This window comes from Acomys russatus, chromosome 2 (assembly GCF_903995435.1).
Source record: "Acomys russatus chromosome 2, mAcoRus1.1, whole genome shotgun sequence".
NCBI lineage: Eukaryota > Metazoa > Chordata > Mammalia > Rodentia > Muridae > Acomys > Acomys russatus.
In genome coordinates, this window is record NC_067138.1 from 57,931,049 (window position 1) to 58,002,217 (window position 71,169).

A 71,169-nucleotide genomic window follows, 5' to 3' on the forward strand; every position below is an offset into this window, starting at 1 on the left:
GGGCCTGAGCTGTGTATGTGTTCCTAAAGCGGAGACTAAAAAAACACAGCTTGAAAAAACAGGATCCAACGAAAGTGGGTTCATTGAGGGCGGCACCAGGGCCGCCTGCAGAGTTCATGCCAACACATCATGTACTTGCAGTTTTTAAGGTTCAGGACCCTCCATTTGCGTCCGTGCTAGGATCACGTAAGTTCAAGGAAATGGCCCCACAGCGCCGTGAGTGGTGCGCTCAGGCTACTACATTCGTGCGGCAGGGTCGCCACTCTCAACGCTTACCCACGTGGGTACCCGCAGGTGGGCGCCCGTAGCTGAAGCCAGGAAGGGGGCGGAGCTCAGGTGGGGCGGGCCAGGGGCGGGGCGAGTACGGTTCCGGGATCCGGGTCCAACCTCGGCCGGAGGCCGCGGGGAGCCGCGAGAGGGTGCATGTGGGGGCGTGCGGTGCGGAGGCGCTGCCCGCGGGGGCTGCGGCGCGGCCGGGAGGTGCTGCTGGTGCTGTTGGCGCTGGCTGGGCTGGGCGCGGTGCTGCGGGCTCGAAGCGGGTCCCGGACGAGGGAGACCGGGGCGGGGCCGGTAGACCCTGGACCCCCAAGCACTCCTCGCCCTGGGCGCCGCGAGCCGGTGCTTTCCAGACCGTCGCTGGCTGCCGATGCTCTGGGCGCGCAGGGGGAAGCGGTGCGGCTGCAGCTACAGGGCGAGGAGCTGCGGCTGCAGGAGGAGAGTGTGAAGCTGCACCAGATCAACATCTACCTGAGTGACCGCATCTCGCTGCACCGCCGCCTGCCTGAGCGCTGGAGCCCTCTGTGAGTAGTAGCGAAGCACCGGTGCGTGGGATGCTGGCTGCATCCTGCTCGGGAGGAGGCGGTGCCGGGGAGAGAGGTTATCCACGGGGTGGGGAGGCGAGAAAATTAAAAAAAAAAGTTAGAAAGAAATTAAAAACGAACCTAAGAAAGCCTCAGAAACTGAAAGGCTGGTAACTGGATAGACTCTTGAATCCGACGCCTCAAAGCTGTCCTGTTCTGAGAGAGTGAGATTCAAATGAAGCAGACTGGCAAAGAGACGTCTAGTCCGTGCCTGTGGTGCAATGAGGACTGTGTAGGTGTGGCTGTGACACCTGGGAGCAGACAGCGACTAGCACAGGGCCGGCCTCATCCTTGGTATGGGTGTGCACATGCCCAGAGATAGAGAAAAACCGTGGAGATGTCCAGTGGTCATATCCCAGGCCGGAAACCTCCTTCCTCTCTCTGGCTGTTGAATTTCTAGTTTTGGGTGGAGGGCGGTGAGAAGGAGAGGTTGGTGGGAAGGGCGCCTTTGGCTGCAGTCCAGCCCAGCTCACTCTGGCTAGTAGGTGGTGCAGGGCAGATCCTGTGTAGGCAGAACCTAGTTCCTGTTGGAGCGGCTGGCTTTTCAGCAGGTGAGGGACGAGGAAACAAACAGCCTTAGCAGCTGCTACCACCTTTGACCCTGGGCCTCACGGCCTCCTCTGTCCTTTAAATTTGTCAGAGAATTTCTTAGTCCTCACTTGAGCCCTGCATACCGATTTCCTGGAAAACAGGGCTCAGAAAGGGACCTGGTTAGAGCCAGAGGGCCAGCCTGCTGTAACCATTAGGCACCACAGACGCCTCCATCTTCTTCTCCCCAGGCTATGCACGCTCTTTTTGACTCGGAGGGCATAGGTAACAACACAGAGTTGCAAGAGGATGAAATTGGCGTTCTGGGACAGTGACCTCCTAGGAGCCGCTGTGATCTCCCCTCTCCCCTTCCGTCTCACCTCGAGGAGAATTTGTTCATGCCTACCGCTGTGCTTCTGCCCAAGGCCCTTTTCAACTGCTAATCTTTCCCAGTAAAAGCTGCTGGGTTTGGCAGCAATTCTACACTTCTACCAAATGCCTCAAGGCAGGCTGTTAGCTCCTTGAAACCCCGTCGTTGTTCTACTAGGTCTAAGGAGGCGGGCCAGAGGAGCTGACTTCAGGTTAGACCCAGGAACCACGACGCCCAAGCCCTGGAAGCTACCACCCCAGGTCTTTTGCTCACTAGTTCTGTGATCTCAGAGAGTGGGTTCCAGCCTTCTGTTGATTTTGCCTCAGTTTCCTCATTTGCGAACTAGGGAACTGATGAGAGTTAGTCTGCACACTGGATGTAAGTGGGGAGGAAGTGTGCAACCTCGATAATCAGCTCACACCTGGGAGCACACTGCGATCCTTCTAACCCCTTCCTTCCTCGGTTGCCCTGACTGTACCTAGGAGGCTGCTCTGCTCTTCCGGTCATCTGGGATTGGTCAAAAAGTTTCCCTTCTCCAGATCCAATGTCCTTTATTGTTAGGAGTTCTGAATCTCTCTTTGAAACACTTCAGATGACCTGTGGAGCTTATAGTATACCGTCTCCATGGTGATGCAGCTGCCTTGTGTCCTATCAGGATTTGAGAATAGTTCCTGCTGTGCCATTGACCCTGGGAGTTAATCCAGTCCAGCAGCATGGGCCTGCCTTGCCTCTCCTGCAGCAGAGCCTGCCTGGCCCAGTCTTTTTGACTAGCCTGAGTGAGCGCGATCTGTGTATGTCTCTGAGACATAGCATCCAGGTGGTCAGTAGTGCTAGGGCCTTGTGAGGGAGTCTCACTTGTACCACAAAATGGTCTGCCGCCCTTATCCTCAGGGAACAGGTTCCTGATCCCAGAATTCTCGCATGGTACCAAACCTTATGTGAACTAAGCACTGTAATGCCATGACAGTCTGGTAACACGATGATTGCTGGGTGACTAATCGGTTGGTGGTGTGTTCAGTGTGCTTGCGCTGGACAGAGGAGTGAGTGATTCATAGCGTAGAAAGGGCAAGCTTTTTATTACACTATCTGAGAAGGTATGCAATCTTAAGCTTGTAAATTATTTGTTTCTGGGATTTCCCATTTAGTATTTTTTTTTTTTTAATATGGTTGATTGAGTAGCCAACGCTATAGAAAGCAAACTCCCATACAAGAGGGGCCTACAGGAATTTCCACAGCAGTCATGCACTAGTCAGGGTCTTGATATTTTTTTTTTTGGGGATTCAGATAGTATTATGTTTCACAGTGTAGGGTACTTGGAAGTCCAGTTAATAAGCAGACAGGTACTCAAGGTCCCTGATTGTCAGGGAGGGAGAACTTGTAAGAGAACTCCCAGAAAAAACAAAGGAAAAAAAAAAAAAAGCCTATGCGCCTAGGTCATCCAGAAGGTCTGGGGTAGAGCTGTTCTACTTTCTTTTTTGAGTGGGAACACTTACTTACCTGCTTGTTTTTATTATAAAAGCAAGACACTCTTGTTTCAGAAATTTGACCATAGAAGAAGAAGAAGAAAAAAAAATCCAAACAAATGAAAAAGCCAACAAGAAAGCATTAAGCCAGGCATGGTAGTGCATGCCTGGTATCAGCTCAGCCAGAGCTATACAGCAAGACGGTCTCAAAAAGTAAAAGGAGGAAAAAAAATCAGCCTACGACTCTGGGAAAACTATTATTAACATTTTGCTGTGTATCTGTCTAGACGTTTTCCAAGTATGGAAACAGACTTTGGAAAATGTACACATAGATGTGTGGGTGAGAACATGAGTGTGCATGTAAACGCACAGGTTTTTGCTGTCTTTGCATTACTTTGCGTATTCATGCTACAGGAAACAAAGCGCGGGTCAACCCAGGAACGCATCTGCCTCGGCTCTTGCTGGCAAGTGCAAGGTCCAGCAACAGGTCTCTGACTTTGGACAAGGTCAGGTCAGTAAAGAGACTTGGGAAGGGGGCCTTTACTTCCTTGAGATGTGGTGGAGGATCTGACAGTTTGTAGGCACAGCTTTGCTTTGCTAGTTCAGTGCTGAGGGAGGAGGACACAAGACACCCTTGGATAGCAGTACAGGAAATGGAAGTTCTGGATAGCAGCGCCGTGAGTGTGGGGTCCACGGTCCCTTCACCAATGCCTCCCATTCCATGCTAGTGAGGAGGGAGAAGTCCCACTCCTAGGTAGCAGGCTAAAGTGGGGAGCCACATGGCTGGCTCTGCAGCCCTAGAGAGCTATAAGAAACAAAACAAAACAAAAAAAACCCGTCAGTGCCAGGGACCTTCTTCACAACAATGAAATCAGAATTTGAGTGGCTGGGTCCAAGCCTGACTCTGACATGTGACCTGGCGGAAAGCTGCTGACATAGTCACTGGATTGCTGGCTCAGAGGAGCCGAGACGTAGTGAGTGTTAGAGGAAGTTGTGATGAGTAAGTGCAGTGGGACCGAGCAAAGGTGTGCATCACAAGCCAGGAGTCGGTAACATTATGCTAAAAACCAGTGTCCGCTGAATACAGGAACGAGGTGGTTGCTGTGAGGCCATTGCCACTCACTTCCTGACCTAGTTGGCAAGAAGCAAAGTGGAGCGGCTGTGTTGTGGTGTCCCCTGACCCACATATATGGGGGTGCTGTGTGTGCCAGCACTAGCTACTCAGCTGTGCATTGCTGGCTAGAAGAGAGCTGTTTCTTGACCTTGCTTATGGTTTTTTTGACCTTGACCGCTGTAGCTATGCGTGTGTCTGAGTTCAGGGGTCAGGACTTGGGGTGTCAAAGGGTCTCGGAGTAATTCCATATAGTTATCCACATGATCAAGAGTGCAAGAGTGCCCTGCTGAGCTGGCAGGAGGAAGCTGGCCAGATTTATCTTTTTTTGTGCAGAGAGATAGCTAACTTACCTGCTCTCGAAAAATTACCTTTGTAAAGCATCCCATATCAAGTGGACAGTAGGCTTTCCAAAAAGGATTGTAATCTTTGTCAGACGCAGCTTGTGGGCTTCTTATTTTAGTCAGCACTTCAGATCCATAGAGCCTCTTAGCTCTGGACCTGTTTTCTTGCCCTTTTTCTTCCACTTGTTCTGCATCTATACGTTTCAGTTATATCATTGAATAGCATGGTGCCCCGTTTTATATATCAGTAAAAAAGAGGGCCTGGGAAGATGGCTCAGTTGGTGAACTGCATGCATGCCATCAAGATGAGGCTCTGAGTCTGAATCCCCACGTAAAAGCTGTGCATCGTTGGGTGTCTTACTGTTGTGTTGCTGCGAAGAAACACCATGGCCAAGGCAACTTAAAAAAGAAAGCATTTAACTTATAAAAGAAACCTTGCTTACCATTTCAGAAAGTGAGTCCCTGACCACTGTGGCAGGCAGCTTGGTGCTGGGGCAGTAGCTGAGAGCTCACATATTAACTGAATTGGAGGCAGAGAGACTGAACCTGAGTTGGATTTTTGAAACCTCAAAGCCTACCCCCAGGGACACACCTCCTCCGTCAAGGCCACACCCTCTAATCCTTCCCCAAACAGGTCCACCTACCTATTGGGGGGCAGGTGGGAAAAGGCTGGAGACATAAAGACAGGAGACTAAACATTCAAATATGACCCTATGGGGGCCATTCTTGTTCAAAGCACCACACAGCATGTGCCTGTGGTATAGAAAGCTGTATCTACTGAGTCTAGCATTCATCATCTTTGTTGGAACAGTTGTGATTACTTGTAAGAGACCCTTATTGTGAGGCCTGTTGACTGAGGACTTTCCTTCAAAGGAGGAGGATGGGGTACACAGGATCATTGGTCCCTCACCTGAGATCCCTGCTGCTCTCCACTGCATCTTCTGGACTGTATACAATTCTGCCCTAGTAGCATTTGGCCTCACGGTCTCCAGAGGTTCTAGTAGTTCAGGGAAGGGTGACTGAAGGGGGGACCCCATTTATGCTGTTTTGGGGTGTCATCGTTTATGCTGTGCTAAGGCTTTTCGGTTGGTATGGCTGGAGTCATCCGTGCCCCTTAAGCCACCCCTCGCCTGTGTTCTATAGGAAGTGCAATAAACTTACTGTTCAACAAGTTGGACTTTGATTAAACCAAACTTTGGTCTGTTTTTAGTGCTCAATAAGGAAGGGGTAGATGTTTATTTTCATTTCCCTAGAGAAAGAAATGTTATAACAGCCTGTGGTGCTAGCATTGGGGCTGGGTAGCGGGGGAAGACAGGTGGAACCAGAGACCCTGCTAGCCAACCAACCAGTCTAGTTGAATCCCCAAGTTATAGGTTTGGTGAGAGACTGTCTCAAAAAATAGAGTGGAAGACATCCAACATTAGCTTCTGCCCTTTACATGCATGTACACAGATGCCTGTATACACACACACACACACACACACACACACACACACACAGAGTCATTGACGTTTAAGCAGATGTTTATATCCATTTATATTTATTGTGCTTATTGATACCTTTGGATTGTTATTATGCTGTTTATGCATGCGTGCATTTGCTATGTTCTCTGTCTTTTGCTACTCGTTTATTTGTTTTTGTTTTACAACATAGGACTTTCTCTCTATGTAGCTCAGGCTGCTCCAGTGCTCACCATCTTCCTGCCTTGGAACTATAGGTGTGAGGCAGTTGTGACTTGTGCTCCTGTTTCTGTAGCCCTATGTCTCTCTAGACTGTCACTCACCTGTCTTTTGAGGCTTTCCCTTGGCTGGCAGGAAACCGATAGCTTGGCTGTTCTTCAAAGCTTATCAGAAGATAAGCTCACCCCTTGTCTTGGTCCCAGTTGTTGGGATTCAGACCTGGGACAAGTGGCCCAGGTGCCTTTTAACCAAAGCAGACCTAGCCTCCAGGTTCTCTCAGCATCCCTCAGTCCCTACCTGTTATAGGACATAGCTGGCATACCCAGCCCTCTACCCTGAACTTTCCAGCCCAGGGATGGGCCTTCCTTTCTCCCAAGAGGCTCTTCACTATAGAATTCAGACATTTTGGTCCCCCCCCCACCGTTCCCTCTCCCTGCATGCACTTTCTCTGCTCCCAGCTTTTCTGTCTCCCTCTTTATGGTGACTTCACTGACCCCCTCCTGTGAGGTCGTGAACCTACCTGAGAGCTGCCTCCCCCCCCCCCCAATAAACCTGCATTTTTACTTCTAATTTGGCTTGAATTGGCTCATTTCATAGGCAGAGATAACCTGTCACCAGTGTCTAAATCTGGTGGCTCTGGCATCCTTCCATTTTGCCATCAGCACTTCCTGTGGGTAATTTCCAGGCACTGTCCCACAGTCAGTTCCACAGCACTGAGTTTGTTCTGTCATTCGAAGGATAGATCACCGCGTTGACCAGGGAGCCTTCAGTACAAAGTGACAGCTGACACCTGGACAAGCAGGAAGATCACTGACTCCCAGGAGTGTTAGTCCTGGGATCAGACAGGCTCAGTTCCACCCCCAGAGGCTGCCACCTAAGAGCCTAGCCACACAGCCAGCTTCTGTGTTCAGCTTCTTCCCTTTGCGTGGCACGGTGACTTCTGCATGCTGGGGGATGCAGCACAGTCCTTGGCTGACAGGACTACTGTAAACTGCTGATATGGAGGAGACCAGTTGCTGGAGGAGCACTGTGTGGCTGCCAACTCTCCAGGATGGACATTTTCCTTCCTAGAGGATGATCAGGGCCGAGCTGCTCTTGGAGGGCAAAGGGAGTTTGCCGAGTAGAGAAGGGAGGAAAGCTGGACCTGCCGGGAGGAGGGAGCAGAGTGAGCCAAGCCTGGGTTCAGGTGGGGTGGACAGATAGGACAGTCTCCCTCCCTTGGACTCTGTCTAGCTTGAGTGTTGTTCAAATCTTCACATTGCTGCACAGTTCAATATCCCACAAGCAGGCGCTGTTGTGGTTACAACTTTTCCTAAGAGCCCTCTGGGGCTCTGTGTGGGAGATCCTCTAGTAATTATTTCCCAGGAAAAACCTAAAGACTGTGACCCACGTCCTCATCATCACCCCATCCCCGGGGCGATAACCCCTTCTGGCTTCTCTGGTGTTGAAGTTACATTCCATTTACAGGTGCAGAGAGGAGAAATACAATTATGATAATCTGCCCAAGACTTCTGTTGTCATCGCATTTTATAATGAAGCCTGGTCCACACTCCTTCGGACAGTGTACAGTGTCCTGGAGACCTCCCCTGACATCCTGCTGGAGGAGGTCATTCTGGTAGATGACTACAGTGACAGAGGTAAGTCCTACGTCGGGCTTGGGTGAGAGAGAGCCCTAGGGTGAGGAAGGACAGGCATACTCTGGGGTCAGCTGTTGGCCAGTGGGGAGGGGAGGCTGTAAGGGGGCTTTGCCCTTAGAGGTCACTGTAAGGCATTGGGATTTCAAGAGCCTGATGGGAGCCACACAGGAGAGCTTTAGAGGGACGGGTGGGTCTAGATCAGTCTAAGAGGTCAGTGCCAAGGACAGAGGGCAAGGCTGGACATGAGGGAAGGGAGGAATGTCTCTCACCCAGACACAGGACAGCCTTGGTTTAGCTGGGCCTAGTATATCCATGGAGTGTCTTTAGCCAGTAGATCTTGGGTGACTGGCTAAAGTAGGGACTGTTGGGCTCAACTGAGGAGAAATGTCAAGAATGCAGCAGCAGAGCTAACTCTGAGCTTCATTGCTACAGGCCGTTTCCAATCATGTTATCATCCTGGGCCGTTGTGTGCTCAGCAGCTGCTGGCTGGGCTCCGGGCTGTCCGACTGCAGGGCAGCAAGTGGGCTCTGACTGCCTATGTGTTGGGCTATTCTCACAAACATTTTGAATTACAGAGATTCACCTGGGGTAGCAATTGAGCTCTCCTGTGACAGTAGTTTGGTATGATAGGTCAAGATGGTGTCTGGGCTTGTCTCCATCCAACACATGTTTTCACCTCTGGGGGATTCTGCAGCTCCAGCCTACCTGACCCGGGTTGGTACCTCACCTCCCGCCCATTGCAGTCTGCCAGAAAAGCTAACAGGAGCAAGGACCATACCCCCCTTAAAAATAATTTATTTACTTATGTGTTTGCTGTTTTGCCTGCATGTATGTCTGTGTGAGGGTGTCAGATCTTGGAGCTACAGACAGTTAGACGCTGCCATGTGGGTACTGGGAATTGAACCCTGGTCCTCTGGAAGAGAAGTCAGTGCTTTTAACGCTGAGCCATGTCTCCAATTCTATTTTCTGGAAGTTCCCTACCTTCTTCCGTCAGCCAGAACTTCAGGTGACAGCCACACCCAGCTGTAAGGGAAACTAGAAATAACGGTCTTTATTCTGATGGCAATGAGCTCAGCTGGAATCCCCAGGCAGGGAGGAGATGAGGGAACAAGCAAGTGTCCTTGGGAGTCAGGTTGGAGTTTGGTACTGAGTGGAGCCTGGGGCCACTGAACTCCAGGATGAAGGTCCTTGGGTCTGAGGCAAGCTCTGCCAGGATCTGGTCACACCATCATGGTACCTTGGGCAAATCACTCATATTTTCTGAGCCTCAATTTCTTACCTGAGCATGGGTTTATCTACACCTTTGTCAAGGAATTACAGTGAGTAATAAATGAGGTCACGTACACCCCGTTCCTGTGTCACACTGAGTGGGCATGAGTCCACACCCCTGCCCAGGGACTGGACAGGTTTGAGCTCTGGCCCTAACCAGTTCAGCCTCTATAAATGGGGCAGTAACAGTTTCTGTGCTGTAGGATCCCTCCCGGTGAGGGTTAAATGAGGTGAGCCTGGGGATGTGTGTCGTGTTAGTACCTGGCAAATGCTTAAGTCTTGTTAAATGATGACTTCCGTTTGTATGAGATGGTGTCAGAATTGTAAACTTAGCTTTTGTCTGCCACACCAACATCACTGTTGGACCAAATGGACCAACACCAACATATGGACTAAAAAGCAAATATCAGATTGCTTATATATATTTTCTCTTTGGAATTAGACAGTTTCTGAATAAGCAGAAGTATGGGACAGTGTGCCCTCCTTCACAGTGGGGAGGGTGAGCCGCCCCCCCCCCCCCAATCCCGTTGTGGCCACTTAGAGAGCAGGAGAGGAGCCATGGGACCTGGGATGCCTTTGGCAGCTCCATTTGCCTCCTCTGTGTTTATCAGAAGTGATTGAGAAGGGAGATGGTTCCTTAGCCTTGGAGGACAGCATGGGCCCACCCAAAGCCAGTTCTGTCAAACCCACCTGAGCATAGCCAGTCACACCCGTGTCTCAATGTCACACCACACTGTAGTTAACTGGTGTGGCTTGCAAAGTCACCTTCTTCATTTCTGCCATCAGCTTATAGGCAGTCACTTAGAGCTTAAAAAGAAAGCCAATGAGGAATGCTTCTAAGTGTCAAGGATAAATATATATTTTAATATAAATGAATAAACATATATATACTAATAAAGAAAGAAATATTCCTGACACTTAGAAGCATTTCTCGTTGGCTTTTAAAGCTGTAACTATTAATTAATTAGTGATTAATTAATAATTAATATTAATTACTTAATAAGTAAGTGATTAATTTTGAAACCACTCAGACCATTCTCTGATCAGTGAGAACTTTGGGTAGTAAGAGAAATGCTCTTTCTTTCCAAGGGAGGTTCTCACCTCCCTCCACCTGACCCTCTGAGGCTGTGACTCCTCGTCCCCGAGTTAGGAGAACTAGAGACTAAGTTGTGGCCTGTCATCTTCATATATGGCCTCCTCTGCAGACTGAGATGTATGCATCCACTGACAAGCTGCTGCCGCTGCTGCCCTATAGAGTGCTGCTTCCAAATAAAGAAAATGGCTACTAACATAATTACCATTTTAATTAAAAATTATGTCTTAGTCAGCTTTCTGTCTTTTTAACAGTGCCTGATGTGGGCCTCTTAGGAGGAAGAAGAGGTTTCTTTGGCTTATAGTTTTAGGAGTTCAGTTTCTTAGCTTCAGCACATTATAGTGGAAGGCATCGGTGGGAAGTTGTGTGAGAGCCAGTGATTGTACCTGGGGCCAGGAGCAAAGAGAGGGACAGGAGTCCGGTGTCCCCAGGAGTGCACTCTCATCTGGCCTCAGGACTTCCCCTAGGCTCCACCTCCAAAAGGTGCCACCAGCTCCCAAGAGCCCCACCCAGATGATGAAGGTCTAATCACAAGTTTTAAATGTGCACAGGTCAACCCAGGAAGGACTTAAATAAAGGTCTGTTAGGTGGCTAGAGAGCGGGCTCAGTGATTGATAGCTATCACTTGCTGTTCTACCAGAGGACCTGGGTTTGGTTCCCAGCACCTGTATGATGGCTCACAATGGTCTGTAACAACAGTTCCAGGGGATCTGACGCCCTCTTCTGGCCTCTGAAGGTACTAGACATGCTTGAATATATATGTAGGCAAAGCCCCTATATACATAACATTAAAAATTAATCAGTAAGTTTATTTGTGTGTGATTGTGTGAGCCTGAGTGTATGTATGTGCATCATGTGTGTGCATTGCCCTTGGAGGCCAGAAGAAGATGCTGGAGCCTCTGGAATTAAGAGTTATAGCTGGTTATGAGCAGCCTGATGTGTGTCCTCTGGGAGGGCAGCTAGTATTTTTAACCACGGAGTCATCTCTCCAGTCCCCTATGAAGTACTTTTTAGTATCAATTTTACTGAGACTTGTTCGGGTACCATAACACTGACCCATTTAAAGCATATGATTGAGTGTGTCTGCAGCCAGGTCTCCTCCAGCCTGCCCTTGGTTCTGGGCATCCTGAGTGACAAAGAAAAGGAGACTTCTGTACACATCATTTGAGGGGATCAGGGAGATGCTGGACGGTGGGGTTGGGATGTGTGCCCTGCTGAGGGTGTGAGGCCGTGGCTGCCATTCTGTTTGTGTTCACAGAGCACCTGAAGGATCGCTTGACCAACGAGCTGTCACAGCTGCCCAAGGTGCGCCTGATCCGTGCTAACAAGAGAGAGGGCCTAGTGCGAGCCCGGCTGCTGGGCGCCTCTGTGGCCAGGGGCGAAGTGCTGACCTTCCTGGACTGCCACTGTGAATGCCACGAGGGCTGGCTAGAACCTCTGCTGAAGAGGTGTGTGAGCCACCCACGGGGCAGGGGTGCTTGGGTGGAAGTGGGGACAGATTCCTCTTGGCTGGAGGGGTGTCAGCGCCTGCATCACTGCCCTTCAGCAGGACCTCTGTGACGGCACAACAGTAAGTGCAGTGTGGAAGGTGCTTCGATACGGCAGCTGGTGGGGTCAGCTACCATGGCCAGCTGCTTGTAACAGACCCAGAGAGCGTCATCAACCCCAGGGTCACAGAGTGGGTATGAACACACTTCATGGGGATACGCATTTGGATGTATTCATTTCAAGCATGGCTCACGTAGCTATGGATATTGGAGTTACTCAGGATCCGTTATGTCCAACACTTGGGGTCCTTGAAACTCAGAGACGCTAAAAGAGAGGGAGGGGTGTGTGTGTGTGTGTGTGTGTGTGTGTGTGTGTGTGTGTGTGTGTGTGTGTTTACAAGCATTTGTATAGTACTGGAGATTGAACCAAGAGCCTTCTGTATACAAGGCATATCCCTAGAACCCACAATTTTTATTTATTTTTAATTTTTTAATTTTTTATTAATTTATTCTTGTTACATCTTTACATCTCAATGGTTATCCCATCCCTTGAACCCACAATTTTTTAAAAAAAATTTAATTTTAAATATCAGAACTAAAATGCAAGTGTACATGAATATAATGAACCTAGCCTGTATTATTTTCATCTTCATGCTAGTTTAGTTATAAAGTCTCCTTTTTAGTAAACACACACACACACACACACACACACACACACACACACACACATCTTCAAGTCAATTCCTCTGCCACCCTCAGCCTCTTACCCAGCTCTCTATACTGTGGGTCTGCCAGTGGTTCTCTGTGTCTCCCTCTCCCAGTCTCTGGCCTCTTCAGGTCTTCCCCACTGCCTACTGTAGAAGGCAGGAGTTGGCTACTGAGCCAGGAGTCCCAGAGGGAGCTCTGTCCGGCTTTCCCCCTGCAGGCAGACAGAAGGTCAAAGGTGTCACCAGCGACAGCCTTGGGGTTTCTCTAGGGCTGAGCTAGAGGTTGAGGTTGGAATATGGTGTGCTATCTGGAATCTGGCCAGTGGGCTCCCTCGTTCCCCTCCCCGTGCACATAGACGTCTCCCGTGGGCCAGCGTGAAATCTGAGGGTGCTACCCTTCCTCCTGAGCTGATGAGATGACAGAACATCAGAATGGCAGAATCTTAGAATAACAGGGAAGCCCCTCCCTGTGAGCAAAGCCACAATCAGTGAGTGGCTCTCCACGCGCAGGTCCACTGGGGATACCCAGCGGACATTTGCATCTGACTCGTGGAGTTTTGCTGGGCTGCTGGATGTTTTCCTAAGCTCACTAGGACTTTGGCACACGCTGGAGTGAGACCCATAGGGCTGCAGACTGTGTCTAGGCATTCTCAGCCGTATCAGGGCCCCTTCCCTCCAGGGTGTCTGGGCTGCCATGTCAGAGACTGTTCTTGGCATGCTGCAGGCCAAGGATGCTGACTAATTCATGTTGTACAAATTGAGGGTTCTGTTCTTAATCTAGAAACTTCTCCATGAATACATCCTCTACTCCCCAGGCCAAGGGTCCCCCCTAGGTGGCTCTTCCTCAGGTTCCCCTTTGTCTGAAATTGGGCTCTCTGTGGTTTCTGCCTGCTGGATGGCAGGTCATGAGTTCCTGGGGGACTAGGGCCTTGCCAGTGGCCAGCAGCCGAGCATGTCTGTCCTTGGCCTGCTCCACCCTTCTAATGGTCCCTCAGTTTATTTGAGGAGGTGGGTGTTGACAGGTGCCCCATCTGCAGATCTGTCATTTGGTGAGCTCCCAGATTTGATCCTGTGTCTAACCTGGCTGGCCTGGCCCTGCTAGTCCCACCTGAGTCTAGCATCTGCTGTCTCTCTGACTTTCTTTCTTTGGTCTAAGAGATGGATGGCTCCAGTCTGCTCCCCTCTTGCATTGTCCTCTAAGCTGCAACCCCCCCCACTCCAGCCATAACCCAAAGACAGGAGTCCCCAGGAGGGAGTTCTCTTTCAGTTCGTTTCTTCCCACGTCACAGTGTCAAAGATAATGACATCATGGAGGAAGATGCTGATGGACAGTTAGGTTTGGATAGTGCCTGCGGATAGCAAAGCCACGATGCACACAGGCTGATATGCACGAGCAGAAGTACAACTTCATACTTCATAGTAACAAGGAGAGAAAAGCAGTGGTTCTAAGATGTCTGCTAGTGAGCTTGTACCTGTCCTCTGGAGCCCTCATTTTAGCCCTATGAAAGCTCGTCTCCATCTTGTTACCATAGAGGCAGTACATTTCGGGACATTAGGTGACTTGGCTGATGCATTATAGCACATAAGGAACAGTGTTGAAGTCTCTGTCTCGTGAGTACTGAGGTGAAGCATGCACTGCGTGCCTGGTACATCTTTTGTTCTTAAGACAGTACTTTTCATCTAAAAAGCTAATTACGTTGTATTGAGAGAGTGTGTGTGCATGTATGCTTGTGCGTGGGCCCTCCACACTGCACGTGAGAGGACACTTTGGAGGGGCCAGTCTATCTCTCCACCTCATGGGTCTCAGGGGTTGAACTCAGGTCGTCAGCCTTGGAGGCAGTCTCCTTTATTCGTTGAGCCATCTTGCTGGACAGAGATAATTATTCCTTGGTGTTAAGGTGTTTCGTTGTAATGGAACCTCTTAACACTCCCGAGAAACTGAGTGTATGCTTTGGTTTAAAAGTCACCTTTGCTTTTCACACACCTTGACTCTCTGAAAGGGGGTCCACTGACAGGAGCTGAGAAGATGGAAATGTTGTGTGTGTGTGTGTCTGTGTGTGTCTGTGTATGTGTGTGTGTTCCTGTTTCAGCTTCTCTCCACCTTCTTTTTTTAAAAATATATTTTATTAATTTATTCCTATTACATCTCAATTGTTATCTCATCCCTTGTATCCTCCCATTCTTCCCTCCCTCCCATTTTCCCCTTACTCCCCTCCCCTATGACTGTGACTGAGGGGGACCTTCTTAGTATGCCTCGTGGTGGCCCCCGACATGACCCAGACACCTGAATAAGGGAGGCGGGTCTTCTCACCCATCGGCGGTTCAGTTCTGCTGGAAGAATGACCGTTGATTCTGGAACTCCCGCTGTCCACCTGCAGTCTGGAGCCAAGGCAGACGGGGTGGATGCATTGGGTGTTTGCAGGATCCACGAAAAGGAGTCGGCCGTGGTGTGCCCCGTTATTGATGTGATTGACTGGAACACCTTCGAGTACCTGGGCAACTCCGGGGAGCCCCAGATCGGAGGCTTTGACTGGCGGCTGGTATTCACATGGCACGTGGTTCCTCAGCGGGAGCGGGAGTTGATGCGGTCTCCTATTGACGTTATCAGGTCAGGCCTGCTCTCCTGGTCACTCATCTCAGAGCGCATCCCCAGGGGGCTGGCTGGTGGTCTACTTCCACTCCCTACCGCATAGTTTCCCCAGAGCATTTATCTTATTAAATATCTTTGCCACACAAATAGATTTTATATTGCTATGTTTCAGCTAAGTAATTTAACAAGGAGAAATATGCATAAGCTAAAGTTTGCGTTTTTCCCTGGTGGTGCTGAGGGTTGAATTCTGGGACTGATGCATGCCAGACGCTGGCTCCCCAGCCTCTGATCTCGGGGAGGGGGAAGGTGTTCTCCTGCCCCTGGACCATTGTTTGTGTCAGGGGTAGGGCGGCAGCGCCCTCCCCCTCTTCTTCAGTAGGAAACTTGGTTCTACCCACCCTGCCCTTCTCCCTTGTCCCTGCCTTAGAGGGTTCTGGGTAGCATTTGTTGGTGTGTGTCACACACAGTGGACTTGCCTGTTGAGCTCTCTGTGAACTTCAAGGCAGAGACTGTGATGCGTGTCTGTGTGTGCCTCCAGGCTCCGCACAGCACAGAGCGTGCGTTCAGGTGTGCCAACGGATGCGTAAATTCATGACAGGGCTCGGTTTCATGGCACATAGATGCCAGGTGGGGAAGCAGTTCAGCCATCCATGAAGGCTTTGTGCCTCTTCCACTGAAATGTGGGCACCTCTTTTTTTTCCTAGGTCTCCAACAATGGCTGGGGGTCTGTTTGCTGTTAGTAAGAGATATTTTGAATATCTGGGGTCTTATGATACAGGAATGGAAGTCTGGGGAGGAGAGAACCTCGAGTTCTCCTTTAGGGTGAGTAGTTTGGTCTTCTCTGCGGACTCACTCCGTGTTCCTCGTTCTCTCTCTCTCTCCCTCCTGCCCTCCCTGGCCCCTCAGTGTTGGCAGTATATACATTATCTTGTAAGACAGTGACACACACATCAGCATGCTTGATGTGTGATTTAACTATTTTGGAAATGTACTTTTACATTAATGTAAGACTTGGGCTGGAGACAGCATCCCATGTCTAGTTTCTCTCTCATTCTACAGACGGTAGGAAGTGAGTTGGGTACATGACTTGTGCATGGTCACTCAGAGTTAGTGACGGAGCCTGGACTGAAGTCCTGAGCCCACCTGGAGCAGCTGTCGGACCAGCTGCTTAGGAGGTGACCTCCGCATGTGGCACCCCTGGTAACTGTGTGGAATTGTCTTTTTAAAGGGCAGGCTCACAGGTTCGTTGTACAAAGTCAGATGTGATAGATTTGGTCTGAGGTCTGGAATTTGACCCCCCCCACCCCCTGCCGCAGCAGCTTCGATACTGCCCTCTGCAGAGCCTTACTGGCTTAGTGATTTCCTCATCAGCAGCATCTTACATGTTAAAGGATCAGAACTTAAGTTTCTAGCAGTGTTTCAGCTTTGATTCTATCTACCCTCTTAAAAACAGTTAACAGAATCAGGTGGTGGTGGCGCACGCAGAGGCAGGTGGATCTCTGTGAGTTCCAGGCCAGCCTGGTCTACAGAGTGAGTCCAGGACAGCCAAACCCTGAGACAGAGAAACCCTGTATCGAAAACTTAAACAAACAAACAAACAAAGAAAAAACAGTTACTGTAGAAGAATTTGGCCTCCCTACTCCACAGCACTCATACCTGACATTATAAACACCAGATGCTAGGCCCATTCAGTGTCTTTGGGGAAACGAAGCCCCAAATGACCCTGCCCACTGAGTTTGAGGTGTAATCCTAACAGTTTTTCTGCCTCTTCCCTAGGTGTCAGGATACTCTGCCTCTTCTAGAAGCTTCCTCTCTACCTTTCAAACCTCCCTTCTTCTTTGCTGCTCTCTTCTCCTCTGTGGCATCAGGTAATGAAGACACGCGTGGCCCACTGAGGAAGTGGGCGGCTGGTGAGGCCTCTAGGGCCCTCCCAGCTAAGTACATGAGCCGTGTTGCCTGGCTTTGGGGTTCTTCGCTCCCATGTGTTGCCTGTCTTGGGGGCTGCTCTTGCTCTTTGCCTTTATGTCAGGTGCATGCTGGCAGGTGGCCTCCATCTCTGTGGAGGGTCAGAGCCTCAGCAGGTGCGCCTCCTGTCTGCACTCCCTGTGGACCCAGCAGCGGTTCCTTGCTCACCACGTGGCCTTGCCTTTCCTCCTCCATTGCAGATCTGGCAGTGTGGCGGCACTCTGGAAACACACCCCTGTTCCCACGTGGGCCATGTTTTCCCTAAGCAAGCTCCCTATTCGCGCAGCAAGGCCCTGGCCAACAGTGTCCGGGCTGCTGAAGTGTGGATGGATGAATTTAAAGAACTCTACTACCACCGCAACCCCCGGGCGCGCCTGGTGAGTCTCTTCCTATGTGTATGCTATTAATGCCATCAGCCTTGTGGGAACCAAGCCCCATAGCCTGGCTCTCCCAGCAAAGGAGATCTGGTTCTAAGAGGAGGGGCCAAACTGGGCCTTCCTGATACATCATGGGAAAACCTGTTCTTCCATTTGTGGGAATACCTAGTCCTCGCTCTCCAAAGAGCCATTTTTCATACAGCCATGCAAATACTGAATTAGTGATCTTCATGACATTGCTTCTCAATACTAGGTTCCTGTGAGACTCAGACACAACAGCTTTGGCAGCCAGCTGGGACTGTGCTTGTGTGTATTTCTATTTCAGGAAACTTTATTGAGTATATATTGTTGAGGGATTGGAGAGATGACTCAGAGGTTAAGAGCACTGGCTGTTCTTCCAGAGGTCCTAAGTTCAATTCCAGCAACCACATGGTGGCTCACAACCATCTATAATGAGATCTGGTGCCCTCTTCTGGTGTGCAGGTGTACATGCAGATGGAGCACTCACATACATACATACATACATACATACACACACACATATACATACATAGTTGGCACAATCAGCACTGACCTCATGGCCAAGGGCACTGTAACCTAGATCTGAGCAGCTCTTATCTAAAAATATTTCTTTGTAAGGCACATCACCACCTTCTGTTTTTTTTTAATATTTATTTATTGGTTTGTGTGTGTGTACGTACACATGTGTGTACACACGTGTGCGTTTATGGTTAGGTACTTGCATGCATGGCACATGTGTTGAGGGTCAGAGGACAACTCGGGGGAGCTGCTTCTCCTACTACCATTTGGGTTCTAGGATTTGAACTCATGTAGTCAGGCTTTGTGGCAAGTGCCCTTAACAGCTGAACCATACTGTTGGCCCCGCATCACTTTGTTAACATTCAGGAATGCAGAAAACACCGATGGGGGCGGGGGTCACTTTAAATGGCGGCAAAGTCAGGAACGTGTGTTGAAGAACAAGATCCCAGTAGCTTGTGGAAAAGGCACACATTTACAGTGTGAGTGCAAAACAGGAAGGCAGGCCATGGCCTTCTTAGACCCGCATGTGTGTTGAGTAACTTGAAGGTATTGTTTGTGGATGTCTGTGACATGACCATGAGTACTGATGTAGGGTCGAAGCCAATTTGCAAGTAAAGAACCAGAGAATAGCCAGGCTTGTCTGTGCCCGCATAGCCAGCCTGGCCTGGGTAGCACCATCTATCTGTTGGCAATAGTGCAGGTGTCCTGGCTTTTCCTCTTGGTGGAGTCCATGTATTCGGGGTGGATGTTAAGCAGTTTGTTGTCTGAAGTTACTACCCAGAGCACACCTCCCTTCTTACCCAGAGGTCTCTTGTGTCCTTTCAGAGGATTCATCCTAGGCCTCCCTTTCCAACCCACCAATGGTTCACAAACCCTGGAGCCCCATTCTTTCACAGCTAAATTCCTTCCTTCATTGAATCCGGGCACACACTGAGCTGAGCCCATACACCATGTGGTGGCTAAGGCCCTGTAAGAGCAAGCCATGCCTCTCCTCAGGCCCATAGCCGAGGGGTTGCGTATGTCTCTGCCTCATTCTGCCCGGGCCTCAGGGACCTATGGACATATGGGTCTGTCTAACCCCAGCCCCCGCCACAAGACTTTGGCCCATGACCTCTATACCAGCAAGCTCTATGCGTCAGATGCCAGCTTTGCACACCTTAGGGCCACTTGGTGACACACGGAGATCTTCTCTAAGACATCCGCCCTGGCCCTCGATGGAAATTTCTCTTGAGGACTTCCCAGCAGCCATGGAGGCTAGCTAGCAGGAGGAAGAGAAGACTGAGAAGCCGAAGGAGCTCATGGGAGGTGGCAGCAGGCCTAGAGCCTGCATGCTCCAGAGTGCCTCTCTCTCTCAGCTCTACTGAACCCAGGAGCCAACAGCCTGGTGCACTGCATGACCCTGTGCCTCAGGTCTCCATAGTCATTTGCCTCAGCTTCCTCTATCTTCCCTAGTGCAATAGACTACGACACCACCCTGGAACCCTGGGTTGCTGTTCTTGAAGTGTAGCCCTCTCCCCAGAACATGTGAGAGGGTGTTTAATGTACCTGTAGGCTCAGTGTTGGTTGTTTGAAGATGGGCTTTGGTCAAAGATAGGGCACAGTGACTCATTAAAGAAGGACATCTGGCTGGGCGTGGTGGCGCACGCCTTTAATCCCAGCCCTCGGGAGACAGAGGCAGACGGATCTTTGAGAGTTCGAGGCCAGCCTGTTCTACAAAGCAAGTCCAGGACAGCCAGGGCTACACAGAGAAACCCTGTCTCGGAAACCCAAAGGACATCTGAGGCCAGGGAGATGGCTGGGTGGATAAAGGGACTTGCCACCAAGTCAGAAGACCTGAGTGCAGTCCTGGGATCCGCATGGTGGAAGGAGAGAACTGGCCATCACAAATTGTCCTCTGGTCTCTATATGTGTACCATGGCATGTACACACACACACACACACACTCACGCAAAATAAATTCCTGTTATTTTTTAAAAAGTCGTGGGGGATAGAAATTTTGAAGTGCAACCCAGACATTTACTTATTCCTGTTCTTTGGTGTTGCTCGTCAGTCGTCAACAGAATAACACATTTGAGCAAGGACAGTCACATGTCAATAAGGCCTGCTGTTCCTGGGTGAGCACCTGCCGTGCTGCATGGTGGCAGGCTTCGTTTAGTTACTCAAAAGTCCTCGGGGTGTTCCTGTGAACTCAGGCCTCCAGAAGCTTGCTTACTGCAGCCTTGGGCTCATATTCATAGGGGAAGCGTCACAGCATAAATTTGTGTCTCACTACATTGAACATGCAAGTCACTTGTGATAATGTCTAGGTCGCTTGCCTGTGTTTGAGAGCGAATCCTCAGATATCAGCAGTAAAAAAGGGCGCAGCCTAAGTCATGCTTTTCCTTTGGTTGAGCGTGAGGATGGCCTGTGGTCACAGAGTCCACAACAGCACATGGGTCCGGGATGCTGATGTGGGCTTCATGTTTGGCCCCCACGCTCTGTCTGCAGATGACTTGTCTCCTAACCCCATTCTCCTACCTGGACTCCCTATTCTGTCTATTGCCTGCGATGTGACTGTCCCTGCTCTAATGTGTTACTCTGTTGAAGACTGACAAGTGACCCCCCCCCCCCAGTCCCCAAGAAGGTAATAAGTAAACATCTGGGTCACTTCAAACTTCAGTCACCCAGTTCTTTCTTTTAAAAATCAATTCCATTTGATTGGCTTTATGTGAGTGTCCATGTAGTGCACATATGAAGGTTAGAGGACAGTCTGTGGTGTTCATGTCTCTCCACACAAGCTGTAACACTGGCTGCTTGAATATTCTGTGCCCCGCACCCAGCTCAATGTAAGCATGTGGATCATATATTAGCTAGTGATTTCAGCCAGGATGGGTGTGGATGGGCAGCTCCCAGGCCTGTGGGGACCCAACATTCCGGTGTTTCCTCAGGAACCCTTTGGAGATGTGACGGAGAGGAAGAACCTCCGGGCCAAACTCCAGTGTAAAGACTTCAAGTGGTTCCTGGAGACGGTGTACCCAGAACTGCACGTGCCAGAGGATAGGCCTGGCTTCTTCGGGATGGTGAGCAGTGGGTCATGGTGGAATGGATGTTGCTAGAACTTGGCCCTGAAGAACAATCCTGGGGAAGAAAACCCTCATTGTGAGGACTACAGACCTCCCCCACTTTCACCCCTCTTGTCTTTTCCTCTCCCCTTGGGCCTCTGGGCGCTGGGTCCGGAGTGTCAAGACTGGCACCAGTGTCAAGACTGGCACCAGTGTCAAGACTGGAAGGCACCAGTGGTCAAAGCCAAGCTACTGTTTGTTGTTGTTTACGTGGGCTGTCATGTGGAGATCAGAGAACAGCTCCCAGGAGTGGGTTCTTGTCTCTCATTTTGTGGGACCCGAGCATCAAATTCAGACCATTAGGCCTGTGTGGAAGTGTTTGTGCCCATCAGGCATCCCACCAGTTAATTACTGCTCTGGGGGCGGGGAATGAGGAGTAGGTGGTGTTTCTGTGCCTTAGTGTTTGCTAGTATTTTCAAGTTACTTTTAGTCTTTTTTTTTTTTTACCTTTTAGTCTTAATGGCCTGACCAGTTAGTGATTCCAGCCCTTAGAAGCCACAGAAACAATACTGGAAGACTCACTTTCAGTCCTCCAGAAAACCTAAAAAAAAAAAAAAAAATTGTAGAATGAGACCAACTAAGATGAGAGTCTTGCTTTTGCAAGAGCTGCACCAGCTTCCTGTTGGCTGCTCTGTTGTTGCTCATCTGAGTGCTGGTGTCCCGTTTGGGAAAACTGCAAAGCTAGGATTTAGTGTTAAGTTATGTTTTCAATGTGAAAATGTCTAAATGAACTGAAACACAGGAAACAGTGTATGAGTCTTGTGTTTGTGATTCTAGAATATTCACGATTCTCTTCTTGCTTCCTCTCCCCTGCCCCACCCTTGGTGCTTTTGTCTGTTAGGGCAAACCCCACATGCCATGTCATCCTCTCCTGTGCACTTGAGTGTGCATCTTTGTAAATGTGGCATTATCTTAGGAATCAGACCATTGCCATGGTCTGCCACGTGACCACTAAGCCTTACAGCTGTTCTCTGCCATTCGATGCACACTATTTCTCAGGTTGCCCTTGGGGTGGCTGCGGGTTCTAGTGGGATGCTGTGTCAGAGCTCGCTTCAGAAGGCTCCTGCAGCCCAGATTACATCTCCACATGTTCTCTTCTGGAAAAACTTTTAGCATGTTGAGAAAAAATGAGGCATCGTTGTCTGTGAAATGTTTCACTCTGTCTGTAAGTTGCACCTCTCTGCTCTGTGTTTCTTTACCATGGAAGGGAGGCCGTGGCCCAGTGATGTTTGAGCCAGGGCAGCAATAAAGTTGTAACCAAGAAATAGAAATGTGAGCTTTCAGGTTAGGTCTGTCATCTTGAAGTGGAGCCAGGTTCCCACCGGTTGTCGACATGGGAAAGCGTTATAGTGACTAGGAAGAGCTGGACAGAGGGATGGGGCTCACCCCCTTGGGACCCCTGTCCTCACTGCGTTCTCCTCACTGAACCTTCTGTGGAGTCTTCTGGTGCATGGACATCCAGACCCACGTGCCACCTTTGTGTCCTGTCCAGCTCCAGAACAAAGGATTAAGAGGGTATTGCCTTGACTATAATCCTCCCAGTGAAAACCAAGTCGAAGGCCACCAGGTCCTTCTGTACCTCTGCCATGGGATGGGTCAGAACCAGGTAGGCGTGGGCCCCGTGGGGAGGGGGTATGCTTTGTTACTCTTACTTAAAATTTTTTTTTATTACATGTATTCACTTATTTGCCTGTGAGTGTGTGCGCAGGTGTGCCCGAAATGTGTGTGTGTGTGTGTGTGTGTGTGTGTGTGTGTGTGTGTGTGTGTGTGTGTGTGTAAGTCAGAGGACAAATGCAGGGGTCAGTTCTCTCATTCCACCCTGCTGGTCCCAGGGATGGACCTCAGGTCCTGTCATCAGAGCCTTTGTCAGCTGACCCATCTCATTGGCCCTCTGTTTGTTCTTTAGAAAATTAAATATTTAGGTCCCCCCCCCCCCCCCGTTGGAGTGTAACTGAGTGGCAGAGCACTATCCTAGCATGTGGGACTCCTGGTGTCTGTGACTTTGGAGTCACTATGACAGAAAGAATCCAAGGGAGTAAGGCCAGCCCCGTGCCCCAAGGCACATGGAGCCCCAACACAGGGTCATAGCAGTACTGTGGGGTGGGTTGGTGCTCCAATCCATCCACCCCACTTATTTCCTTAGGTCAGTGGCTCTTAACCTTCCTGATGCTGTGACCCTTTAAGGCAGTTCCTCACGTGGTGAGGAGCCCCAACCATAAAATTATTTCACTGCTACTTCCTAGCCGTAGCTTTGCTACTGTTGTAAATCCTGACATAAATATGCAAGTTGAGAAACTGCTGCCCTAGATCCTCCTGTCCAGGGTGTCTTCTGTCACATCACAAGGGAAACTGACACATGTTGGCCACACTGTTGTTAGTTCTTCGAGTATACATCCCAGAAAGAAATCCGCTACAACACCCGCCAGCCCGAGGCCTGCGTCGCAGTGGAGGAAGGGAGGGATGTCCTTGTCATGCACATCTGCGGAGACACGATCCCGGTCCCGGAGAATCAGGAGTTCATCCTACACGAGGTCAGTGGCTCCAGCTTTCTTTGCCATCCACCCAGCGCCACGTAAGACAGCGTGGGAGCCACGTGTGCTCTCTAGCCTGGTTCTGGTGGGTCTCAAACACCGGAAGCTGCCCTGTGACCCTGGGAGGCGACAGTAGGTCAGTCTGTGGCTTCTGGTGGCAGTCGGAGCTTTCTTCCCTTTCAGTCTTTTCTCTTACACCATGAGCTGCAGCGGGTTAGAACAGAAAATGGAGTTGTCACAAATGCATGGTGGTGAGAGAGATGGGTTATGCCCACGTGCCAAGACATGAGGTTAGACCCTAGCATCAGCCATCTTGCTTCTCTGAGGCTCATTTAGCCCTGGCTCTCACACAGACTTATTTTATCAGCCTTGTCCTATTCCAGGAAGGACTTAGTGGGTTCTTAGGACTTCCCATGGGAGCCGTGTGGCCCTATGGAGAGTCATGGCTGCTTGGGATGTAACCCAGCAGACACCCTGGGGTGGAGCTGGCTTTCCAGATACTGTCGATTGAGAGTGTGATGTCATGGCACATCTAGAAAGCACGAGCCCACTTGCCCACCTGCAGCAGGCCTGTGGCAGGACTTTACAGAGCACAGGAAGAGCTGACTCCCAACAAAAACGAGCCAGCTTTCATTATTCGTTCCCAGCTGGCATCAGGGATGGACAGAGATTCTTCAGCACTGTTCACAAATGGGCTAATCCCAAGTCCTAATCAGAGTTGAAATATGTTTTGCTGTTGAAAAATGTAATAATAAGCAGTGAGTGAAATTTTCAGGCTCCCTGGAAGAGCCAAGCCCTGTGGTGTTACCTGTTTGACGGACAATAAGAGCCAAGTGTGGCAGCACACTCCTGTTGTTTTTAGTCATTTATATTATCTGTATTATCAGTAGCTAGCAATCTGTTAAGACACAGACACTTGATATATTTTAAAATAGCCTCAGTTAACCTGGGGCAGGACAGATATCAGTCCTCTAAACTTCTTCCCATAGTGGGGCAGCCATGGGATCCCTGCCCCAATCCCATGCCATCTGCTCCTAATAGCTTCTATCAAGCTGCCTTCCATTCATACTCCCAAAAACTTGCTAATGTTCTTCATCTGGGCTGGATCTCCATCCACACCTGCCATGTGCTTCTCTTCCATCTAACCCATGGTGGCCTTCTTTCGTCCCTCTTGGGACCCTCGGGTCTTCTTTCTTCTTCTTCCCAGGATTCCTCTCTTTCTCTAAACCTGGGAACCTTAGCCGCACCTAGCTTAGTTGCCCTGCCCAGGTGAGATGGCTTTTTACTAATTAGCATCAAAATAAATCAAACCATCCCCCAACAGATTCCTATAGTCCCAGCACTCAGGAGGCTGAGGCAGGAGGACTGTGAGTTCCAGGCCAGCGAGACCATCCCGTATTAAAGCAAAATTTAAAAGTTTAGGGAAAATGATCCACACGCCCCCACGGTCTGCTGTTCTCTTCCCTTTGCATCTTCCTTCTAACCCCAGAGAGCGATAGCGCAGTCCAGAGACGGGCATGGGTCTGTGCTGTATTAAAAATTTCACCAAAGGGCTGGAGAGATGGCTCAGTGAATAAAGCTCTTGCCAGAGGAGCTCGAGGACAGGAGTTCGGATTTCCAGCCCCCTTGTAAAGACCGGACAGGTGTGGCAGCCGCCTGGCAGGCAGAGGCAGGGATCTCCAGGACAAGCTGGCCAGCTAAAATGCTGAGCTTGAGTGTCAGAAGAGACCCTGTCTCAAGCAGAGGAGGTGCATGCCTCTGCATGCACGTACACATATATGTAAACACACACATGAGTGTACATAGCCCCACACAAAGAAATGCACCTTAAAATACAATGATCATTTAAGAAGAAGTAAATTTGTGTAGAAGGCTGGGCAGAGAGATACAATATGAGTCACTTTTCACTTCCTCGGGAGGCGACTTTGGTGGGCGGGTAGGCCGCGGAAGGGTTGGGTTTAGCAGCGTCTAGCCGATGGCAAAGGCCTCTCCCACAGAACTGACCCTTTGTGGCTAGGCCTTTGTGACACTCCTTACAGGGGTACAGCTTAGACCACAGAGAGGGAGACACAAGATACCCAGTAAAGAGAGGGTCCTCGTGCCTACTACAAGAGTAGAGGAAAAGAAGCAGTGCCATTAAAGATAGCCATACCGTGTGGTGTCACTCAGGCTGAGAACAGGTGACCAGGGGACTCAGCTCCCTCACTGGGCTTCCCTGCAGCCAAGTAAGGAGAATGGCCAGGTCGCCTGACTGTTAAATTGCTCAGGAGAAGAAAGTCATCAGGGATGGAGTCAGGTGATAAGAGACATGAGGGATGTAGATAAAGGAGATAGGCTGGGGTTTCCAGGAAGGAGAGAGGAGGCATTGACCCATCATCTTAAGTAGTCAGCAGGTGGCGCTGTTTTGCATGGTTGATACATATTTCTGAAATACTAAAAATCACTCCCTAGGGTTTTCAAAAATCAGCCATGAGGGAAATGGGGCTTTTCTGGGGAGCCGCTAAACATCGTCTTGAGCACACAATGTCTGTTATCGTTTGTAGGACGGCACTTTAGTTCACAAGCAGACCAGGAAATGTGTCCAGGCCACGAAGGAGTCCAACCATGGCTTTGCTCCACTCTTGCGGGACTGCACCAACTCAGACAAACAGAGATGGTTCTTCAGGGAGCACGTGTCATAGCACATCACCCTGTCAAGGAAGGAGCCCGTCATGGCTGTGGACTCGGTGCCCAACGAGACTGGTTTTCACAAAAATGTGAATAAGCTTTGTACAGGTTTTGAAAACTTTAAAAATGTCTCCCGGTATCCGATCTCTGAGAGCAATCCTGAGATGTTGCCTTTTGGTATTTGGAAAGGTTAATTAGGGTGTTTTTTCTGTCGAGATGTGCATTTTACAATGGTGCCTTTTATTCTCGTTAGAAAAAAAAAAAAAAGGTAATTATTTTATCTCGATACTTACAAAGCTTGCCGGTGTTTTCAGTGTACTTTGCACAAACTGGAAATACCTCAAGTGTTGAGTTAGAGTTTCCTTGCTGGGGCGAGACGGACACTAGAAGCATCGAGTTGATTCCGTTAGGTGTGAGTGAGATGAACGGTCTAGACGTATACAATAAAGAATGCTTTTTGCTTATGTGTTGCTGCCACAGTCATAGCTCTTATCATGTTCATACTGACCAAAGCAGACAAACCAACTCCTTAAGCTCAAAGAAACAGTATGGTTTACCGAGAATGTACAAACTTGAGAGCGTATTTCCAGCAATGCCTAGTGGGAGGGCGGCTGGCGGCTTTTAGCAGTACTTAGCCACTGTGATTTTAAAACATGTTTATATCTCTCTTAACTGCTATCACAAGATGGTGCCAGGGAGAAATGGAATGTTCTACATGAAACTCAGTTTCCTTCCGAGTTTGCTCTTAAACAGCATTTGATTATTTAAATCGGTGGGAGAGTTTGTGATGAGCAGCTGTTGTGGACATTACTCAGTGATCCAGATGTCTGTCTGATCCTGGACCAGTAGCTCGCCAACTTGTTAAAGCTAATAGGAGCAATTAAACATACCACCCGGGAACGGGGGACAGGGGGTGTAAGTCAGTCGGTAGAGCCTAGTGTGCAGACGCCCTGCGTTCAATCTTTAGCACTACATTTAAAAAAAAAAAAAAAAAAAAAAAAAGGCTTGGTGGCCCACCCCTAATACCTGACCTTGGAAAGTGGAGCCAGGAGGGTCAGAAGTTCAAGGTTAATCACTGACTACACAGAGAATTTTGAGGTTAGCCTGGGCTACAGGAGACCCTGTCTCGAGTAAACGTCGGTAAGAAGGTGGACTATGGATCTTGTTTTTGTCCCAGTCAGTTGTGGAAGCACATGTATGATTGATTAAAAAGTGTCACCTCATGTGTCTAGCTCTTCTCTCAAAGGTTCTATGTGGAGAGATTCTTCTGGAATGGTGCTAATGGCTCCTCAGGAACAGGTCGACCTGCCTCCCCCTAACTGCTCTGTACTTCTGTTCCTGTGGGTGAGATGGACATCGTATAACCAAGTTTGGGGGCAGGAGCAGGGGAGGGCTTAGCCTGCTATGGGGCATGTGGGAGGGGCTCGGAGATGTTAGCTTTGATTCCCCCACCTGCTGCCATTTTCTTCTGTGTATGTAGTGCATGCATATGCATGCTTACACATCTGAGGCACATGTGTGTAGAGGTCAGAGTTTGAATTAAGGTGTCATCCTTGATCCTCCTCTGCAGACCTCCATGTCGGCCAGGCTTTTCTGTGGATACTGCAGACCCGTCCTCTGGTCCTCACTCTTTCAAGGCAAGCACCTTACCCACTGAGCCATCCCACCCCTTTAGATTCTCATAAAGATCCTGGGTAGAATGCAAAGCATAGAGAATGTCAGTATGGGTTTATTCAGAAGCAAATAACAAAATAATGCGGTTGTTTTCTCTGTGTGGATGATGCAGCTTTTGCGCAGGCGTGACTATAGGGCAAGCAGCTCCTGCACTGCTCAGCTCTCATGCTGAAGCAGGGTGGGCCTGGCCTTCCCAAACCTTGACCGGTTGTGGAGATTGGTGGATCTGGAGAGGGACTGTTGTTCTGCTTCCTCCTGCCTTCTGTAGTGTAAGGTCAGGTATGCCTGGTGTTGTGGGGGAGCCCCTCCCCCACAACAAGAAAACAGCCTGGGTGGGCCAGACATGCAGGCGGCATCCTCGACTGCACCCAGAGTGTGGGAGGCTGCACCTGTGTCTTTGTGCGTCATAGGCATGGCAGCCAACTGGCTTGGCTTGACTTAACTCCTTCCACCAGGAGCAGTAAGCTTTAGGGTGTGAGAAGATCAGAAAACAATCTTCTCTGGTTTGGGGGACATGCTTTAATATTTTATGAGGCTTTCCCTTTAGTGATGGATGAAGGGTCTGAAAAGGCCACATGGATGTGAGGAGGCATCCCCAGCTGTCTTGCCTGTGGCTTCCCCTGTCCCCAAGATGTGGTTGCAGTGCTGGTGTACAAAATTGCAGAGGCAGATTGCTTTGGGTCCTAGGATTCCATTTTGCTTTCCTGTTTGGGGCTCTCAGGGAGTGTCAACCCCAGCCTAGCCTTGCTGGGGACCTGGGTGTTTGATGGTGGGTGTTTACAGTGTGCTTTGCACAGGTGACTTCTGTATCCTAGAGGACAGCATGAAGTCCCAAGTGTCCGACCTGTGAACAAGTGTCTCTTTCACAGGAATTTGTTTATACTGTCAGGTGGCTGTGGCGCTTCTGTCCTTTAGGTCTAATATATAACCTACCAAGATCACCATTCTCTAGGGGAGCATGGACCTGGAAAGAAACAAGTTAGGGCTGGGAGTGTCGGCCTGTGTGCCAGGAGGAGGAAAGGAAAACCACATGAGAAGCAAGCAGCAGTGTATCACACATCCAGAGAGGAGTGAGACGAGCCTTATATTAGTCGGGGGTTCTCTAGAGGAACAGAACCGAGGGGGATGAATCTACATAAGCAAAAGGGGATTTATCAATGACGTACAGGTTGTGGTCCAGCTAGTCCAATAATGGCTGTCTACCGATGGAAGCTCCAAGAACCCAGTAGCTGTTCAGTCCACAAGGTTGGATGTCTCCACTGGGTTTCAGCATGCACCAGGACCTCAGTGAAATAGGCTCTAATGCCAGTGAAGGAATAGACTTGCCAGCGAGAGTGAGGGCAAGCAGGCCAACAGAGCAAGTTCCGTCTTCTGTGTTCTGTATGTAGACTGTCTGTTGGAGGTTGGTCTGTATACTTTGATGAAGATTGTTTGTGCCGTGCCTAAGAGCTTATTTCTGTTTGACCAATAAAAAGCCATCACACTTGGGCAGGGCAAATGGGATAGGCGTGGGTCAGGTTCCCGGGCTTTGGGAGAGACAGAGAGAGACAATCTTGGAAAGGAGAGATGGGAGAGGAAGAGCAGGAAGGCAGGAGGCCAGTGACATGAGTTAAATGGAGGAGAAGCACATGGCCGGCGTGGATGGAGGGTTCAGCACAGATGAAGAGCCTTAACAAGTATTTGGGATTATGGATGGGAGGTAGCTCCATAGAAACCATTAAAAGCAGATGGCTGGGGTTGGGGCAGGGTGTGGGATACCTGTCCCAATATGGGATGTAGTTTAGGGGATTAATATCTGCCCTGCTCCAGGTTAATTAAGGCTATTTTAAAAAATAACAGGTGTCTGTGTTCCATTGATTGCTAGCAGGTTAGAAACTACCGCCATAATAATTCTGGGCCTAATAATAAACATTATTAGGCAGTCCAGATAAATTAATCACAACTGCCAGCAGAAGGTGTGGCCCAGATTAAGAGTGTGTCTTCCCACTTCCAGAGATCTGGATTAAAAGTGGGTCTTCCCACTTTAAATTATTTAGTTAAGAAAACAAAACCAAACCGAAACAGCCCTCATAGGTGTGCCCAGGTATTTGAATTTTAGTTAATTCCAGATGAATTCAAATTGACAATCAAGAATAGCCACCACCTCCTCTACAGGCCTCATGGTACCAGCAGGAAGGGGAGCTGCTCAGGACACACGCAGTCAACCAAGGACTGGGAAGGAAGTGTGGTGTGGGGGCACTGGTGAGCAAAGCCTTCACTGGCATTCAGGATGTTACCTTAGCACTTTCCGACAGGGTTCGGACAGGTAAGTTCAGAGTTGAGCCTCTTCTGTAGTGTCACAGGAAACAGGTGGTCCTCATGGCAGCTCTGCTGTCTACACAGGGTGTGGGGGTCAGTGAGGTGAGTCTTATAGGAAGTGGGTGTATAGTTCAGACTGAGGAACTGGGGACGGGGAGGAGAACCAGAAGGGATGCTAAGAGTGTAACCACACCTATCTCTGCTATGAGCAAGTTAACCCTGTACTCACTAGAGGCTGAGACAATAGATATAAGTCATTACCTAACTTGGGTACCAGTTCTTATAAAATGATGAGAATATACTGCATATTCATTGCCCGACTGCATGATGGCACAAGCATGTCTTCTGGTGATGTCTGTCTGTCTGTCTGTCTGTCTGTCTCTGTCTCTCTGTCTCTGTCTCTGTCTCTCTGTCTCTGTCTCTCTCTGTCTCTGTCTCTGTCTCTCTCTGTCTCTCTGTCTCTCTGTCTCTCTCTCTGTCTCTCTCTCTCTCTCTCTCTCTCTCACACACACACACACACACACACACACACACGCCGAAGATCAAACCTTGTGCACGCTAACAAGTACTCTACCATGAAGCCCTAGCCCTCTTAGCCATAGTCTTTAGTTATCTGTCTAGCACATGTCTCAGAGATTACAACGTGCTTTCACAGTCTCCAGCTTATTGCTGAGTTAATTCCAGTAGAATCTAGCTGTATCAGTGCAGCCCCATTTCTCCCCTCTTCTGTATTATGGACATTCCAAGTCTTATAAACCCAGCTGTTAAATGGCACAACTACTGCTTCAAACAGTAAAAGTCTGTGTACATGCACAGGCTCCTTTGGTAACCTGGCAGTTTCTGAGTTGTACTTTCTGAGGTTCCATGTGTTGTTTGCTTGCATTGTAAGGATGTTAGTGCTTCTCCAAGGGATAGATCCATTTGCAGTGGGCCTTTTTTTTTTTTTTTTTTTTTTTGCTTATTTGGGATCTTTATTTATTTATTTTTTTAAAATCCTGCCTTTCATGTTTGTGAGCTAGTTTAGCTGGGAATAGGACCATCCTTGGCAGGCCTGGTTGTTTACTTCAGGACTGAGCTTCTTGTAACTTCTTAAGTTAGTTTTTCGGAACGTTCTGCTATGCCGAGGATGCCCACCCTCCAGTTTCCACTACATTGCCCTCCCTCCCTTTTGTACTCTTGCTGCCAGCAGCTATGGTGTGCACATCTTCACCAAAGGTCTATTTAAGGAAGCACAAACTTTCTCTGTCAGGCTCTTCACCACCCTCCCCCACGTTGTACATTTATGTTACAGTAGTGTCTTCCTTCAAGATGTCTGTTGGTTCTTCTTGTTGTAGCCAAGAAGCTAGCAGGTGAAACTGGCACCCACTCACTTTCTCACAGCCCCTGTAGGTCAAAGGGCAGGGTTGCTCAGCTTTCTTTGTTTCTTAGCCCTGCATCTGCCCTCCCTGAGTTGAGCTCTGCTTTTCACTGGTGGCAGGAATCCCTGTGGATGTGGGACTGAAGCTCGGCTCCCCGAGAGTAATGCTGAGAATAAGCTGCTGTTGAAGAAGCTGCCATGTTGTGGTGGTGTGTGGCTAGGACCCAGGATGGCCTCGAGGAGCCAATTTCAGATATTGAATGTCTAGGACCAGAGACCCATCCCATTGGTGGATTTCTCCCATCTGTAGGAACGTAGACACCGTATGAAAAGTGGGATTGGGGTATCAGGGACCTGCTGCCTCTGCCTCTGTTACCCCTACTGACCATTCTAGATGATTCCATTTTGTAGACTGGTTAAAAATTCCCAAGAAATAAAATTTCCTCCCATGATAAACATCTTGTTGCTCAAGAAAGATTAGCTTTATTTTTAAAGTTAATTATTGTGTTTATACCTTATATATAATTACATACAATATATTATTTACGTATATATTATTTTTGGTTGTGAGCCTAGCCTCTAACGGCTGGGCCATCTCTCCAGCCGTGTCCTGTCCTAGCAGCCTCTCTTTCCCTTCCTGTTAGAACAACTCTTTACACATTTACCTGAGCTGAGAAGAGGCACATTTGGACTCAGCAGTTCTAGGGCGAGCCTTGCGGGCCTTTGTGCCATACTTAAAGCTTCTGGGTTGTAGGTTTCTCCGACCTTCCGTTTTCTTTTTCCATTCCTTTTCTTCCTTCTCCCCACTCCTTCATCTTTTGCCTTTTTCCTTGCAACTGGCAACTCCTCCACCCTCAGCAGGTGCTCAGTTTACACTGTCTCGCTGTCTCAGCATGGGCTGCGTTTCTAGAAGCAAGACCTGAAGAAATGAAACTTAAGAGGGTGCAGGGTTGGGGTGAGATCCTGCATGAAAAGAAAGACAGGCAGCCGCCACAGGCATGCCTTCCTGGAGTGACACACTAGGTGGTGGTGTCAGCTCGGAAATAGGACAGTGCTTGTGTGGTAGAAAAGACAATTGGTTTTTTAAATACTGTAAATCTGAGAGCCATGGGATGGATGGATACCCGGGAGGCACCCAGAGGCCACCCCGTGCCAAGTACAGTTGATAGGGGAAACGGAGGCTGTCGAGGAAAGGGTGCATTTGTGGACACAGTGAGCTAGAGCCAAATTCTTCTCGTTAGCACTTCACATTCTGTTTTATAACCGGCTTCTGAATTCAGTTGTGTAAGTTCTGGAAGTGTCAACGGGGCCTCATTTTAAACTGCGCCTTCCCAAGCTGCCTGTGCTATATTAGCTTAAGTTCCAGTCTTGAGAATAAGTTTTGAAGGCTTTACCGTCTGGCCTGGCCATCACAGCTGCAGCATTTACTTGATAAGTGTGCCTGGGTGCACTGGCCTGTTTGCTAGTGGGCTGGAGAGATGGCTGAGTGGTTAAGAGCGCTGACTGCTCTTCCAGAGGAGCTGAGTTTGAGTTCCAGAATCCATGGGGCAGCTCACAGCCATCTGTAACTCCAGTTCCAAGAGGTCCAACTCCCTCTTCTGGACCCCGCAAATACCAGGCATGAATGTGGTACACAGATAAGCATGCAGGCAAAACACCCATACACATAGAATGAAATTAAAATAAAAAATAAGCTCTATCTTTAATTTCTTCTTTATGTATAGCTTCAAAGACTTGCTTTCTACAGGGCTTATTTCTGATCTTGTCAGGTGTGCTAGAGGGCGGCCTCCTGTATGCAGTCTTCACCCATGATGATAATGATGATTACCACAGGCAAGGCACTGTTCTAAGCAGTCAGCTCACTAGGCTTTCAGAATACCTGCCAAGATGCCAGTCCACACAAACCCTGGCCCTGTTGTAGACAAAAATATGGGGGTGAGGGTGGGGCCAAGGGCCTGGTCATAGGTCACATGATACCCTGGACTTGCTCCAGAGTTCACTATCTGCTGCTCTGTCCTGCTTCTCAGAGGGGAGGAGAGGTGACTCACAGGTCCCAAGGGTCCCACAGCTCCCACACCCTGATGTAGGGCCATACTCTCCACTCTTAACCCACTTACACAACACTGTCATCGACATCCTGAGTGAATGAGCCTGTCCCACTTGGAGAGCGCAGGAGATTTTACTTTTCTGTAGAAAGTGCCAAGTCAGTGAGAAGAGCCAGGGACTGTGCCCCATATACAGAGCCAGTTAGGGGCCAGACTGCCCCTCATGGGAGTGCACTTAGCAATAGAATTCCATCTGGGACCTCACCGTCCACCCTCTTTCTCTTTAAAACAGGGCATGGGCTGGGGGAGGTGTTTCTTCAGTCTTGCCTTGTTATATCCAACTGCTGAATCATGAAATGTCTTGGATCATCTTGAACTTTTGACAAGGTGTGTGTGTGTGTGTGTGTGTGTGTGTGTGTGTGTCTGTCTGTCTGTCTGTCTGTCTGTCGCACATGCGCGCGCACATGAGAGCCTTAAGATAGATTTCAGCACCCTACAAAGGAATTACCAGCTATGTCCATTGGTGCAGCCCTGGTACAAAGTTCAGAAAAACTGCAGAGTCTAAGAGAAAACTGTGAGCAAAGAAAGTAACTGTTGTAGACTCTGCAGGCACTTCCAGAAGTCAAGTGCTCACTGCTCTATCACTGCAAGAACCCCAATCTGTGTCTCCAGCTCATGTGGTCAGCCAACCATAGCCTCTCTCCTGCCAGTGAGCAGGAGCCCTCACAAGACACATCTTGGTGACGCTGACATGGGTCTCCATGGGGCATCCGTTCTTGCTCTAGGTCTCCTCAGAGGCCACCAGTGTGTCTGCTCTCAGCCCCTGGATGGTCCTCTAGAGAGGAGATGGCCCTGAGTCTTCTCTGCCCCAGGACATCCAGCCAGTCTTGCTTCCTCCACTATCCTGGTGGGTGGGGTTTCATGTGTTTTCAGGAGGGAAAGAAGCAAGTGCCAGCATTACTTCTACATTTCACTGGAGATCTGGATGTAGTTCTGCCCCCGCTGCTGACCAGTCCAGGCTGTTCAGATGCCTCAAGGTGATGAAAGTGACGTTGCTAGGCTATGGTGTGGGCAGGGCAGTGTGTGTGTGTGTGTGTGTGTGTGTGTGTGTGTGTGTGTGTGTGTGTGTCCCAAGAAGGAAAGACCTGGGCATGGTGGTCTACCTACCTGGAAGCCTAGCACCTGGGAGGTGGAGGCACCTGGGAGGATGAGGGGCTAGCCTGGGCTATGTAAGAACCACATCCCCACCCCCAAATAAAGAGAGAGTTGGTGGTGTGAGAGAATAAACCCCCTGTTTTCCCTACCAGAGAGGCAATAATATCATCATCATCATCATCATCATCATCCCACCTCTAAAGGTGGACAGAGCTGGTGGTATAAGGAAACAAACCCCTTGTTTTCCCTACCAGAAATAATTAACAACAACAACAATGACGACAACAGTTTAGGATTGAAACATCACGAGAAAGCTGGACAGTATAATATTGGACATGTGGAGATAAATCCAGGAAGAAGTATGCAAGCGTTGAGAGTGGGTCCTCAGCCTGGAGTGGGAGCACTCACTGAGGGGGGAGCAGAGGCCTAGCAGTGGCACTCTAAACGGCTTATTCCCGGAGGATGGAGGTGTCCGCAAAGAGAATCCCTGTTGCTGCTCTTCACCAGGGTCCTGGCATGTCTGCTATGGGCAGAACAAAAAAGCACAGACCATCAGAGCTGGCCAAGCCTCAACCCTCCAACACAGGGATTTTAATGTTTCAGTTCTTCTCGTCCATAATTACTTTTTCTCTCTGGAAAAAATTAGAATCCAAGAGTTGCAGGAAGTTTGGGGGTCATTTCAGTCCAGGGGCCAGGAGCAATGGGACAGGGGGTTTGCTATTTCTCAAAAGCCTCCTGAGCTCTCTGCCTTCTAAGCCACACATGGATTCCTTTTGAGGGAAACTGAGGCAGAAGGATTACCATGAGTTTGAGGCCATCCTTGTCTACAGAGTAAGTTCAAGACCAGCCTGAGATACATAGCAAGACCCTGTCTCAAAAGGAATAAAAAGAAGACAAAAGTTTATGTTTAAGACTATCTCTAAGCTAGAGAACCAGCTGAGGACCAAGGTTGGACTTTGCTCAGCAGGAGAGATGAAGCCAAGGATTGCAGTAGATGTGACTGGGGCTGCGTTTGCTTTGGCTGCCTGGACACAGGCCAAGCCACCTCACTGTTGAGCCACTCACCCCCAAGTATAATAAGAACAGGGTGTGGGCTGGGAGGGGGCACTGAGCATTATACGAGTTAGGATGAAATACCATCCTCACCCCACCCTCAACTCCCAAGCCAATTTGGTGGTGCTCAGAGAGCACTGCCTGTGGGAGGGATGCAGTCTTTGCCAGCAGACTCCAGTGTCTTGGGCCCAGTAAGCGCTGGGAGCAGAGCGGTGTCAGGAGCAGCAAGGAGAATACATTGTACAGGCTTCCCCTCCCTCTGACGGGATATTAAGTTGTTGTTTTGTTTTGTTTTAACTCTTCTACTCTATAATTACGTCAGAGTCCTAGAGCCATAGGAAGTCTGGTGGAGCCATTTCTGCCCAGTCCCGCACTGTGAGTGCGGGTGCCACTCTCATCCCTCTGAACCCCTTTCTACTGGAATTTGGAGGAGCTGGGAGCTTGTCCTGATGTGAATGGAGTTCATTTCATAGCCTTTGGAACCAGAAACTGCAAGGAAATAAAAAACTGCCTTTTCTGGGTCAGAATCTGGATGATTCTGGGAACTTGTCCATAGAAGAACTTGATTTATGGGGACCCAGCTGTGAGGAACTGTACACAACAGGGCTCAGCAGAGATACACTCCAGATGTGGCCTCATTAAAGGCTGGGCTAGAACAATAGGACCCAAAGGCATCCTCAGTCTAGTGGGCCATGAACACAGGGTGGCCAGTGGCCTGTGGTCGCACGCTGCTGAGAACTCACTGTCCAACTGTAGCAACTACAGATGGAGAACCAGAGGCCCAGAGAGGGAAGGCACCAGCCCAGCGTCACACAGCCCCAAGACCCTCATTTTCTGCGGCTGGCCCAGGATCTTTCCCCACTCAGCACTGTCTTTGATTAAGAGCTGAGCAGGCGTGACTCTGCCACCTTCTGATGGTGCCTTTGGTTCTTATCCTGTTGCTGTGTTAAAAATAGTCCGACAAAAACGACTTAAGAGAGAGAAAGTTTATTTTAGCTCACAGTCCACTGTGGTTGGTAAGTCAAGGTTGAAGAGCCTGAAGTAACATGCATGATCAAGAAAGAGAGGGGTGAATGCAATCCAGATTGCCTTGCTCTGGGAGTGCCCCCCCCCCCAATTAAGATCGGCGCCTACATCAGTGACCCTAAGATCATCCCCGCCCCAAGGCATGGTCCTATAGAGGCTTAGCTCCCTGGTGACTGTTGGTAATAAATACTAACCATTGAGGATGGTAAGGCTAGCTCTATGGTAAAGAGCCACGCAACAGTTAACCTGAAGCCTTGCCGACCCTAGGTCTGAGCTAAACAGCCCTATCCCCACCATGCCACTGAACCCCTAGGCCCTCAGTGACACTTCCTTGGGCCTCACACATTGGAACTGTCTTCATGGTCTGGGTGTCTGGTCTCTCTTCCAAGGACAGAGGGAGTGAGTCTGATACAGGGGCCAGGACTCATGCTAATTGCTGTGTCTGTGTTAGGAATAGATTTTGGCTTGGGAGCTTGGGAACCGAGTCCACACCCGATGGAGTCTCAACTCAGGGTAGCTTCCTGATGTGTGTTCCGGTGTTCTCCAAATTATTACAAAATATTAGGCCAAGTCTAACAGTATGTAATTTCATTAAATTGCATGATCTTTGAATTTAATTTTAGTGTATGATGTTTTTATTTCCAAGTTTTTAAAATAATAAGTAAAATATAATACTAAAAGTAAAAATGTAAGCTCATTGCTGAAAATTTAAAAACTACAAAAAAAAAAAACATATTAAGAAAGCACTTGAGTTCTCGGCATCCACAGGCAGCACCGCTGAAGTATTTCCTTCTAGTCTTTTGTTTATTTTTATTTTCTGCTTTTTTTTCTGCATTATTGAAGGAGCCACTTAACTAAATCCATTCCATTTAGTGCGTGAGAGAGAGAGAGAGAGAGAGAATATGAACATGTCTTAATTAAAAAAAAAAAAACAAGTACCCTTTTCTTATTCTCTTTTCCTCATGCCCCACTGGTCTCCTTCCTGACCTCAAGTAGTGTCTTTCTACTTTTGTGTCATATTCACAGATAATAGACAGATTATGTACGTGATCCAGATTCTATACACGAGAGAAACATTTGTCTTTCTAAATCTGGTTTATTTTGTTTGACATGATGATCTCCAGTTCATTCATTTTCCTACAAATGAAAAATTCTAATCCTCTTTACATCTGAGTAGAATGCCATCCTGCAGATGCACCACATTTTCCTCAGCCATCTGTCTACTGATGGCGATCTAGACTGGCTCCATAATCTGATCTGTGAACTCGGATGCTGCAGTGGAAATGGATGTGCGAGCATCTCTGAGGTGTGCGACTTGGAGACTTTCAGGTCCAAGTGCCCAAGTGTGGTGTGGCTGGATGAGAGTGGATCCTGCCAGTCTTTACTTGACCGCAGTTCCTTTCATTTGACTGCTCAGCCAGGTGATCCTAGCACTCAGGAGGCAGAGGCAGGCAGATTTCTTTGAGTTTGAGGTCAGCCTGGTCTATAGAGTGTGAGTTCCAGGCCAGTCAGGGCTTCCATTGTAGAGAGACCCTGTCTCAAAAGACAAAAATCAAAACAAGCCAAAACAAAACCTTCATGCCCAGCAAGCACTCTGTCCCTCAGGGAATGCAGAATTAGGCTCCCGTATGCCCAGGGTTTAGATGAGGGAAGTCACCCTGCACCTCAGAATTCTGCTCACTCCTGGGAGAACCGCCTTACCTTTGCCTGCTTTTTTTTTTTTTTCCTGTTGTTTTTGTTTTTTTTGAGACAGAGTGCCTGTCAACAAATTCCTGATCCTCCCACCTACCCTCTAAGGGCTGAGATTATAGATGTCACCACACCCGGCTGTGAACTTTGCTATAAATACCAGCATTTCTAACAACTAGAATGACCAACACCATTTACTGTGTGCACTGAGTATGAGACACCATGATGACTGATTTTCATACTTGATTTTGTTAGGTTTTCATGATGACCTCACAATGGAAGTGGCTTACATTATAGATATATGCTTTTATCGTGTGTGTGTGTGTGTGTGTGTGTGTGTGTGTGTGTGTGTGTGTGTGTTTGTGAAGGCCAGAGGACCACTTGGAGGAGCCACTCCTCTCCTTCTACCATGTGGGTCTTGGGGATGTAACTCATGCCCTCCAGTTCAACAGCTTTTACCCACAGAGCCATCTAGCTGGCCTTGTGGAGTTTTTCTAGCTGTAAATTTTAGGAGGAGAAACTGAGTCTTGGAGACACTTGGGTCCCATTTGGACTGAGGCCACAGCCTCCTGTAATCTGGACACTCTGTCTATTAATGTAGCTGGAGGACACAACGGCTCTTGGGACAGCCTTGTCCACCTGCCTCTCGAATGCTGTACTCTGTGAGGCAAACCTTTGCACCTGTGCCCAGGGGTCTGTCTCAGCCATTCTGGCTCCCTAACACCCTCTTCTCCCTATGAAAAAAATCTCCTGGGGACAGCTCCAATCAGCTAGAATTCCTTGAAATAATAACGTTCAATCCTCCTAGTGCAGTGTGCCTGTCACATGCAGCATCTCACACCTAGATGCTGGGATAGTATAAGGTGGACCACACTGTTTGGCACCCTGAGTTTCCCTGTGCTTCTCAGCAAGCAGAGTAGAAGAGCGTTCTCAGAGTAGAGGTCAACTGAAAGGGGGCATTCTGCCATGCTGTGTGTCTGACGTAGCTTGTGCCACGCTGTGTGTCTGACGTAGCTTGTAGAAGTACCTTTTCTCCCCGGCTATGATAAGAATCAAGAGATGCCTTCTTGACTATGGGCCCTTGGGCCCCATGCCTGGTACTGCTCTTTCCAACGGTCTATGGTTGGTGAGGAGACCCCGCCCATGTCCACTGCCCTCAGAATCATGACACTGCCTGGCTCTGCCTCTTTAGCTGTCCACTCCTCTCCCACATGGCCCACAGGAGACTTCTCTTCCGTGGGGTGGAGTTGCAGAAGCACACTTTAAAATATGGGTTGGATTTTCATTTTTGGTTGTTTGCTAAATTTGGTCATAATCGTGTCTTTTGGTTCTAAAATGAGTAAAAGGAAGCAGCTGTCCTCTGGGAAGGCCCTACAGGGAGTGGCTCTGGGGGATGGGGTGCACTACAGGCCACTCTGCCTTCTGTTTCCTTCCTGACTGTCTGAGGCCAACTCTGAGGAATGAAAGGACCTGGCAGAACCCAGTCTCCTAGGCCTAGGAACTCACCATGGCTGCTAACACTTTCAGATGTACCAGAGCAGCAGGCTCTGCCCCCTGGCAACACATGTGCCGACACTGACCCTATCCTGAGGAGCCACACTTTCCCCACCAATTATGATTCCAGATTATAATTCCAGGGGAGGGTGGCACACTTTGGCACTATTTTATCTAGTAGCTATGGTCAAGGAGCAAGTGAAGGCCATCCATCCCCAAGTACCGTTGTATTCTTGAGGGGAGCAATATTTTCTCCCTTGCCGTGCGCCTATCTGTGGCTGCAGTAGAGAGACAGTAACATGGATGACACATTGGGGCACTGGATGACACAGCATGGTCAAAAAAGGGGACTGGAGAAGGTGTGGTCCAGTTCTTGTCAGATAGGGAGTGTTGGGGTACCAGGAAAGACCTGTGGTAGGCCTTGTTGTACACCGAGCTTCTGAACCATGAAGATGAGACCATGTCAGGACCATGCCTTGTGCCTGATGAGCTGAAAGTTCTCGTAGGGGTGGGGAGCAGTGGGCTTGCCTGTGGAACTGTTTCTACACTGCATCGCGCTTCCTTGAGCACATGCGTCCCACTCTTCCCTTAGTGAGCTGCACAAAGCTGGCATTGGATCATACTGTGTGGTTTGGCTTCTGTCCCCAACCCTGACCTGGACCTTCCTGCCAAGGTCACGGGCCTTTCGTTTGCTCGAGCCCTTTCCCATGTCCCCACACTCCCTTGCTCTGGTTGACCCTGTCTATTCCCATCTCTGCCTTACTTCCCTCTCCTCACAGTCGGCGTGTAGACCCCATCATCTCCATGGACATTTCCTTCCTTCCTTCCTTCCTTCCTTCCTTCCTTCCTTCCTTCCTTTGTTCTTGAACCGCATTTTCCAGGGTCCTTTTGAACCCTCCTGTGGCCTTCCATGTTCTAGCTGGGTAACCACTACCAAAAGCACAGCTTGAGAAGAGCAGTCATTGCCTTATCCAGCGAAAAATGATTGCGAATACCGCAAACATGAGAGGCAGGGGACAAGTCCCATGAGAGGGTACCTTTTTTTCCTCCTTCTTTATATAAGAGGACGTCACTCAAGCTCATGCCTGCCACACACAGGTAAATTCCTCAAGTACTTCTGTACATAGACCAGGCCAAGGACTTCAAGCACAACTGTATCCAGATGTGAACACAAGGCCTTGCTGTCTTTCACTGTCTGCCTACCCACTTCCATCCATAGGAAGAGGAGGCACATACAGATCTGTGTCACAAATCATGAACCAGCTCAGCACTGGGTCCTGGGACCCCTTAGCCTCAAAGCAGGCTGGTACCTTGTCATCAAGGTGTGGGAAGGAAGTGAGGGCAGTACACTTTGGCAGCATTTTGTTTAGCAACCCTGGCCAGGAAGAAGTCAAGGCCATCTGTCCCCACATTTCAGTTGTGTCCACAAGGGGCGCAGCCCTCCTTCCCTTGTCTTGTGCCCGTCTGTGGCTGGAGTAGAGAACCAGTGATATGGATGGCACACTGGGCACCGGATACACACAAGCACGACCCTCTAGAGGGCAGAGCAGCGTGCCGGAAGGAGGAGTCAGCAGCTTCTACCGGCTCAAGGCAGCCTCTTCTGACTCAGTATGGCTCAGTTTAGCCCCGTGGCAGCTTAATCTGTGCATTTCCCTTCAGAGGGGGGTCCATTGACAGCTAAGAGCAGTATTTGTGAGATCTCAGAGACACTATACCTCCTTCTCTCTCCTTTCTGTTTCCTCCCTTCCGTTCTTCCTGTTCATCCCGTACCATCATTAAGTAGTTACTGACTTCATTTTTCTTTTATCTTTTAGAATAACTTTTACTTATTCTGATGGTTTCCTACACGTGCACACAGCATCGTGGTTGTGTCCAGCCCAGATCCTTCTTCCCGTTTCCCTCAGTTCCTGGCATGGTGGATATAGAGGTGATTAAAGCACCGTCAAGTATTGGGGAGATGCACTGAGAGTTGAGTAGCTGTTTTCCAAAACAAGGAAGGCTCTTCCAAGCAATGGAAGCCGCTTGTGTTGGGCTCAGAAACCTGCAAGAGCCAGGAGTGTGGAGACTCGGTGGGCTCAGAGCCATGGGCACTCTGGGAGAGTCCAGGGTGGGACTCAGGAATGGAAGGCTGGCTGGACAGGCACTTGCTTTGCTTTGCAAGCCCTGCCAGAGCTCTTCTTCCTCCACTGGAGGGCCCAGCACAGCAGGACCAACAGCTTCACAAACAAACACCTCCTGCCTTCATGTCCCCTGCTGTTTTCAAGTCAAGATCTTGCCTTGCTCCTGAATGAATCGCTGCCTGACTTCGCTTAATTTCCACAGGAAACTGGCAAGAACAGCATCCGTCTAAATTCCCCCCACACTCCAGATTTCCAGGGTCAGAGAGGGAGGATCTCTGTGAGGTTAGGGGATTGAGGTCGTCCTGGGATTGGTGGGTTTATGCTGACTGACCGTAGGTGACAGCAGCATCCCTATGCCAGCTCCTGGCAGGATACAGATGTTCAGAAGGGCTTCCCTGGAAGGGAGACCAGCTGCGGGTGGGGGAGGGAGGGAGGCCAGTGAAGGCTTGTTCCCATGGGCTCCTGCCCAGCACTCCAATGCTGCTGAGGTTCCTGGGGGGGGGCAGGGGGGAAGAGGGGAGGGTGTGACCAGCAAGTGCTTTAGTACCCTAGCAGCTGCTCCTGCCTGGGAGTCTCACACAGTCTGAAACACTGGCCTCAACCCACTGTCATTATTTTGTTTGCAACTGCACAAGCATGCATTTGTTTAGGGGACACTCTCTCCTGTGACTCTCAGGGAACCGCGTGGAACCAGTAGAGGGAGCAGGTTTCTGTCCTGGGGACCTGGAGGAGGTGCCTCTCTATCTCTCTCTGAGCCTCCCTTGGCTGAAATACAGTCCCTGGAGGACTCTGAGGTGTGCAGGGGCCAGCTGTGAGCATTGAAATCACATTGACAAGTCCTCCCTGGGGCAGCTGTTGGCTGTGTGGCCCTTGGCAGGTCCTTAGCTTTGCTAGCCACCATGTTTTTATGTGAGGACGAGGGGCCAGACCTGGTGAAGATGACAGAGACACCTGAGGAAATAGTCTAATTTCCTTCTCTATGACAAGATAGTTTTAAATCTACTTAAGAACTAAGTTAGTTGGGGCTGGAGAGATGGATCAGAGGTTAACAGGACTGCCTGCTCTTCCAGAGGTCTTGAGTTCAATTCCTGGCACCCATATAGCAGCTCACAACTGTCTGTAACTCCAGTTCCAGAGGATCAGACAACCTCTCACAGACATACATGCAGGCAAAACACCAATGCAAATTTTAAAATTATATATATATACATATACATATATACATATAGATATATATGTAAATATATGAGGTAAGTTGGCAAGTTAGCACAAAGGAACCACCTTCTGTGATGAGCAACCCTGGCTGAGTCTATGAAGATCACAGAATTCCTCTAAAGCATGACAGATGAGTGACAGGTTGACTGCTTAGTGTGTCCTTTGCACTGTGGAACTGTGCCAACTGTCACCTCACCCCCACCCTCTCCTCATGCTCACTCTGGTCCCCTCTGGATCCCAAGCCTCTACCCCAGAGGTAAGGGGCTGATGTGGGTGGGCATATAGGCAGGGTCTTTCAGTCTGATTACCCAGGTTCTCCATGCAGAGAAAGTGTTAATCTACCAGGTGCCCTTCTGGGAGGTTTTCCCTCCTACAGCTCTGCCTGAGGCTGTTCTCTGAGTCTGGAGCACTCCTAGCCTCTCTTTAGTCCTCTCCTGGCTCCTCCCACTTTCATATCCAAGCATCTCTGAGCATTCAGGGGCCCTGCTGTCCAGCTGATCTCTGTCCCTGTCTCACCTCTCAGAGCTCCTGGTTCCTTGGGTTTGTAACTGCATCATGTACTCCCTCGTTTCACTGACATCCGACTTTGGCAATGAGGAGGGTAGAGGCCATGCTGGCCTTAGCCGTGTTCCTATTGTCAAGTAAGTACCAAGCTTGGGAATTCGTTGGCTCTCAGCAAATAATTGTTGGCTGTTTAAATGGATGCCTCACCGGGGAATCTAGAATTTGGTAGCAAAAGGACCACAACAAGAAGAGGAGTCACTACAAGGCATGTGTGGTGCACAGAGGCTCAGGCCAGCATTGTGGGTCCAGGTCTATCCAGACACTGAAGGCGTTTCCCCTAGGTCCCAACCCATAACCTCAAAGGCTGGGATAGTGTCTTCAAAAGAGCATGATCATAGGCGGGCGGTGGTGGCGCACGCCTTTAGTCCCAGCACTTGGGAGGCAGAGGCAGACCAATCTCTATGAGTTTGAGGCCAGCCTGGTCTACAGAGTGAATTCCAGGACAGTCAGGGCTACACAGATCACAAGGTGGAACCGTTTGAGAGGGATGGAGGTGTGTGTGGGACTCAGTCTTGGGAGGTTATGGTTACCTTGACAGCAGTTTCAAAGGCCTGGAAACTGAAAGAGGCCATGCTTCAGGGGGTGAACTGGAGTGTAGGAAGTGCTGTTTCTAAAGGTCCCTGAGGGGAGAGATGACATTGGAAATGTTTCTGATAGTAAAAACCAATTTATCTGTAAGACTGTCAGTTCCTTGTTTTATTGGTCACTGGAAAGTAAGATGTCAGAGTTGGAGGGACTCTGAAGGCCAAGGATTCTAACACACTTCTCTCTTCTCTCTTTCACTGAATGAGGTGCCTGAGGCCCCAGAAGGGAGGGACTCACCCACTGTCACACAGCCATTGAAGCAGAGTCCTACTAGATCTCGGGCTCCTGTGCGTCTGGCCTGGAGCTCTTTTTCCATATCGCACATTTTTCTTTCCTTTGTCCTTTCTGAAGACTCTTTACAGGCTGCAGGAAATGGAAAGCATCTTATTTAGTTATTTTTAGTTTTTTTTTTCAAAATGAATAAAATGGGTAGAGGGTTTTTCTTCCTTATATATCAGACCCAAAATTATGTCTTATGTAACAGCAAAATGAATGAATGAGAAATGGCTTTGCAGGGAAACAAAGATGCCTTTGAATATTTAAAGCTCCGGAGTAAGCCCCAGATTGGCCCACATGACTGGGCTCAGCTGTCGTTGCCTGCTCTCTCTCTCTCTCTCTCTCTCTCTCTCTCTCTCTCTCTCTCTCTCTCTCTCTCTCTCTGTATGTGTGTGTCTGTTTCTCTATATGTGCATGTTCATATGTGCTGGTGCAGTGCGTGAGTGCACACATGTCTGGAGGCCAGAGACAACCTTAGGTGTTGCTCCTCTGGAGCCATCTGTGCCCTTCTTGACAGAGTCAGTCACTGGTCTGAACCCCTCTAAACAGGCGAGGCTGGCAGGCCAGTAAGCCCAGAGATAAGCCCTCTTGCCTCCCTAGCGCTGGGATCCAAGCACATGCTAATGTCAGGGGTTTTTTTTTCCTTCCGTGGGTTCTGGGAAAGATATTCAGGCCTTGAGCTTGCACAGCAAGCACTTCAGTGGCTGAGCGATCTCTCCAGTCCCTTGCTGGTCACTTCTGATTGGACAGCTCAGCAGCGCTAAGCATAAGCTTATGCTGTACAGACATCACTGACTTTCCTCTTAATCTTGCAAATTCAAAGTCCCGAACCCACCAAACAGCAGCTCCCGACTCCTTCCCTCCAAGCTCCGCAGCCTGGGTTCTGCTTTTTGTCTTCTTGGGTCTGGCAGTGAGGGGAGCCATTCAGCATTCATTGTTTGGTGACAAGCTGGCTGCTTTTCTGTCCTGCTTTGAGAGCATTCCTTGGGCTCTGACCCCATCTAGAGATGTCAAGTGAATCCACTCTTTTGGAACTTTCTCTTGAAAACCAATTCTGTCCCTGCTGGGTTCACGGCTGCCCCTCCCCAACACCACCCACCTACTCCCCCGCCCCATCTGTAGCAGAACCATGCAGTTTTTGATATGGGCCCAGCTTCGCCTGGGAACAGGCTTTCTAGGAGACTGCGTGCTTGTAGAACCTTCTTCCTTTCTTCTGCTACGCTCCACCCTCATGCATCCCCTGGAGGCTTTTCCATAAGGACATTTCTGTGTCCCCGCCTGTGTTCCTCAGAAGCTGTGCCTAGGACACGTGCTGCACTTCTAGCCACAGAGGGACCTTCCCATGCTGTCTGCCACACCTTTGCCTTCCATTCTTCCAACCGTCCTCAGATCTTCTGCCTGGGAGTGTCCGCTCAAGTGACCAACAATGCTGTGTGGACCATGTCCATTTCTGTCTCCTGCTGGACTGCCAGGTCTGATTCAAGCTCCAGATGGCTAAAAAGGGCGAAGTTAGTGAGTGTGATGCTTTGTTTCAATCATCAACTTGGCACAGTGTAGAATCACCTAGGAAGAGGGCCTCTGTGAGGGACAATCTGGATTTCATTGGCTTGTGGGTTTGTCTGAAAGGGACTATCTGAATTTCATGAATTCCAGCAGGAAGGCCTAACTACTGCAGGCGGCACCATTCCCTAGCAGGGGATTCCGAACTGTGTAAGAGTATAGAGGGAAACCAAATGTGCATGCATCATGGCATTCCTCTGTTCTTGACTGTGGGTGTGATGGGCCAGCTGCTTCAAGACCCTGATGCCTTGGTTTCCCCACAAGGATAGGCTGAACCTGAAACAGTATGCTGAATAAACAGTTTATTCCACACGCTGGTTTTTCCAGGATATTTTATCATAGTAACAAAAACTATCATATTAATTTTTGTTTTAGAAAATCACATTTGTTAGTGGTTGAAGGATTTTTTTTGTATTATGCATTTCTTTGTTTTCTCCTAATTTTCCAAAGTTTCAACAGTAACCTTCTATTACTTTTATTGTCAGAATAAAAAGGTTTTGAAATGGAAAGTACAGTTAATTCCAAACTTGTGAGCAGCCACGAGAAGGCAGTAGCATATGGTACCCGAGGTGCCATCTTTCCCATTGCAGCTCTCAGAGATCACTTTCCAGTTGGTTAAAGAGCACCCCGTTTGTGGACTTGACCTGGCTTTATTTAGACAACAATAGAACAAAATACAGGATGACCAGACACTGTTGTTCTCATGTTCTTAGCGTCTATTTTTCCATGACCTAGAAAACCTTAAAATACCAGCTCGTCTTTAAAACAAAACAAAACAAAAAGAAAAGAAGAGAGAAACCCACAAGTCCTTTGACTGGAATTGATTCTCCTGTGGCTCATTGGCCTGTAAAAGGCACCAGGATGCGACATGGCATTGACCTCCATTCTTTGTCTCAGCTGAAAATTTCCCTATGGCTGGCTTGGGATTCCCAAGAGGAAGGCAATTAAGTGACCCAGCACGATTGTGTAGGGCCTTGCTCTGGGCTTATCTTGATTGGGAGGAAGTGGATGTCTCCTTGATCCAAATTTAGAGCGCAGAAAAGAGCCAGATGTTTGAGACCGTGGCAGACATTATCCCCCCGTGGCTTTGCCTTTCTTCCCACCTGGTAGAAGTCTAGCTTTGCCCATAGGAGTACAGAGCAGAGAAGACTTCAAGGCCCACCTTCCAGGGTACCCATTACAGCCCGTGTCCACAGAGATGCTCCTGCTCATGCTCTGTGTTGAGAGGAGCCTGGGCACATCCGTTCAGGGATGTTGGCGGCCCCCGAGGAAGTGTTCATCCTCCCTAGATTGAGTCTAGGGTGTTGGATGTGGTAACCCAAACTCCTCTGGATTGGTTCAAGTCCTGCTGCAGGGGGATTGCTGCAGGCATGGGTCCTGTGTGGGAACATCAGGAGCGAAGAAGCACACACAGAGGAGAGTTGGCACAGAAGTGGCAGTGGTCTGGTTTGAACCCTGGTGAACATCTTAGCTATGTGGTCTTGGACCATAATCTCCTGCCTCTCTGTCCAGCCCTCTCATCTGCCGGGGAGGGGAGTGGTATTGGTGTTGGTGAGCCACTGACAAAGTTCATGCGAGTCATCCTTTATTTGGTGGATGGTAAGAACATAGCACAGTGCTTGCTACAGCTTGGAGTCTACTGCCTCATCAACTCTTCTTTCTGCTCTCTCAGGCCCTGGAGGAAAGTCACTGAGCTGAGTGAGCACTGTGCCAGGAACTGGAACCTCAGATGGGATAATACGCAGACCCTACCTCAATCTCATAAACCCCAGTTTTTTAGGACGAGACTCCAGTGGGAATTACCTAACAGGACACATCTCAGGGGGCCTGTCCTGGTACCCCTGGCTTTCTCCCCTCCTCAGGTACACCAGGCACCTTTGCTCATTATGGCTCAGAGGTGGAGGCAGAGGGATCAGGATCGATCCCATCTCCTAGACTACCGGAAACTTTCAAAATGCAGCTCAACCACCGTCTGTTGGATGCGCGAGCCTTCTCTGACCCCCAGAGCAAATAGAGCTTTGCTGTCACCATGGTGTCCTGCTGAAGCTGTCGACCTCGGCTTCCTTCAGAGACACAGAGAGCCTTTGAGGAAAGGTTTTCTGCTTGATTTGCCCCCAGGCCCCAGTGCCCAGCATGGGTAGCACACCGTAGGTGTGTAACAAGTAGTTGTGGACCGACTAACTGAGGGGGAGTCAGCCATCACACAGGACGTTGCTGCACAGAGAGAGAGAGAGAGAGAGAGAGAGAGAGAGAGAGAGAGAGAGAGAGAGAATCCCTTTCTTCCATGATATGTTACAAGACCCTGAATCTTGCTCTGCATGCACATAGCTGCAGCCCCTCCTAACCCGCTGCAGCCATGAGTGAGGCTGAGTTCCCGTCACAGAGAAAGTGCCTGCCTGAGGGATTTGTTCTCAACATGGCTTTAGATTGTAACTTTGTCAGCACTGTCTTGGGAGAGTGAGCCTGTTGTCCTGGGGCTGGCCAAGGGCCAGTCCATTTGCTTTTCATTGTGTGGAGACACTTTAATGGGAAGTGGAGTTACTGGGGCCGAGGTTGCAACAGAATAATTGGCTCTGAGGCTCCGTGTGCTCTAGGGACTGGGACGCAGAGATCTGATTTTTCAGTTTCCTCATTTACTTGGTGGGTGAGTCAGGGATGGCTCCTTCTCGCCTCTGGACCTCACCCAAAGAATGGTGACTATAGAGGGGAGTTGTGGATAGCTGCTGATTAATCTAGAAGGTTCCTTCCTGGTCTGATATGACTGACTCCTCTATCTTTCTTCCTCATATCAGATTGATGGAAAGCCAGCTGACTCGGAGTTGCTGGAAAGTGATGTGGAGATGGAGTTCTGAGAGAAGGTCCAGCTGTGTGAACTCAAGGTCATGGCTTAGGAACCAAGAGCTCAGGCAAACCCTGAAGTTCCAGAGTGAGATCCACCCACAGTGGGAATGGGTGCTCAGCACATTCCTGCTGAAAGTGTGAAGAGAAAGCAGACAAGAGTCCTGCAGGAAAATGACCAGATCTAACCCATGGTACGTATATTGGGTGGCTTCCAGACAAACAGGCCATGTGCCCAGCCTGCCCGCGCTAGCCCTCAGTGTGCAAAGGTCTCTGTGGTGGGTTTGTTCCGATACTATCGCTTAATGATACACTATAGGGTTCTTGTAACTCATTGTTTCAAAGACATAATGGTAGGGTCCACTGAGAAGAGATGAAACCCATCCACCCTAGTGACTGACAGCATTTCGGTTTAAAGAGAACTGAGATGTGATGGCTCATGCTGCTAATGCCAACCCTTGAGAGGCCGAGGTAAGAAGATACTGCTTGTTCAAGGCCAGTCTGGGCTAAGGGTGACTTATGAGGGATTGGAAATGGCTCAGTGATTAAAAGCATTGGCTGCTTTTCCAGAGGACATGTGTAACTCCACTTCCAGGGGGATCCCACACCCTCCCACAGACAAACAAAACACCAGTGAACATAAAATAAAAATAAACAAATCATTTAAAAAAAAGTGAGTTTCAAGTCAGCCAGAGCCACATACAGAGAGAGACCATGTCTCAAAAAGGCGGGGGGGGGGGGGGGGGGGGGGAGAAAAAGATAATTTGTGAATTTTGCTGCTTTGACATTTTTAATTCTACGGTTCTGCTGTGCCATCGTCATCAAATTCTTGAGTATTTTCATCACTTCCAGAGAAATCCTCTGTATGTCAGCAGTCAGTCTTGTTCTAATCTCAACCTCTACCTCCCAGCCACAGATCCATCATCTGTCCCTGTGGGTTTGCCTTCCATATGGTTAAACATGTGGACAAGTATGGTTGGCTTTTTTTTTTTTCGTTTAGCACGAAGTTTTCAAGGTTCCTGCATATTGGCCAGTATATAACAATTAAAAGTCATGTATATCATGGGGGTGTGGGGAGGTAGGGGTGAGGTGGGGGGGGTGGCCCACACCTGTAATCCCAGCATAAATGCCATGGTGTGGTGGCCTACACCTATAGTCCCAGCACTTAGGAAGTAGAAGCAGGAGGATCCAGAGTCCAAGGTCAGACTCAGCCGCATAGTAAGTTTGAGGCTAACCTGGGCTATAGGATACAGCTCTAACCTGGGCTATAGGATACAGCTTCCTCCCTTCTCTCTATGCCCACCTTCAAGTAACATACAGGCAAACCCCACACTGAGCTTTGTGTGGCCCATTGGTGCATCCTATGAGGAACAGGAACTTCTATCCTTTATTCCTTAGGGACAGGATCCTAACTTCCTTCGGATAGAAGTGGAGAGTCGGCCAGGAATTTCTGGTAGAAAGCAGGCTGTAGCAAGAAGTCCTTCTCATCAGAACACACCGATTTAACGAGTCTGAACCACTGAAACGAGCTGTCCTCCCCACACACACTGTAGAGATAGTACAAACATGAATTTAATTCATGACAACTAAGCTGACACCAAAGACAAGCCTTAAAGGAATTCTATCTAGGGAGGAGGAAAAGAGATCGTTTCAGCTGTGAGAGCACAGGAAAGAAGAACACATATCGAAAGATGCAGATGAACAAAAAGTCAGAAACAGCACACACCTTTAAGTCCAGCACTGGGGGAGGCAGAGGCAGGTCTACAAAGTGAGTCCAGGACAGCCAAGGCTACACAGAGAAACCCTATCTCAAGAAACAAAACAAAAAACAAACAAACCAACAAAGTAGACTTCAAGTCAAAGCAAGTCAGAGTAAATGATTAAGGAAACAGTTCATCAAAAAAGTGTAAGGCTTGTGAATATTTCTGCATGAAATTATTGATGGTCCCAAGGTCCCAACACAGATACTAAAAGGCACAAAAGATCCACACAATAATAGGGAAGGGCTTCCAGACCTCACTCTCATATTCACGTTGGTCTTTCAGACTAAAAATCTACAAACTACAGAACTATACTGTGCATAGTATGACTGGGTTTGACAGCTAGCTACAGAATATTCTGTCTGGGAATACTCTGTAGGGAACACGCATTTGTCAATAAACATTGATCATATTGTAAGTCACAAAGCAAGATTTAACACATTAAAAGGAGAAAATAATTCCTTGTATCTCATGAAGCCACCTCAGAATAAGGTTATGAAAACCCCAGAAAATGGGGACTGAGCCGTGCATTTTGGGGGAATGAACAGTGGGTCACCAAAGAAACCACGAAGGAAAGTAAAACTTTCTGGAATAACATGGAAATTATATTCAGCCTATCAGACTCTCTGGGCTACAGTGAAAGCCATTTATCCCAGTCAACTTGACACAAACTAGGGTCATCTGGGACGAGGGATGTTCAATCGAGAAAATGCCCCCAAGAGATTGGCTTCTGGCTACTAATCAACTTCTTGATTAGTGATTGATGTGGAAGGACCTGTGGCTCTCTCTCATTCCTGGGGTCATTGGCCACCAGTCCTTAGGAACAAGGGAGCAGAAGTGAGGAACTAGGGGTTTGTTGGCCTGTGAGCACAAATGGAAATAACCTTCCGGGACCAGCTGCAGGGAGACAGATCAATTTTATTTGGAGTGAATGAGAGCTATATAGGACTTTGGGGATGGGGTAGGATAGGTGAATGCTATTGCCTGAAGGGTGAGGTACTGAGATGCCTCATTAACTTGGAGAGGCATTCTCCAGGAATCCAGGTGCTTGCTGAATGGGTTGTTATTGGGAGAAAGGGAATTGGACCTATAATTTTCCTAAGGACTACATGACATTTTCCAGGAAGAGGGTGTGGGGGTCTGGGCTCCCCAGGCAGAAAAAAGGAAGTCTTGGTGGCAAAGGGAGTTCTCCAGTTTACAACGAGCTCAGGGCTTTCTCGTAATGGCAGACTGAGACTTAGGAGCAGGGTTTTTCGACAAGGACCCAGGCCACTGGGTATAGTGCTACTCTTGGACAGGTGGACCTGGGCTGCATGAAAAACCAGGTTGAACAAGCCATGGAGAGAAAGTCAGTAAGCAGAACTCCTCCATGGCCTATTTAGTATCTACTGCCATTAGGTTTCTGTCTTGTTTGAATTTCTGCTTTGACTTCCCTCAATGACAGAATGGGATCAGATCATGTAAGCCAAATAAACCTTTCCTCCTCAAGTTGCCTTTGGTCAGTGTTTTATTGCAGGAATAGAAAGCAAAGTAAGACAGAAATCCTAAGAGCAATGTTTGTAGCTATAAGGGTTCATATTAAAGAATGAGAGAGAGAGAGAGAGAGAGAGAGAGAGAGAGAGAGAGAGAGAGAGAGAGAGAGAGAACAAACACATATACTTCAAAGCTCTAAATAAACACGAAGCCAAATCAAAGCATAGACAGCAAGAAATTATAAGTATCAGGGCAGAAATTAATAATATAGAGACTAAAAGAATTTTGTACAAAATCAACCATTTTCTTTGAAAATACGAACAAGACAAACAAATCCCAACTAACAAAGAGAGTGAAGATCCAAATTAATAAATTATAGATAAAAGAGAGTCATTACGACAGACTGCAGTGCAATCCAGAAGGTTGGGAGGGAAGGCTTTGAGCACTTATGTTCCTCCAAACTTGGAAAGCCAAAAAGAAATGGGTAGAATGCAAAAACTCATATGACCTCCCAAATTAAACCCAGAGGATAGAAACCATCCTCACAGACTCATGACCTCAAAGAGATTGAAACAGTAGTTAAAAGTCTCATGAAGTCGAAGCCATCACTGGCCAGCTTCACTGCTGAATTCTAACAAACCTCTAAGGATGATTTACTACCAAAATGTCTTTGAAGTAACAGAGCAGGAAGAAACACTTCCAAACACATTCTGTGAAGCCAGTATTGTACTGATACCAACACACACACACACACACACACACACACACACACACACACACACACACACAAATAGAACTACAGACCAACTTCCCTGAAGGTTATAGATACAAATATTCTTGATGAAATGCTTACAAATCAAATTCAAGTTCCAGGCCAGCCTGGTCTACATTGTGAGTCTCAGGACAACAAGAACCACATAGTGACACCCTGTCTCCACGTACCCTCTCTGAAAAAATTAATAACACGTTAAGAAAAATCATACACCAGAGCTAAATTGTTTTCATGCCAAAGATGGGAGGCTGACTCAGCCTACACAAATCAACACACGTTGTGTACCATGTAACCATACTCAGGGGCAGCAAACATGTAATAATCACAATAAATGTGGAAAGGCCTTAGGCAGAGTCCAGTGTGTCTTCATGATGAGAGTCCTAAAGTAATTAGGGATTTGTACCTTCAAGTAACAAAGGCTGGGTAAGACAGACCTATAGCCAACATTATATTGCCTGGGGGAAATGGGGAGAAATTTTTAAGACACAGGTGGTCATTCTCTCCTCTCTCATCACAGTGCTTGAGGTCTTAGCTTGAACAAGAAGACAAGAGAAAGATGGATGAGTAAAAACGATACAAATAGAAAGGGTAGTCATTATTACCACCACTGGCAGATGACACGATTCTATGCATAAGAGATCCTGCCGATTCCAAGAGAAACATTTTAATCTGTAAAACCCTTTGAGGAAAGCCGTAGAAGGCAAAAATCAACACAAAGAAATCAAAAGTTTTTCTACATGCTGTTATCAAACTTGCTGAGAGAAATTAGGGGGGGAAATCTCATTCACAATAGCTTTAAAAAATTTTAAATATAAAATAAAAGTATTAAGGAATTGAAACAGGTGTACAGTGAAAACTTTGACGTCGAAAAAAGAACTGAAGAACATGGGAGACAGTGGGAAACCATCACCTGTGCTCCCAGATCGGAAGGATTAACACTGTGAAAATGTCACAGAGATGGACCTGCCTTTGCCTCCCAAGTTCTGGAATTAAAGGCGTATGCTACCACTACCTGGCTTACAAATAGACTTTTCTAGTTTGAGAGAGAGATCTCTATCTTCTCTGTATTTGTTGTTGTTGTTTTGTTTTACATGGAAGCCTTGCTGTAGCTCTTGGCTCCCCCTACCCCAAATTTTCCTTTCTTCCTTTTTGTTTCTTAGCGTTTTTTCAATTTTAGAAGAACTCCTTGCTTGTTTAGACTGTGACTAAATCTCTGCATCATTTGGGAAGTTCTTAGACCAGCAGCGCCCACAAGCATATTCTAAGGTGACTCTTGGGTGATATGCATGCACTGCAAATTGTGAGGAGCCCTGTCAGAGTTTGGCCTAAAAGGGGGCCTTCCCCTCCTGCTGTGATGTAGACTCCCCTTATTTTTACAGTAGTTTGATTTCCCTCCCAGTGGAAGCCTGAAAGGAGATAAAGTCCAATAGAGATATTGGTCCCTTACCCAGGACCAGAACCCGCTGCTGTGTGTGATGCCTTGAAATAAAAACAACAGGTCAAAGGTCAGCACAATCCTCTGTAGGCATCCTTAGCCCAACAAGAGTTTCTGTTAGGGTTTTCTTGTAGTTATGTGTCCTCCTGGTGCTTGTCCGTACTCCTTGCGTTGGCAAATTTACAAGATTAATCGGTGTCTACAAGGAAGCACTGGCCCTGGCCAGATAGAGAGGAATAAAGAGATTCTGTTAGAGTTCAGTGTCTGAGAAGAGTGTCTGAGGTCTTCAGGGGAAGTGGGCATATGTCTGCTCCAAGGCCTTGTGCTGAAGAGGAGAGCAGACACAGACCTGTGTTATAAGCCCAGCACATGTAGAAAGATGCATTTTTTTAAAGGGGAAAAAATGAAATTGAATATGTTCAGTTCTCATCAGACATGAGAGGAGAAAAATACCGGGAAGGCACAAAACACTATGGAAATGATTCAAAGAGCAAAAAGAGTCTGCAGGACAAATTGGCTCATTCTTTATTGTTGCCAGACCCTCTGCTCCCTGGAGAGTTGTCGAAACAATACCAGCGCCTGGCTTTCATGGTGGACTGGAAAACATCCTACCTTTCTTAATGGCTTGGTGAAGTTGTTGTCTCAACAGGAAATTCGAGCCATTGTCACGCATTCTTGTTTATTATTAGTAATAATAGCTCTTCACACGGCAGCTCCAGACCTTGACAAAGCCTTTCCACACACACTGGGTCTTTCCTGACTGTGCTGCAGCAAGTCAAACAGGGTGAGCCGGCATGAACACACCCATTTTGTAGACTGTGGCACTGTCGCTGCAGGGGAGTCATGGAGTACAGAAACGGCAGCTGGGAGCCTAGACTCGTGTCTCTCCTTGTAGCGGAGCGACAAAAACCTTTAGGAATGTACACAGAAATTTTGAGGAGTCCTTCCAGAGTTGCCGCATGTTACCCAGGATGTCAGGGTCCCCTCTAGGGGGTCCTTAGTCTCTCTGACAAAGATAACATAAGAATGGACTCCGAAGGCTACTCAAGGGTAATACTTTTTTTGGAGTTTAAGAGAAAACCCCCAGGTGGCAGCTGCCTGGAGGAAGAGGATAGAGCAGAGGGTCAGGCAGGGCTCTGAGTTAAGCTGGCATGGAGGTCAGCCACACCGAAGACAAGCAGCATTGTGGTGGGGAGGGGCGCATTAAAGACGCCAGCATCCAAAAGAAAGGTGAGAAGAAAAAGGGACAGAAAGGTGGGCAGACCCACAGACCCCCATGATGTCTCTAAGAGTGACTGCACCAAAGGCAGAAGTTCTGGGAAGGGAAAGCACATTATCCAAGTATCACCTAAATATCTAAGTATTCCTCCTATCTCTTTAGCCTGGCTTTGGGTGGTCCCACCTTACCGAGGGGTGCTACCTTAGCCAGGTGATTGACCAGTCCAACTGGATTAATCCTTATTAGAGGGACAATGGTATGTCTGCACCCAGAGGTGGGCTCCATTCTTTACTGTAACACTAACTTCCACCAGCCAAGAGGCTAAGGGGGTCCTCAGAGCGTGTCTGAGGCCAACAGCAAAGACTCCTTGCTTTGCTTTAACCCACCTACTTACTCTTTCTACCAACGTATCTGAAAAGAACCTTGATTAATGACTATATAATGCCACCAAATGGTTACACTGATATCATTGGTATATGAATCTGCTGTCATCTAAATCTTGTTCCTGGGCCATAGCCACGCATATTACATCAGAGTAAACTCTCTTAGTCCTCTGAGGATCATATGTATTTTATTTTTGCTTATGTGTAGTGTGTGTGTGTGTGTGTGTGTGTGTGTGTATGTGTTGTGTGTGTGTATGTGTGTGTATGTGTGTGTGTATGTGTTGTGTGTATGTGTGTGTGTGTGTTGTGTGTGTGTGTGTGTATGTGTTGTGTGTGTGTGTGTGTGTGTGTGTGTAGTGTGTGTGTGTGTGTGTGTGTGTGCTGGTACCGTGGTACATGAGCAGAAGCCATAGGGCAACTTTGAGGAGTTGGTTCTCTGCTTATATCAAATGGGTCAAGGAATTGAACTCAGGTCACCAGACTTGATGCTAATTGCCTGTACTAGTTGAACCATCTTGCTGGCCCCTTCTTATCTTTGGAATAAGCTAGCTTCCTCTCACAAAGAAACTAGGAAATTGTAATGAAAAAGCAGGGTCTCAGCATAGTCTCTGCCATGCCCACAAACAGAGATGGCTAGAAGTAGAAAAAACCAGGGAAATGTGGAGCCAACTTGAAGAAATAGTAAAAATAGATGGAGAGATGACAAAGAAGACCGAGTTAGACTGTAAAGATTTTCAAATGGCTTTATCAAGATGTCTATTTATTTCAAGGGAGAGGTAAACACAGTGAGTGAACAGACAGGGACTCTGGCAGAAAGATGGAAGGAATAAAAACAAACCAATATAAAAATCAGGACCTAAAAATAGAAAATGTTTTAATTAAAACATTTTTGCTATATTGGCAACAACAGATTAGATACTACAGAAGAAAGATGTACAACAGAGAAGCTAAATACAGGGCACCCTCACAGAATTTCTCCTCAGCCCCTCTTCAGTAGTTGTGGGTCACGTTGACAGTGTGCAGCCTGGATGCAGTAATAAGGATATACATCACCTCTGTTGTCTTCCTCTCCGAAGCCAGGAGCCAGTCTAATCTCAGGCAAACCCTCAGGAAGATCCCAACTGAGGTATGCCTTATGAAACACCCAGTAAACACTCCTTGACGTTGTTAAGGAAACAGGGGGCATGACAGCTAAATAAAATGTAGCATTGTGGAGTGGCATTCTGGCAATGGAAGAGCACACGGGCTAAGAGATAAGCCGTCCCAATGAAGAATGGACTGTACTTAAAATCCCGTTCATCAGTTGTAACAGACTGTACTGCAACGAAAGAAGTTAATGAGGGCATCTGGGCATGGGATGTCCTAGCCTTGTCTGTTCTTACCCTTTCTGTAAGTGTAAAGCTGGTTTAAAATAAGGCCTGTACGGAGATTAATGTACATAGTCAATTCTGTCAAATGTGTGGGCAACTTGAGTGCTCACCATTGGAAGGAATACAAAACAGAATAGTCTGGCAGACAGTTTGAAAACTCTCTGGGATGTCAAACATAGAACCATCTTGTAACCAAAAGCAATAAAACGTATTTCTCCACAAGGACTTTATGGGAATGTTTGTACGTGCTTTACACACAATCATCACAAACTGGAAGCATCCAGAATGTCCATCAGCTGCCGAGTGGGTCAGCACATTGCATATGGGCATATATTGGAATGTAATAAAAAAGAACGAGCTAGCCGGGCAAGGCGGCTCCCAGGACTGCCTCACATAAATGTGGAGAAGTCTGCAAGGGAAAGGGTCCAGATACAGAAGACTCCATCTGTCATCTGTTTATGTGCGATTCTAACGCAGCGGGCCTGACTAAGGCAGAAAAGCCAGAGTGGTGGCTGCATTCTGAGCCCTGAGGTCTGAGACAGGATCTTGGGACTCCCTAAAGGGACAGAAGTGTCCTGTGTGGCCCAAACAAATGAGTGCTTTTGTCAAAACACATCGAGATGTATACTTAAAAAAACCTTACAATTTCTAAGATGTACAACAGGTACCTGATCTTTAAAAAGATGGTTAAGAAGGTGCCGTGGCTCACACACCTTGGAAGGCTGAGACAGGAAGACTACCAAGAGTTGAAAGTCTATCTGGGCTAGAGAGTTCAAGGCCAGAATGAAGCACATGCAGAGAAAGGGCAGAGGCTGGCTGATGCCTGGGTTTATCTTTGTATAAGCTACCATAGCCTAGGTGAAGGGCCACCAAGAGAGATGTTTATCAAGTAAGCCACTCCCCTCATCACTCCTGTCTGCCACACAGATGCTTCTCTGCCATGTGAATTTGCATTCTTGCTTAATGCTGGCATCAATCAACTGGCTAAGTGGCATGTACTGAGATGCCAAAAGGCCCAAGAAGATAGGAGTAAGGTGGATCCCCAAGGAGCCCCTGTAGTACTCCCCTACGCCACTTCTGAGAATGGCCGCATGTATTCATGGAGTGAGTTTTGTGGTGGTCAGAGAAAAGGAAATTGAAGGGGGAGTGAGAAAAGTGAGGGTCTCTCTGGGACTGTAAGCATCCCTGGTGCATCTGTAGTTCTGGGAGCTAGTCTGATCCTCTTGAGTCAGCTAGGCTCACGTGGGAGTTCCACTGGATTCTAGAAGCTGGCCTGGTCCAATCCACATTTTGATCCTGTTGACTTTGAGGTGCAGTAAAAGGAAGAGTAGCCTGGTGTGGTGGCGCACACCTTTAATCCCAGCACTCGGGAGGCAGAGGCAGGTGGATCTCTGTGAGTTCGAGGCTAGCCTGGTGCACAAAGCAAGTCCAGGACAGCTAAGGCTACACAGAGAAACCCTGTCTTGAAAAAAAAAAAAAAGGAAGAATAAAAAGGACACTTACATGTGCTGAGCATAAGGCATGTGCTCTAGGAAACTTACCCTTTCCTTTCTCCTCCTGGAGTGACACTGGAGCGACACATTTTCCTTGTTGGTGGCCTGTGTCTCTGAGGCACACAGGCAGCCCATTAACAGTTTTAGGAAGAAAAAAAAAAAAAAAGGTTTTCTTGAAACTCTATCCAAGGGTAATAAAACGTCACAGTCAAAACTGAAACGACAAACCCAAACAGTTGTTACTTGCATGCTCCGTCTGTACCTTGTATTTATGTCAGAACACACGGCCAAGGTTTCAGAGAGCTGCCGCGAACAACTAAAACTTTGGCTCAAACCACTTCATCGAGGGTGCACAAATAAATAAACATGTCCACCGACAGCCTCCCAGGGATCTTCCAGGTCATCTAGCCCATCTTTCACGGAGCTGAGCACGGCCGCTGGATCGCCTGTGGATCTCTGGCAGCAGCAGGAACCCTCGGCACACAGTCCAGGGCTGGTCTGAGCAGTCCTGACCCAGAGCGTGAGCAACAGCCCCAGAATGTCAGACTGCCTTTGCTGGTCGTCTTTTGGGCAGTGAGCCAAACAGCTCTAATTGCTTTAAACATCCAGTATTAATTGTTTTTCTCATTGTTAGACAAGATGCATAAGAAAATCAGCTTAAAGGAGGCAGCACTTTTTTTAATATTTTATTAATTTATTCATATTACATCTCAATTGTTATCCCATCCCTTGTATCTTCCCATTCCTCCCTCCCTCCCGCTTTCCCCTACTCCCCTCTCCTATGACTGTGACTGAGGGGGACCTCCTCCCCTTGTATATGCTCATAGGGTATCAAGTCTCTTCTTGGTAGCCTGCTATCCTTCCTCTGACTGCCACCAGGCCTCCCCATCCAGGGGACATGGTCAAAGAAGGAGGGAGTTCCTTTGGTTCATGGTTCAGAGGGTATGCCCATCATAGCTGGGAAGGCATGGCAGCTGGAGTGAGCCAGTCCGTGGCTGCAGAAGCTGCCAGTGGTGGCCCATCACAGTTTCTTTCAGTTGGGCCCTGACCTGTATAAAGAAGCTGAGCAAAAATGTAAGTGAGCAAGCCGGCAGCATGGGTGCGTTGGTTTCTATGCTCTTGCCTGTGAATCTGGTGTGACCAGCTGTGTCAAGCTCTTGCCTCTGTGTCTGCGCCACAATGAAGTATTGCAACCTGGAATTGCAAACCAAACAAGCCCTTTCTTCCCTCAGATGCCTGTCGGGCTGTTTTATTAGAGCAGCAGAAATAAAACTGGACCACATGGCAAGAAAAGAGCTTGATACAGAATGTCTTCCCTTTTTGTTGCTGTAATAAACCCCATGCTCAAAAGCAACTCGGAGAAGCATGGGTTTATTTCAGCTTACAATTTGCGCCCCATCCTCAAGGGTAGCCAGAGCAGGAACTCAAAACAGGAACCAGGAGGCAGGAATGGGAGCAGAGACCACAAGAAACACTGCTTACTGGCTTGCTTCTAGGCTTATATTCAACTTCCTTCCTTCCTTCCTTCCTTCCTTCCTTCCTTCCTTCCTTCCTTCCTTCCTTTCTTCTGATAAATATTAAGCTTCATTTAAAAAAAAATAGAGGCAAGAACAACATCAACTATTGAACAACAGACTTGAAATATGTCATCACTCCCAGGCCATCTTCACCCTCGCTTGGTGACTCTGGGATCGCTCCTTCTGCCCACTTCCCAAGGGTCGAGACAGTCTCTTGATGACTTGTCCAAAACTGTTCACAGGCAAGCAGGTCAGGTGAGACACCCCACATGGAATGATCAAGAAGCTGGAGCAGGGAGTGTCTGCCCATTGCTGGCAGATGGGGAAGACAGGGAGGGGCTTGCCTCAGCTCTTCTCTGGCTTGTTTGCTAGTGGCCAGCTGGGCTGCGGCATCTTCTACATCTCTCATTCTCAGCGATGATGAAGTCGAAGTGACCCATGTAGGAGCAAGAGGAGTCCCGGTGCTGTCACAAGCTGTTCCCACGTGGTGGTGTCCATGCGTAGCCCGCGCCTATGGAGTTGAACTGCAGGTGCTCCAGCTGGCTGTAGATGGTGCACCAGTCTGTCATCTCGCCACTCTGCTCTAGGCTTCCGTCAGGAGCAGGTGCTCTCGGAGTTCAAGAAGAAGACACCCTCAACTTGTGCAGGTGCAGAGACAGACCCGGCTACCTTTCTTACACAGCTGTGCCAACCTGCTTAGGGATGGCACTCTTCACAGTGGATTAGGCTTTCCCGCAACAACTAGCAGCAGCAGCAGCAATAGCACTACTACTACTACTACTAACAATAATATAATAAATAATTCAGACATACATACTTACAGGCCAATCTGATGGAGGCAGTTCTTCAGTTGGTCCTCTCTTCCCAAGTGTCTCCAGGTGTGTGTCAGTTTAACAGCCACAGTGAACTACAAAATCCATCAACATTAATCTTGAAATGTGGGCATTATCTCTGCTTTTGGGAAACATTCAGGAAGGCCCAGTGGACTTCCCAAGGTTTCTACTTGTTAATGGCAAAGTTGAATTTCTTTTCTTTTCTTTTTTACATATACATGTATATTATTATATACCTATATAATAAACTACATATAGCAAGAAGAACCACCAAACAATCAGGACTTATATAGATGTTACATTCGTACTGTTTGGGGTATTTGTATTTGACAGCCTTGAACAAAACATCTTTTCCATGAGTGCAGGTACCCTTGGATGTCAGAAGATGGTGTTAAATCCCTTGGAGCTGTAGGTATGAGTGGCACATGAGGCCCTGGTTTGTGTGCTAGGAACTGAACTTGGGTCCTCTGGAAAAGCAACAAGTGCCCTTACCCCTAAGCCATTTCTCCAGCTCCTTCAAAGACCTTTTATAAATAAACAAATGAATTCATATGTGGGAGTAGGGTGGCATAGAAGGGTGATGTGTTTGTATGTGCAGGCATGCTCACCTGTGCGTGTGTACGTAGGGACCAGGGGTCAGCCTCAAGTGTCAGTCACTCTTTATCCTATTTTTAAAGACAGGGTCCTTCACTGACCTTAGAGCTCACCAGTTCTGCTAAACTAGTGGGAAAGCAAGCCCCAGTGATGTGGTTGTCTCCTCCTCTACACCCCAGCACTGAGGTAACAGATGTGTACCCCAGGCCTGACTTTTCTGTGGGTGTTGGGAATCTGAACGTAGGTCCTCCTGAGTCTTTACCCATGTTACCATCTGGGCCACCTCTCCAGCCTCTTTTTTACGTGGAGACAAGTTCTCACAAAGAATGCTGTTGGGTTGGACTCTGCTGTTAACATTCAAGTCCGGAATTACTGGATAGGTCCTGAGCACGGTGCTAAAATGGCTGACTCCCTTTCTCATCTGGATTCCCTCCTCTCCGTCTCATCTGGGAAACCCTAGATCCCCTAAGGAGTATCACATAGCTCTCAGGGAGATTACATGTCCAACCCTTTCTCTATAAGAAACCCATTCAGTGTGTACCTGGGGATTCCTGGCAGTACCTTCTATGCTAATGAGATGTCTTGGTACCTTAGTTTTCAATCAGTGACCCTCTTCTGTACATGGAGTTCTTCCCTCCTGCCCTAGCTGCCCATAGGATAATTAAGCACTGCATTTCCCTTCTTATGTTAGGACTGCTGCTGCATGTAAATGAAGTAGCCCTGGCACTCCTAGCCCCAGCGAATCAAAACACATTCATCCCTGAAGCCCCTCCCACTTCCCAAGGTTTATAATGCCCCTGATTCAGGAAATAAACGCTCTTTCACACCATTTCTCCACCATGAGCATCTGAGACTTGCTGAACCTTCGAATTGCCTGCCTAGCCAGGCTTGCTCAGGGCTCCTCGCCATTGCTGCTGGACAGGCTTGTGTCTCTCAGTTACTAGCTGTTCCCAACACAGCCACCAGATTTACCTGCGTTAAGTCAGGCTCCTGAAGCTCCCTGCTGCTGCCTGGCCTGGGCCTGGTGGCTTAGCTAAAAAGCTGTAACCTTCTCCTACAAACACGGCCATACAAAAAGAACTATAATGTTTGTGACAGAGAAAATCCTTTTCTCCCGCACCCCAGCTGGAACAAAGATCATGTGACACGGAAATCTTGTCGGGGCCTTCCAGGAGATGTAGAAGGACACTTTTGAACTCACTATACTCCAGACAGGTGTTTAATTGGCTATGTTCCTGCCTCAGTCTCCCAAGCACCTGGGATTATGGGTTTGCACCACCAGGCCCTGCTTCTCTCTGTCTTCTACGGGAATTGAGCATCATGATTTCAGCTGACCTCCTATTCAATCTCCTACTCAAATTCCTATACAATCTGGGAACATTGGGTGAACATTATGCTGGAATCAATGTGGCCTGTCCCCACACAGGGCTTTCTGCTGATGCTGCCTCTGCAGCCCACATGTGGCATTGTGTTTATTTTAATTGCATTCACACAGATCTGCCAGCTTCATATCTTTTCCCAATTTGGTTTTTCTCCTCTGTGGTAATTTTCCCCCCACCTTATCATCAACATATGGAGCTCTAGTTCATGAACTTGTCTGCTTTAGAGTAGTCCATCACAGGAACAGATAAATTATTACACTCTGCTCCCCACAGATGCTTGGCTAGGCTTTTTATACCCCTATGAACAGCACTTCAGCAAATGTCTTCAGCCATCTCTTTGTATACGTGTATGTGCAGTTTTATGTCATAGAGGCCAATAGTCCAGCTAGGTTTTTGTTCTTTAAATCAACTTGACGCAAGCTAGAGTCAAATGGGAAGAGGAACCTCAATTGAGAAACCAGTGCATCTGATTGCCTATGGGCATTCTGAGAGATGTTTTTCTTGATTGCTAATTGATAGAGGATGGCCCAGCCCACGGGCAGGTGGCCTTGGGGAGTATAAGAAAGCAGGCTGAGGCAGAGGCAGGTGGATCGCTGTGAGTTCGAGGCCAGCCTGGTCTACAAAGTGAGTCCAGGACAGCCAAATCTACACAGAGAAGCCTTTTCTTGAAAAACAAAAACAAACAAATAAAACCAAACAACCAAACAAAGCAGGTTGAGCGAGCCAGTAAGCGACTTTCCTCCGTGGCCTTTGCTTCAGTTCCTGCCTTAAGTTCCTGTTCTGAGTTCCCTTCACCATGGACTGCAGCCCTCAAAAGAAATAAAGCTGGCCTTCCCCATGTTGCTTTGTTTTATCACGGCAATAGAAACCAGAGTAAGACACCAGCAAGTGGAATTTTGGGGTGTTCTATTCTGAATGTTTGTATCCCCCCACAAACAACCCTTAAGACAATGGCATTAGGAAACAGGGTCTTTGGGAGGTGATTAGGTCATGGGGCTACACCCAAGGAACAGGATCGGTGCCTTATACAGTGGCCTCTGGGACCTCATTTGCCTTTTCTGAAGGGGGGGGGATTTAGCAAGAAGGTGCAAACCCCGGAGCGCCCCTCACTAGACAGGGCATGTACTCACATTTGATCTTCATTTTCTAGTCTCTAGGAACATTACAAATAATTTTTTATTTTTCAAGACATTGGGTAAAAAGTACACAGACTTTTTAGTTTCACTAGGTATTACCAAAACTGCCAACAGCATTTAACACGAAGTGCCATACTTAAGGCACCTAGCCCACACCTCGTTTCTGAGGTTATGAGCGTTAAAGTGGCTCTGAATTCTCACAGCTGCTTGGTATTGTCAGCAGTTTTCTTTTCCTTTCTTTCTTCTTTACAATAAAAATTTTAAATGATTTACTTACTTTTATTTTATGTGTATGAGTGCTTTGCCTGCATATAGGTATGAGCGCTTCAAGCTTGCCTGGTACTCAAAGAGGCCAGAAGAGGCCCCAGATCCTCCGGGATGGGAGCTAAGGATGGTTGTGAGCCAACCATATAGGTGCTGGGAACTGAAGCCAGGCTCTTTGCAAGAGCAGCTGGTGCTCTTAACTAGTGACTCATCTCTCCAGCCCCTCTTTTTTTTTTTTTAACTAATAATTTCATATTCTCTCTCTCTCTCTCTCTCTCTCTCTCTCTCTCTCTCTCTCTCTCTCTCTCTCTCTCTCTCTCTCTCTCTCTCTCTCTCTCTCTGTCCTCTCTCTCATTTTCTTCCTGTGCAGATAGAGAAGCCTGTTTACCATGGACATTTGACTATTTCTTGTCCCTGTATATAAGCCCTCCTGTGGGTCCTCTCTCTATCAAACAGACTTGTAAAGCTGTGCTCACCTACTCAGGGTCTCTCCTGTCTCCCACAAATTGATTTAGACAGAAAGACAGACACCCACACAGGTGTTGACATGTATGTTCTTTCCTCCCACATGTCCCTTTCCTTGTTGAGCTCTGAAGCCAACTGGCTTCCCCTTTTCCCAGACTCCTCCTCTCTCCTTCCCACCACCTCTCTGCTGTCAGCTGACATCTCCCGGGACAGCATCAGTAAGCACCCCTTCCTTCCCCACACTGCCCTGCTCTCTGATCATAGTACATGGTTCTCAGGACACCATCCTGGAGTATATCTTCCTGACTCACTAAACCCTGAGTTCCCTGAGGGTGGGGCCCATACAGTGCATCTAGCGTTTGTGGAATGAATGCATTCAGTAGTCAGCAGGGAGGAAAGGAGTCTAGATGCATCAGTGGCAGTAAGGTGAGATGTGGGCGGTGGAGGAAGCCTAGAGTGAATGGGGAATGACCGGATAAAGTCCTGAGTAGTGCTGATATCAGCACAGCCATGTCAATGACCAAATGCCTTAGACCCATGGGAAACTGGAAAAATCTTCCCACTGGGCCAGGCTCAGAGGAATGGCAGAGCCTTCCTCTGGTCCAAGTGTGAATGTTGGCAGTGTGTGTCCAAAAACTAGAGACTGTAGTTTCCTCCTTCCAGATAGTTATGGCCAAAGACTGCTCATCGATGGAGACCTCCTACCTAGAAAGAGCCAACCCCTCCCCTGTGCTGAGGTTCTGGATTGCTTTGTGGTCGGTGCAGTTCCATCAGAGCAACCACAGCCACCTGATCCCAGCTTTTCGGCATGTGTGTCTGTCCTTTTGTCAGTTCCTTGCTGTCCCTAGTCAAGCTTCTAGCACTGTCATGCAAGATGGGATAATGGGGACAGGTGGTGACTGAAGAGAGAGTCATCCAGTGGCATTCGTAACTTCAGTTTTCAGGTAAGGGAGCTGAGGCTAGGTGAGGTCTGTGACACCGTCTGGAGCCACACACTTGATCCATGTGAAACCAGCTCTGCCCTATAGTCTTCAGACTGCATGCTGGGTGCTCTCTCCTACACTGCCCTTTGAAGAAGTGGGTTACACCACAGTGAAAGATAGGAATGGAAGTGTCGTGAGTCCTTCTTTCCGTAGTTGGGGCCACCAGCCTCCCATCTATCCTACAAGCGAGGAGCTAAACGGTCTGTGTTCTGTATGCTTGAGGAAATGAAGGGCAAAGCAAATGACTTGTACTGAGACCCTGCTGTGCACAGATGTGGCCTCAGGTCTCTTGAATATGTGGTTGTGTGTAGCTATTGCTACGTGTGCATAGACAGCCTGAGGTAAGGCAGTGCACCCCTGGTTGCCAAAGCTGTTACTGGAGACTTGGACAGTCCTCTCTGTGGTCTGTGCGCTCTATTCTTGCACAGCAGAAAACTCCACAGAGTATTGGCCTAGCCTTCTCAGAGCTGTCCTGCAAAGATTGCCAGAGATGTCCTCACTTCAGGGACTGCCTGGTCTTCCTCTTGCCCATCTTTTGCCTCAAGGAAGGTCCCCAGGTGACGTCAGTTTGAACAGCTGGTGGCTTGACCCAGGTGTCCAGAAGGAAAGATCTTAGCCCCTTGATGGCAGCAGAATGAAGCAGCTGGTTCCCACAAGGGGACCTGTGAACAGAGCATACAGGATGCCCAGGGTGCCCAGGTCTGCCTATTGGAAAGGGTCAGCAAGCACAGTTGGCTACAGGGAATTTGACAAACACTATCAGCTGCAAACTCCCACAAGACAAACAGAGCTTGATCCGGAGGGCTGAATAACAGCCTCTCCACCAGATGGCTTGCAGGAGCCTTGCCAGAGAGAAAAAACCTCCACTTCCCTGAATTTCTTCTTTGTACTAGACCTGGCTTTTCCAGGATGTCAGTGGGGTGCCCCCACCCTTCAGTGACCCAACCATCCAGATAGTGTCATGTGCTCAGGGAGATTAAGGCAGTTTTCCACAGATTAAAATTTGGGGACAGGGAACTGGACAAAGAAGCAGCTTCCTTGTCCCAGCATGAATCACCATGAGCGGAAGGGATCACACAGCTGTCCACATCTGGGCCTGGAATGCTGGGACAAAGACACTCCCAAGGAGCCCCAGACCCTTGTGGTCTAGAACAGGAAGTCATAAGCAAGGCCACCCTGCATGAGGGCAGACCCTCTGGGTCTTTCCTTCAGGGTTGCTCTACTAGGACGCAATGCCAGTGTTGTCATTTGAAATTGGAGCTGTGCCTGGAGCAGATGTAGCTAGTATTAAGCCTCCTTATGGCTCTCCTTAGAGCCATGGTGTAAGATCAAGGCCACTGTGGATTTGAATCCTTGCTGTGGGCAACAGACAACTTATTTGACCCCTGTGAGCCTCAGTTCCTATTTCACTGTGCTTCAATGATTATAGTAGATTGCATTTTCAGTGCACGTAGTACAGTATCTGGTTGCGGTAGACAGCATAAACATTGGTTTCCTCCCTCCCACCTCCTGGTCCAAAGCCTCTGGTACTAAGAATCAGACCTAGCCCATAAAAGCCTTCAATGAACCATGACCCAATCTTTGCTGTTGGCCACACTTCCAGGTACAATCCTTTCCTGTTTTCCCTGAGTAGATCCCCATATCTGTCAAATTTTAGCTACTCAGTTCTCCAGTTTGTAGTTGGACTCACTGACCAGCTGCGGACTCTGTTTGGAAGCCAACAAGGCAGGGTGTGATTACAGCAAAGTTGCATCAGGCTTCTCTGGCCCGCCAGCTGGCTTTGAAAACTTTCCTTGTAAGGCGTAAAGCCACTTTCAAAAAAACCACTTATAACCAGACTACATCTATTAACCTGCACAAAGCTTCCAGTTACGTTTGTCAGGATAGGCTGGGGTTTGGGCTCTAATAACTCCTCACTGTGAACAGGTTCTCCAGCAAAAGTGTTTCCATGCTACTAGGTTGCCAGAACTCTGCTAGCACTGGCCTTCCTTAGAAACTCAGTGTTCACCTTCTAGAATGTCAGAAGGGGACATGAAGAAGTTACACAGTCACTCACCACTGCGTCTGCCCATTCCATTGGCCCAAGCAGGCACCTAAAGCTCAGGTGAAGACGATTCAGAAACACTAACAAGCATCTCTGGTCTCAGCCGCACTGAGGCTCTATCTCAACAAGAGTGAAGGAAACCTGTGGAAAACAGAACTCTGGAATCTTCTACCCTGACATTTACCAACAAGGGTTTACCAGATGGCTTAAACACAAAAGATGCCCACCGTTTGCCCTTCTCTTCAGTCTGCTTCAGTGAGCCTCAGTTGCCAGTGTGCCTGGGATATGTACACAGCACTGCTGACCTATTCTAAACAGTTACAAAGGATTTTGAACATATGTGCTAAGCCTTTTATGTGCTCAGGTTAGCACTAAATCTACTTCAGGGGTGACTACTGTGTTTAAAGAAGATTTTTTGGTTTGTTTTAGATTTGGAACATTTCCTTTCCTTTCCTTTTTCTTTTCTTTCTTTTAAAGATCCAAGCATCTCGTTTTCTTTAAAGATTTATTTTTAATTATCTCTCTCTCTCTCTCTCCCTCTCTCTCTCTCTCCCTCTCTCTCTCTCTCTCTGTGTGTGTGTGTGTGTGTGTGTGGTATGTGTTCCTGAGAGTCGGTGCCCTAGGCAGCTAGGAGAGGGTGCCAGATCCCTGAAGCTGGAGTTACAGGCAGTTGTGAGGTGTCTGACAGGGTTCTGAGAACTGAACAAGGCTTCTCTGCAGGAGAAGCTTTTGCTCTTCACACGGAGCCATGCTCCAGCCTCACAACTCCTATATTTAGTTGACAACAGTAAATTGTTCCAGTGATTTTCCACCTTCTCTTCTGTGCTTTCTACTTCCAGCTTGAGAGGCCAGTTGGTTGCTCAACTCAATCGCAATGATATTTGCTTGATTTTTCTTCATATGGACTCAAAATTATGAAATGACTGATTATTGGCCATAAGAACCTATTGTAACTTGTGTGTGTGTGTGTGTGTGTGTGTGTGTGTGTGTGTGTGTGTGTGTGAAGGACAGCCTCAGGTTCCAGTCCCAGAAGCATTGTCCACCTCCTTTGAAGAGGGTCTCTCATTGACGAGAAGCTCAACAATTAGACTACATTGGTTGCCTATTATACCCAAAGCACCCTCTTGTCCCTGCTTCTGCAGTGTCGGGTTTCAAGCTGCCATCTCTGGCATTTTTATGTGGCGTCTGAGGATCATAGTTAGGTCTTCATTCTTGTGAGGCAAGCACTTCATTGACTGCGCTAGCTCCCCATCTCAATGTAATAACCCATCTGATTCAAACTCTACAGCCTTTTCTTACTTAGTAATCCTCATTCCATCGCAACAGCTACAGACGGAACAGTTATGTCATTCAGAGATGTTTATTGACCTGTCTAAGGATGCAGCATGCACATAGCGAAGTCGGGTTTTGAACTGATTTCTGTGTGGTGTCAGATGCTGTGGCTGTTTCTTTACCCCAGGGTGACTGTGGTTTTGGACAAAGAGGCCTTATTTGGAAAGTGAGTGAACTCTGCTCTGGAAATCTGTGGAAAACTCAAGAGAGAAGAAGAGGCTCTGGCCCCAGAGGCTCCACTCTGCACTGTCATCCCTGCCAGCCAGGACGTGGAGCTTGCTGTATCTGGCTCTGCTAGGGTTGACTTTGGGCACACATTTGAGGAGCTAGAAAGCCAGAATTTTGAGTTAATGAGGCTTTTATTCATGGATACAAATTCCCCAGAGCACTGTCAGCAGTTGGCCAGTGTCATAGCCTGCCCCAGCTTGGCCCCAGACCACAAGCTTCTCATTAGTGTGCAATGCATGCCAAGGTGAGGTGTGAATTCACGCGTGAACTGCTTGTGTGAAGGCATGATGTGTACAAGCATGTGAGCTCTATCCTTTTCTGTGCCAGACCCATGATTGCTTAGCTCTTTCTTGTTAGACGATCACCAGATAAAATACAGGATGCTCAATCATATTTGAATTTCAGTTGAATAATGAATTAGTTTTTAGTGTAAGTGAATGAAAAACTAAATAAAAAGGAAAGGGCATGACTGTTCCTAGGTACGGTGGAGGAGAAAGTGTTTTGTAGAGATGTGGGAGAGCATAGGCAGAGGCAGACACATCTGGCAGAGCCAAGAGTGGACAAGACGCTGAGCCATGTGTGGAGAGGGGGAGGGGAGGAGGGGAGATAGGGGAACCAGGTGCAGGGTCCAGCAGGAGGTCCGAAGGAGAGTAGACCCAAAAGGCCAAGTAATCAAAATGGCTGGATTATATAGGAAAAGACAGCTGGGCATTGTGGCACACACCTTTAATCCCAGTACTCTGGGAGGCAGAGGCAGGCGGATCACTGTGAGTTAGAGACCAGCCTGGTCTACAAAGTGAGTCCCTAGGCTGGAGAAATTCAGGGCAAGAGGCTGTGTATGCCAGCCTGGAGGCCCCTGTAACAGGTAGGAACTGAGGGATACTGGGAGAACCTGCTGGCCTGAGTCTGCTCTGATATGTTAAATAGATACTCCAGCCATTTGTCCTAGGCTGTAGACTTAACAGTATGTCCCAGGTGTCCTATGAAACATCCTTATACTAAAAAAGACACCAACCTGCAAGTCAGTTGTAACCAGCTTCCTTGTTTTTGTTTTCTGAACCCAGCTCGCAGCTCTACCTGCAAGTATGTCAATGTCAGCATCTCCAGATTCTTGAGTGTATATATTTGTGTCAAATATCTCAGTGTACAGAAGTTTGTGTGCTCATCCTGTACCTGGCTGATAAGGAGTCAGCAGATAGAGCTAAAAGCCCCACCATC

General features: G+C 48.2%; 1 protein-coding gene across 1 annotated transcript; it reads left to right on the forward strand.

Moving 5' to 3' along the window:
* Positions 1–423: 423 nt before the first annotated feature.
* On the forward strand, positions 424–26,389 carry Galnt12 (polypeptide N-acetylgalactosaminyltransferase 12). Its single transcript, XM_051161808.1, has 10 exons — positions 424–800; positions 7,823–7,992; positions 11,613–11,802; positions 14,971–15,156; positions 15,843–15,960; positions 17,304–17,480; positions 20,948–21,079; positions 22,614–22,727; positions 23,500–23,652; positions 26,196–26,389. Exons 1-10 carry the CDS (start codon positions 424–426, stop codon positions 26,331–26,333), a joined length of 1,755 nt encoding a protein of 584 aa, XP_051017765.1. The 3' UTR covers positions 26,334–26,389.
* Positions 26,390–71,169: the final 44,780 nt, after the last annotated feature.

What these genes read in the sequence shown, in the direction of transcription:
- Galnt12 (XM_051161808.1), top strand. Translation starts at nt 424, where the DNA reads ATGTGGGGGCGTGCGGTGCGGAGGCGCTGCCCGCGGGGGCTGCGGCGC. An exon ending in CCTGAGCGCTGGAGCCCTCT is followed by an intron (nt 801 to 7,822) that starts GTGAGTAGTAGC and finishes TTCCATTTACAG; the next exon opens with GTGCAGAGAGGAGAAATACA. An exon ending in ACCTCGAGTTCTCCTTTAGG is followed by an intron (nt 15,961 to 17,303) that starts GTGAGTAGTTTG and finishes CCTCCATTGCAG; the next exon opens with ATCTGGCAGTGTGGCGGCAC.